The sequence below is a fragment of the Triticum dicoccoides genome, chromosome 2A, assembly GCF_002162155.2.
Source record: "Triticum dicoccoides isolate Atlit2015 ecotype Zavitan chromosome 2A, WEW_v2.0, whole genome shotgun sequence".
NCBI lineage: Eukaryota > Viridiplantae > Streptophyta > Magnoliopsida > Poales > Poaceae > Triticum > Triticum dicoccoides.
In genome coordinates, this window is record NC_041382.1 from 131,156,639 (window position 1) to 131,214,397 (window position 57,759).

Here is a 57,759-nt window from a genome sequence, read left to right on the forward strand (position 1 = left end):
CACCTCGGGGAAACTCGAGGGCTGGTTTTAGTTGTACGGATTGCTTATCCGATTGTGCCCTGAGAACCAGATATGTGCAGCTCCTATCGGGATTTGTCGGCACATTCGGGCGGTGTTGCTGGATTAGTTTTAACCTATCGGAGTGTCTTGAAGAACCGAGATATCGAGTCTGATCGGAATGTCTCGGGAGGAGGTCTATTCCTTCGTTGACCGTGAGAGCTTGTCATGGGCTAAGTTGGGACTCCCCTGCAGGAATTTGAACTTTCAAAAGCCGTGCCCGCGGTTATGGGCAGATGGGAATTTGTTAATGTCCGGTTGTAGATAACTTGAACCTTAACTTAATTAAAATGAATCAACAGCGTGAGTTACCGTGATGGCCTCTTCTCGGCGGAGTCCGGGAAGTGGACACGGTTTTGGAGTAATGTTTGCGCAGGTTGCTCTCTAGTTTCTCGCTCGCGCTTTGCCTCCTCTTCTCGCTCTCTTTTGCGAACAGGTTAGCCACCATATATGCTAGTCGCTTGCTGCAGCTCCACATATTTACCTTGTCTTATCTATAAGCTTAAATAGTCTTGATCGCGAGGGTGCGAGATTGCTGAGTCCCTGTGGCTCACAGATTACTATTAAACCAGATGCAGGGCCTGATGATTCTGTTCCAGGTGACGCGCTTGAGCTCAAGTGGGAGTTCGACGAGGACTCTCAATGATACTACGTGTCTTTCCCTGATGATCAGTAGTGGTGCCCAGTTGGGGGTGATCGGGACCGTGTCGCATGTTGGGTTATCTTTTATTTTGGCGCCGTAGTCGGGCCATGAGTGTTTTGATGATGTAATGTTATTTATGTACTTGATTGACGTGGCGAGTGTAAGCCAACTATATTATCTCCCCTTTATTATTCATATTACATGGGATGTTGTGAAGATTGCCTGACTTGCGACATATGCCTTCAATGCGATTATGTCTCTAAGTCGTGCCTCGACACGTGGGAGCTATAGTCGCATCGAGGGTGTTACAAGAGGTCTCAAATGAATACTCACACATATGTACGGCCAGGGCTCATGTACATGGATAGGCAACGAAGGGCAGCGACGGCCTCATGTACATCGGCAGCCAACCGGCTGGGTCAAAATGGAGGAAGCAACGTCGTGTTCAACGGGAGCCAAGTGACTGGGTCGGAACCCGTCATGTTCATCGGGAGTGAAGCGACTGGGATAGAACGCATCCTGTTCATCGGGAGGCACCCGGCTTGGACGGAACAACTAAAACGGGATCTGGTGTACCGCGAAACAAAGGAAACGGACTTCTCGACAACCGCCTATGGTTAACAGGGTCTTGTTGATCGAGAGGGGTGTGGCGTATTGCAAAATGGAGGAAACGGACTTCTGTTCGAGCGCCTACGGTCGAAACGAGGTCATGTTGATCGGGAGGGGTGTTGCATACCGCAAAACGGGACCCCACGGGATACTGTTCATCCACTGTCTACTACCTTGCTCCAGCCTCCACGGGCTACTCTTCATCCACCGTCGACTTCCTCCAACCTCCGCCGGCTACTGTTCATCCACCGTCGACTTCCTCTAGCCTTCACCTGCTAATGTTCACCCACTGTGACTTCCTCCAGCGGTCCACCCTCCACCAGCCACTATCCATCCACGGGCTACTGCATCTAGCCTCCACCTGCTATTGTTCAACCAGCCTCCACGGGGTTTTGTTCATCCACCCTCAGTCGGCTGGGGGTGCGACGGCCTCCTCGAGGTTCCCCGCATGGTGCTTTTGTCCGCTTTTTGTCCATTTGGGTCGGGCGCCCGCTTGGCGTCCGCCCTGTTCGAGAGGGTCGGCAGTGCGCCCAATGCGTCGACCCATATTTGCCGGCGTGGCCGGCTGGTCGCCTTTTTTCTACAAATAGCATAAATTCTTCATTATTTCACACACAAATTATGCATTTTCACAATCAAACATATAGTCCACACCTAAATAAATAGCATAGTTTCAAGCAAATAAATAGCATAGTCTTACAAGCCGAATAAAAATAAAATAGTCTCACATAGTTTTGCAAGCCGAATAAAAAGTACATCTATTGGTTGCCACCATGAGCCCACATGTGCTCAACCAAATCATTTTGTAGTTGCATGTGGGTTTCCCAATCACGCATGTCATGATGAAATTGGGTGAACTGTTCAAACGTTGCCGCTCCTCCATGCTCAGGCACAACATTCTCACCCTGAAACCGAAACCCTTGATCATAGAGACGTTCCGGACGCTCGTCTTCTACGATCATATTGTGCATGATCACACAAGCAGTCATCACCTCCCACAACTTCTTCGTGCTCCAAGTCCTAGCAGGATACCGAACGATGCCCCATCGAGATTGCAAAACACCAAAGGCACGCTCGACGTCCTTCCTAGCAGCAGAGTAAGGCATAGCCTAGTGGTGAAAAGGGGCTGATGCCTTTCCACCTACCCGGGTTCAAGGCATGATACTTGCAATTTGGGTTGTTGCATCAGTTATACTGTAGGGGCCTCCCTTACAGTCTTTCTGTCAAAAAAACGTCCTTCCTAGCACTCTCTTGCTCTTGGGCGAATCTTTTCCTCTTCGCTTCGACAGGGTTGGGGATTGTCTTCACGATAGTGGTCCACCGAGGATAGATACCGTCACCTAGGTGGTATCCTTTGTCGTAGTTGTGGTCGTTGATGGTAACATTCAACAGTAGGTTGTTGCCTTCGGCAAGCCTAGCAAACACCGGCGAGCGTTGAAGCACGTTGATATCATTGTGTGATCTGGCCATGCCAAAGAAAGAGTGCCAGATCCAGAGATCTTGAGATGCCACGGCCTCAAGTATGATAATGCAAGCCCTGACATGGCTCTTATATTGTCCTTGCCAAGTAGAAGGGCGGTTCTTCCACTCCCAGTGCATGCAGTCTATGCTGCCAAGCATCCCTGGGAAGCCCCTGCTAGCATTCCTCGCCAACAAGTGGGTTGCATCTTGAGGAGTCGACTCTCTCAAGTACTCAGGGCCAAACACAGCAATCACAGCCCTGCAGAACTTGTACAGGGAGTATAGGCATGTAGATTGGCTCATACGGGCGTACTCATCAATGAGATCACCAGGCACTCCGTATGCAAGCATCCGGGCGGCTGCAGTGCATTTCTGATGAGAGGAGAAGCCAATCTTTCCAAGGGCATCCTCTTTGCACTCTAAATAGTCATCGTAGCCGACCACCCCCTCTCTAATACGGTTGAAAAGATGCCTACTCATATGGAAACGACGGCGGAATTTCTAATCTTTGAACAACGGGTTCGTTGTGTCAAAGTAGTCCTTCCAAAGAAGGAAATGCTCGCTCTCTCGGTTGTGATTCAACGGCGGAAGGTGCCCCGGAATGAAGCCACGAAACAACGGTCGTTCGCTATTGAGGTGGTGATGGACCAACACGGCAGCCAAGATCTCGTCCTCATCATCGGACAAGGAATCGTCAGAGTCGCAAAGGAAACTTTGGAAAAAGAACTCGTCGGCGGCGTCCATTTTGTACCTTGGCAAACTGTCGAACAGCTTGCGAGCGTCGAAGAAGGAGCCTACCAGCGAAGGGAGTCGCCCCGCCCTCGGACCAGCTAGCTGCCCTGGCAGCGTCCAAAGAGTGTGCCGGCGTCCGACGAAGGAGCTGGCGAGGCGGCTTCTTGGTCACGGCTTTGTCGGGGAGTGGGGGGAGCTTTCGTGGGAGTAGGGGCGGCCAAACGACGGTGGCAGCGACGTGGGAGTTGGCGACGTTGTAGGGATGGATGTTGCGGCACCGGCAGCTGGTAGAGGCACCGGAACAAATGGGCGGCAGCATCGACGACGAAGGAGGCGGGCGAGGGTTTGCTGTTGGAATGGAAAAGGATGGCCAATGTGCCACTGACTAGCGAGCCAGGAGGAGTAGGCGGGCGCGCGTCTGTCTCGTGTCCGGGCCGACGCAAATCCAGCTCGAAAATGGGTCGGCAAGCGAACGAAAAGCGGACGCGCGTCCGTTTGGGTCGGCGTGTTGGGCCGACTTTTCTGTCCGCGCTAACCCAAACGGATGCGCGCGGGCGAAATGGGTCAACGCATTGGAGTTACTCTTACTTCTAGTTGAGTACATGCCCTTCTAGTTGTTAGGATGGCTATACATGGGCGTATAGTTGGTATAGGTTCGCTGGATGACACCACATAGCACTGTCATGTACTGTGACTGGAGCGTTGTAGGTACCAAGGGCATCTCTAACCAGACCCTTAAAAGGGTTTAACGCCTCCAAAGATTCCCTTCTGAGGAGTAAAGTCGTACGTAGTTGAACCCTCATTTCTAACTCCTTAAATTTTGTAGAAGCATCGGCCGCCTCTCAAATGTGAGCAGTCCAACCCAAGCCTTAGCAAAAGACTCCATCAAGTTTTCTCTGCTCGAATGCAAAGTCAAAAGTGGGCTGAATGCAGTTACGGGAGATATACGATTGGCGTGCATGGACAGTGGCAGGATGTAGCACGAGCCATGCCATGATCTATCTACAGAGTCCATGACATGCCTCTACATGCGCTAGGTCGGGGCTTACACTAGTTGCTAGTACGTGGAACGTGGGAGCCTACACACACAGTAGCCACACGCAACTGCTACACCCGAGTGGTGTAAACTTGTAACGCATGCACATGGATCCTGTTTGCAAATTGACTGTTCTTGCACTTTCCGTCCAGATGCAAAAAGCATTTCCCCTATGGTTGTGATTTGTAAGTAATAACTAAATATTTGCACAAGAAATACACCATCAAAGACTGAACCTGGGGGAGTATATCTGAACCGAGAATCCCGTCACAATTTTGATGGAGATGTGGTCTTTTGAAAGAGCACGGACTGGACAAAGGGCATTGATTATGCCTCTTATTTACAAGTTCTTGGTTGAGAACCATGGAAGAAGAGCAGAGCAATTCACCCCTTTCTGATTCAGGAAGCCATGGCGAGTTTGCATGTCAGCAGAGGATACAACTCGTTTACATGTTTTAAATCCAAGAATTCTGACACGAATTTGGCCCCAAACATTCCAAATTAACTAATACATAACATATGGTTCAGAAAATAAGAAGACTTTACACAAAGGGGCCCCATTATGCATCACATGTCGCCTGTACAGGAAATGCTCCAGCAATATGTAAAAAGGCATATGTATATGGAAGAAAATGGTATGATCTACTGAACAATACACAGCTTTGAAATGGATTTGTGATATGTGTGTGAACGACGAAACAAATGGAGTGGGAGATACAAGCATATCACAAAAATAATAAAAAATAATACAGTGTCTCTGGGCCAAGTGGAAAAATTGCAACAACAAAAATCTAGAAGTCCAACTCTACACAAGAGATGAAAAAAAGATAAGGAAAAAGAATTAGCAAACAACAACAGTGGACACGCTTAACTGGCAGCTTATAAGAATGACCATAGATACAGGATATGTATTTATATATGACAAGCTAGCAGTGTCCGCGTACCATCCGTGAAAATTTGATATCTTTACCTAGTTCCAGAAGAAACTTTATACAATCCAGCACTGGTGCTTGAGGGTCACCTTAGCCTAGCATCGCCTCCTTTGCTCCGGAATGTCGACAGGGAGAAGAATGAACGTGGTGCTGCAATTTTGGCGTGAAGATAGTTTTAGACTTTTGGTTAAGATTACCAATGACAGAACAGGTAACACTAATTATTGATAAAGATGAACAGTCACCTTCACGGGTTACGTTCTAATTGAGCAGCTTAACATAAGAACATACTACATGTCTAGACGTTTGTATACCTTTAATTGAGCTACCAGTCAGTTGATCCTCCCTCAGTCTAAAATTTGCAGGGGGGTTTGGAATGGAGCTGCGCAGCGATTGTTCTGCAAATTCAGATCTTAAGTAACCGGTATATGCAGGGAAAGAAATGAAGAGCAAAATAAAACAGTAACTGAAGCCTGAAAGGCACGTACAGCTTAAGACTCAAAAGTCAGAAGTCTAAGCAAATATCCACTGATGTAAATGTATCATTCCCATGCACAAAACTCTGTCAATACTGCATGCACATGATCTAGGAAAGCCCTATTTTTGGATTCTAGTTTTGGGTCCACCCATGTCACTGAGAAGCAGAACTTCATCCCATATGTCAGTATCATAAAGAAAATAGGGAGTTGGAATTGGGGAGAACATAAATATGATCAGTGCAAAGAGGTGGGTGAAGGAGGGGATTTAATATTTGTCACCAAAAAAACTGTGCTGCAAACGATACATTCATGTCAAGAGATAGAAGCAATTGATTCCAAGGTTAGTATATGTAACATGTAAAGAGAGGATATTAGCTTGTCAGCAAGGATAAAGTAACTCATTCACCGTCACTTTAATTTATCTGGTTATAATACTGAATCCAACATCAGAAGTTCTTAAATAAGCTGAAGATAGTGTGAGTCAACTTGCACACAAATAGTTTGACTTCACACAAAGTGTCATTTGCTTTTATCTGGAAACATGAAGGACCCTGAAAGACACATGTACTAAAATGAAGGCTTGCCCTATTGGTTTTATTCTGATCTAAGTATGGAAAGAAGCGTTGGAAAGTATGAGTTGTTGCCAATAAAAGGTGGGTCTAGTTGTCATGGGGGACAAGCATAATCTAGGTCAGGACACTATACTTCAAATGGGTTAAAGCACACAATGCAATAAATACTCGAAGATATGATACTTGAAATAGCATGCATAGAGGATTATACAAAGAAAATACCTTGTTCAGTCAAAACCTCGTTCTCAACAAAACCATCATATGAAGAAAGATAGCCCATTCTTGACTTTCTGAAATCATCAGAGGATCCTATTGCCAGATCCCGGCCATCTTCCATATCATCATCACATTCTGAGGCAGTTGAAGCAGAAACCCAGTCATTCACTAAACCATCACCCCTATTCTTCCTCCCAAATTTCAGCAGCTTCTTAAACCCTTTTGGGACATCTTTACGTGGCTGTTGAGATGCATTCGCACCACCAAAAGGCATCTGAGCGCTGCCCCACTTTTTTCTCATCCGGGAAACATCAGCATCTGTTATTTGATCCAGCGAATGAGAGTTCCACGGTGATGGACTGCCGGTTGGTGAATCGACAAAAGCATCACCATCCGAGGTATCATTTGCATAAGGCAATAGGTGTGGATGACGCGAGCTCCAGGGGGCTGGTAATTCACCAGGTAAATCATGCATGTTTCCTGCAAAAGCATTAAACTTGGTACGGGATGCCTCCCTTGGAAAAGAAACATCGCCATTTTCTGATCCTGGATCGTCTGAATTTCCAAAATCCTGACTCAGTTTTGGAGTCTCACTGTCTGAATCAGCAGGAAAATCACTTTCCCTGAGATTCTCTTCAATGCTTTCGTATTCTTCATCTTTGGCATCATCTGGGGAATCCTCTTGCTGATCTGGAAAATCATCATCTTCATCCTGTAAGACACTTGCAAACATTGGTTGTCGAAATCCGGTTATACCGACAACTGGGAGAGTCCCATTGTCTTTCCTAACAAAAGACTTCGGTGCGCCAGATTTATGGGTGTTACTAGAAATTCCTGAGGGAGCCCAGTTGTAAATATCCTTGTTCACTGATGAAGTGTCCCTTAATTCACTAGCATTTAAGTTTTTTCTCATAGACTGTGACCCCCTTGATTGATCTTGATTCAAAATACTCTTTGACTCTTCAATTATGCTCTTACTACGGGAAAAACCTTTTGGCTGAGCCCTTGCAGTAGCTCTGCTATGACCAGCTGATGGCTTTGTATTTTCCTTTCTGAAGTCGGAGAAATTGGGAACTGACTGTGCAAGAGGATTTTCTGGTGGGTTCCTGCGATTTGCATAACCAGATCTTACAGCTCTTGACGAATGCTTATGGCCATGGACAGGAGCAACGGATTTCTTTTGTGTGTAAGCTACTTTGTTTGAAAAATGCTTCCTGGAATCAGCACTCCTGGAAGAACAATCACCAGATAGGTAATCACTGTTCATTTCATCTTCTACCAGGAAAGAATCTGCCCCCTGGAAAAGGCAAACATAACAAATTATTAACAAGCAAAATCCAGAAGTGCGCATTATTGCACGTTGCAATATGTCAAATGATTGTAGCATTAATTCTACATCTATACTTGCTGAAAAACATACTTTCAGTACTTCGCAGAAAAATTGAACTAGCCTTTTACCTTTAGTAAAAAAAACAGAGTACAGCATTTGGGGTATAAGCTAGCATTACAAAATAACAGAATTTCTTAATTACTATTTTCTGTTGAAGTACAGAACTAATCCATGTAGAATCTAATACCTGATCCTTATTTCGTGAAACTGATTGCAAAGCAGATTGAGAGAATTTGGCCCGCATCTCAGCCTTGCTCCTTTCTAGACTTTCATGCATTGCCTTCAATATTGCTTCCTTCTCTTCTTTCTGCAGCTTCCAATCCTCCTTTAGTTTTGCATCCCTCTTCTGCATATATTGATCATAAAACTTTCCCCGTGACTCTTCTAGGCTAAGCATCCCAAGTTTTTCTGGTGTGCTGTTGTTATACCCTTCGTTGTCCACCATCTTCAGAAGCTCATTGGCATCAAAGTTGTTACTCTCCATCACAGTTTGTTTCGTACAAATCTTCTCTGGAAGAACCTGTGTAGGCTTTACCTCACTTAACCTAGGTGTGTCATCAACCTGTGCATCTGTAGACTTCCCTCTCCTGGAAGTGGTTAGCTTGTGTGCAGCAAATAGTTTCTCCAACTCATTGGCCTTCATTTGCAGTTCATCATGCCGATCTTGATTCCCCTTTGCCGGTTTCGTCACCCTAGTCTGCTCCAAGGGAATAGCATTTGCATCATTTACTGATTTAACTTTACCTCCCAGCAAACTCAATTCCTGCTCAGCATTAGATGATTGTCTGCTCAAATTTGATCCCTGGCGACTAGAATAATCCGATTGAGGCAGTATTTCAGACCCAACAGCAACCTTTCTCCGCACATCCTCTACCTTCCGTGGTAGACTTTTCCGCCGCGAGCTAGCATCATGAACTTCAGATTCTGTAGAGCCAGCTTCGTCCCTACCAGATGAACCCCTAACATTATTGCGAGAATTGGATGTGGCTTTTGATTTGAGATCGACACCACTTGACGTTTTCCCAACTGTTCGAAAGGATCGATCCTTCTTCACAACTGCATCTGCTCCAGCATGCATCTCTTTTGAACGAAGGCGAGAACCTCTACTATCTTTACGTCCAATCTGTTCACTTGCAACTGGTACTTCATGAGCAACAGGAGTTATTTCCTTATCTATCTGGACATGATCCTCTGACGATGGACTAGTTAAAGTATCATAATGTTTCGGGAAAGCTTCCTCAGCTGGCCTTGAAGATGTTTTTTGTCGGTTTTGAGTGGAAACATTTGAAGCAACATGCTCTGACAACCTTGTGTCACCTTGTCCTTGGTTAACTCCCTGCTCCTTGTCAAAGGACAACTCACTCTCAGTACTAGAGGCTATAGCCATGTCATCTCCCGAACAAGATCTAGTCTGCTTTTCAGGAGCCTCGGTAACAATGGCTGATAATGAGGGTGGAGATGTAGTATTAAAGGTTGAGGACGAAGAAGCATTTGTAGTGGTAGAATCCTTGGGCTTGTCACCATCCTTTTGACGTGACCAAGATTGAGATGTGTCTGGATTCTTCACCCCACTAGCATCCTTATCAGCTCTTACTTTTGAACTGGCCTCCAGATTGGCAGATGTTGGTGTCCCAGCTGGAGTTCCATTTTCACTTTTGTCATTAGAGCCACTGTTATCATTGTTACCCAGATCAATGCTCATGTCACTGACACTGCTCCACCTCCTTACCAACTTGTCCATGGACGCAACAGAAGGCACCCTGCGGTGCTCACCTTTCACTGGAACAACCTTAGCAGTACCTGCAGAGTTGCTGTTACCAGAAGTTGAAGTTTGCTCCTTTTGCTTATTCTCAAACATGCTTATTCTATCTTGCACACTCAAACGCCTCGAAAGCTCTTTAGCAGGAGCAGGAGGAGCATCAGTTTCGTTTTCTTGTTTATCTACTGTCTGCTGGATGGTTGGCTTAGATTGCTGTTCAGAGCTCGATCCTGATGGAACATCAACTGAATGTTGGTTGTTGCTTAATCTATCAGTATGCAGGACACTACCCCAACTTGTAGATCTATTGCTGGATCCACCGTGATCGGCCTGTGGCTCATCTATAGACATGTCTGAACTGCAGGAGTCACGAAGATCCCCATCTTCAAAGCTCTTCCAGTGTGATGAAGGTGCTGGGGATGCCTGAGGATTGATGTCTGGACGACGCTGGCAAAGTGACATATATTTGTTGCATGCTTCGCTGGATATAACAAGTTCAAGTTGTCATATGTATCTAAACACCATTCATCAAGAAAGACAACAAAGGAACAAAAAATAAACAACGACTGTGACAGAAGATATCATATCTCAATGCGCTCCAATTCAACATGACCCACCCTCCTAATTCCTAAGAGAACCTTCTCCTGCAAACTTTTCCCAATTTCCAGAATGATAACTTCAGGGTGCTTGAATTATTTCCTAAACTTGAGTTCTATTGTTTCTATACAACTTCCACCATCCAGCATCTCATTTTGTTAATTATGCCATGCTAATCCTCATAGAACTAAGTTTTTTTTTTGCGGGAGCATAGAACTAAGTTGACGTGTATTATAATGGCATTTGATAGAAACAGTCATAAACTTTCTCTTTACAGCTGCATGTTGTTTTATATCCTCAATTAGATCTGCTTGTTTGATGTCAAAAAGGATAACTTGAGCACATCAGTCTACTGCTGATGGGGGCTCACTTGTGCTAAATCTGCACATCAACTTTTAGATATACCAAAGTAGTTGTTGCTGGTGGATTGTACCTTAATGTGCTTACTAGATAAGCTGTAGCTGTAATTTCGTTGGACTACTTAACACTGACCACCAAGACTTTCGAGTAATACCCATACGCCTATATGATTGTAAGTTTATAACTGAATTATGGGCTTGACAAGCTTCAATCATACCTCAGCCTGCTGGCACCAAAGTGGTCCGCAAAATGGAGAAGCTCAGAGACACTATCATGGTTGAACCCTGCAGATGATGCCCGGGCACAAGACGTGACAAGGTCTTGTTTAAGTGCACTTAAACGGACATCAATTGCTCTAAGAAGCTCCTTCCTGCACAAAAATAGCCAGGGCATAAATTATGGATAGTTAAGATATTTCAGGTTGCATTAAAAGGGTAAAACTGTAAATTACTTGATACCACGACACAGCCTACAGACAAAAATTATGTATTCAAGATGTCTTGTCTATCAAAAACTCACAGCACATTGCGTTGTCACATGAATGCATATCAATCATTCTAATTTAGTAAGAAGTAGATTGAGTCTTGTACATAAATAAACAAAGGTGTAACAAAAAAAATGATAACCACGGTCCTCCAGTCAATAACATTTCATTAAACTAATAACAATTAGTCCTTATATAAGCACCGTAGACCAATTAAAGGATGGCAGTTTGTTTCACTCAAAGCTCCCAAAAAAGGAAGACAGAAATATATCCACGAAAAGTGCACGAGATGTAATCACAGAATAAAATCGAATTAACCATCCAGGATAAAGAAACTAACTTCATACGGGCGTTATCGTCCACATGCTACAAGTATCCGCACTCTGAATTTTTGCGAAAGGTTATAGAAAGGAGCTAACACGATGGGAACATCATTTCCACAATAATCATATGGAGTATAAACCACAATGTGTGCAAGACTTGGCAAAAAAACTACAGTTAACGTGTTTCATCACAATATTAATCTACTTAACAAAGTACAAACTAATTGTGAATGAATCAATTTTATCTGGCAAACAAGGTAAATGAGCGGCAATTGAAATAAGAGATGGACTTACTTTGTAATGTCTGCAGCTGCTGCTGAGGCTTCAGCTGACAAGCAGAAGAAGAGTTTACATAATTATATCCAGAAGGCAGAAGCATCACATGCTTCCATACATGACAGTAATAATGTCACATTAATCTAACATGTTACCTTATTAATGGAGGTTCATGTTAATATGTGATGAATAATATAGACATGGTGGCATCAATGTATCTAGCATTAATCAAAGGTTCCTAAATTCTTAATGCAAGCCAATAATACAGTTGCCAATTCAACAAGAGAACAATCTCTTGCTACTGGATTTATCAGCTCCCATTGAGTAACTCCAGTTAAGATGGACTCGGTTTCTCATGATGAACGAGTGTTAATGAACTGTATGAGGTATGAAAAGACTCAAGACATTAGGGCATACCAGCTGGACCCGAGGTAGCACCTACAGCAGTCTGCATAAAGAATTGCCATTTTTAGACAAATGCTACACTGCATAACATGCTGAAAGAACTGCTTGATAATTGATACTCACTCCCTGTGCCGCGTAAATCTTCCTAGCCCCTTCTAGCTGCGACATTTCTGCATCGAACGTATTCGCCATCTCCAGCACCTCCGGCGTGCTCACGAAGCGCACGAACCTTCAAGCACAAAGGAACCAGGCAAGCACCCATCAGAATCCAATCTCCTCGACAATCGACAGACCACCGACCCGAGCACCGCCGCATAAGCCACATCAGCAAACCTCTCGAGGGTGCCCTTGCTGAACCACGCGGCGCGCCGGTCCAGCTGCAGCCGGATGGCCGGCTGCGGCGGCTGGGCCGCCGCCTGCTCCTCCGCGGCGCGCAGGTGCGTCACGAACGGCTTCACCGACCCAGACGCGATCTTCTCCGTCCGCCCACTGCCGGACACCACGAGCTCGCACCTGCGCAGGCAGAGTCAGTCAGCCAGCCACCCTCAGCCCACGCGAAACCGCAACGGAAGGGCGAGGCATCCCCTCCCCAGTGCCCCGCTTCCTCACCTGGAGCGGCGGGGGGAGAGCTGGAAGAGCGCGTAGTCCAGCGGCGCGTCGGGCTCCATGGCAGCGCCGCCGTCGCCGGCGAGGTCGGATCTGGTGGATCGCGGACGAGACCCGCCCCCCGCCCCTCCGCCTCCGCCGGAGCCGCCCCCGGGTAAACGCCGGGGAGACGGCGAGCCGCGCAATGCAGCTCCCGCGGCGACGAGATCGCGCGCAGCGGCGGCGTGCTGCGGCGGCGGCCCGGATCTCGGCCGCGCGCGCCCGAATCCGATAACGTGCGCCCTGCTGCGCTGTGGGGGGAGGGAGCGGAGTGGAGGGGGAGAGGACTAGAGAGAGAGAGAGCTCTGCTGGTTTGGTGGAGCTGGAGACTGGTACTGCCCTACGCCCTCTCTCTCCTCCGTGAGAAATGCGGGAGGAAAAACGGACGAAGGTGAAACGGGAAACTTCCGGGGGTGTTTCGGGGAGATTAGCGGCCCTGATCTGGAGTTTCGGGGGAGCTTAGGCGTGATTAAGAGAGATTACGAGAGATTGTTGCTTTTGTTTTCATTTTCGTTTTTTATTATCCGTTTTCTCTGCTTTATGCGGCGGTGGCTGGCTTTTCGGGATAACAACGGCTTTGAGTGGACTGTTGGTGCGGGTCTGACCATTTTGCCCCTCAACAGAAAACGAAACTGGATGAGGGGCTCTGGTTTTGAATTTCGGAGGAGGGATTTTTCGAAAAGGATCACTGTCGTTGCTACTGACACGAGGATGGTGGGTGTGTAGCTTTTGTCTTGATTATTGAAAAAATGTACTGCAATGTACCGTGTTTTTCTGTTTTGTCAATTTGTAACCCCAAACACCAATCTTTCGCGCGACAACTGGAAACAAACGTTACTATAACACATCTTTCAGCGACAGCAAGTGACGATGTGGGCATTTTGTTTTATCTTTTTTATTTTGCATGAAAACTACGACGTGGCCAACCATGATGAATTCGTTTGGTTGCAGCAAGGGCAATGAAAGATTTGCTACATAAGTTTGGTTTACGTTTACATATCTTGATTTTTTTTGATTAGTTGTTGCATTATGCATTTAGCGTTGATTGCTAGTTTGGTTAACGTTTACATATCTTGATTTTTGATTAGTTGCTGCCTTACACATTGCGCGTTGATGTACTGGTTGGAGTTCACTTTTTGTGTGCCCATGCTATGCCTAGGGCGTGACTCGCAAGGGTATTATTGGTTAGGCACAGTGAACAGTGGTTAAGCGCCCCAAAAAAATTCTAGTCTAGTCGTTCTATAGGATCAGGGAGCCTCGAGAGGTCAAGAGCTCGACAGTGACGTCTCTTTATATATTTAGAAAGGATTTATCATTAATTTATGCAGCTCTCATATGGCGTTTGTCTAGTTATAGCATGGCATTATTATAGTCATGCATGCATAGTTGATACAAATAAATGAGGAAGAACCACCTCCTGATTTTCCTTTTATATCTTCTCATCATTTTACCTAGAGAAAAGTCCACATTACAATCTTGAACTAACCACACAGTTTAATATTCAACCCTCAACTACAAAATCGGTCATTCTACACCCCGAACTAACCACATGGTTCAAAAAACAACCTTCCATCCGGTTTTGACTCATTTGAGTGGTTTTGACCGCGTTGACCGGTGACTTGGCAGTGCCAAATCAGCAGCCCATGCAATAAAAAAGTTGGTTGGATCGTTCTCTTTGTAGTTCTCTCGTTGATTTGACCCGAGCTCTGCAAAACAGCCGCCGCTGCCTTGTTTGACAGCCCCGCTGACGACCAACCAGCAGCGCTGCACCTCCCCCCATATCTCCTGTCCCCGCGGGTTAGCAGAAAGCCAGGAACCCCACTCGCTCTGCCGCTCCCGACTTCCTTACATGTTCCACCATCGGAGACCGACGTACGGCCTTCTCCGCTCGCCCGGCCCCTCCCTCTGGCACCTGGAGGCGCTCCCTCTCCCATAGCCGCAAAGGACGCCGAGCCCCTGCTGATCTATGAATCGATTCCTCTGACTGGTTGGTCCCTCACGGCCTCGTTGGCCCCTTCCCCTTCTTCTATACAGAAGAGCAGACCGGTAGTGAGCTCTCCGGCGAGGTGTCACGGGCTCGAGTGGTCTATGACGGGATGGAGACGGGTCCGGACGCACTTCTCGCCGACGACCTCGATGGCAGCGATGGCGCCCGCGAGAGAAAAGCTGTAAGTAGAGAAGACGAGCACGTAGGTCATCGCAAAAAAAAAGAGGAGCACGTAGGTACGGCCACTACGTTAACAACCTCCTTGACCAACTCATCTAGATAAGCTCATGCATCATGCATTGGTAGTTACAGAGAGAGAAAGAGAGCTACGTGAGAGAATCTCACGTTGGTGCAGCCGTTCATCTAGGGGTATTCCAACAGAAAACAGAAAGAATGAGGATATATTTTTTCCTATAAGTGAGTCCCACATGTGAGGGGTCAGAAGGTGACATGGCACTGCCCAGTTATTTGTCAAAACCGCTCAAATGAGTCATGATGGAGGGTTGATTTTTGAACCGAGTGATTAGTTCGGGGTGTAGGATGACCGATTTTGTAGTTGAGGGTTGAATACCAAACTGTGAGGTTAGTTCAAGGTTGTAATGTGGACTTTTTTCTTTTACCTAAGCCGGTCTTTCAAGAATTATTTTAGCCCAAACTAAATGCGAAAACAATATACCCTAGGTCTAAATGTTCACCGACATCTTCCTTGCTATTGAAAAATGAGGAGGCCAAGAAAAAAGAATCACATGCAAACTGTACGGTGTCTCAAATAACAAAGATAATGAGCAGGAGATTATCAGATCACGAGGTAATACCAACTCGACGTGTGGCAATCCACCATATATTGTGATGAAAACAACTCGAGAAATTGAGAGATTTGCAAGCAGTGCCTTATCTACAACAATAAGCATCCGGCTTTATGCATTAACAAGAACAAAGTATATCACAAAGCGAAACACTCAAAAGAAAAGTTTACGCTTTGTTTCTCTCACCTCGCGAACACCCACCAAAAGCACGGGTATGCTTTAAGTATAAGTAATTATGTGTTCAACAAAATATAAATAATTTACGTTTTTTCAGGGGTTAACTATAGAGAAAATTATCTACATATAAAATTTTAAATACACATCATTAGATATATCATGAGACATATTCTCATATTTAATATATACAAGATGGCTCGATTTTTCGACAAGATGGTATCATTTATTTTGTCAATTTGTAATCCCAACCACCAATCTTCATGCAACAACTAGAAATAATCGCTACTAACATATCTTTCAGCATCAACAAGTCAATATGATTGTTGGGGAACGTAGTAATTTTAAAAAAATTCCTACGCACACGCAATATCATGGTGATGCATAGCAACGAGAGGGGAGAGTGTGATCTACGTACCCTTGTAGACCGACAGCGGAAGCGTTAGCACAACGCAGTTGATGTAGTCGTACGTCTTCACGGCCCGACCGATCAAGCACCGAAACTACGGCACCTCCGAGTTTTAGCACACGTTCAGCTCGATGACGATCCCCGGACTCCGATCCAACAAAGTGTCGGGGAAGAGTTCCGTCAGCACGACGGCGTGGTGACGATCTTGATGTTCTACCGTCGCAGGGCTTCGCCTAAGCACCGCTACAATATTATCGAGGATTGTGGTGGAAGGGGGCACCGCACACGGCTAAGAAAACGATCACGAGGATCAACCTGTGTGTTCTAGGGTGCCCCCCTGCCCCCGTATATAAAGGAGCCAAGGGGAGGGGGCGGCCGACCAAGGAGGGCGTGCCAAGGGGGAGAGAAAGGAAAAAAGGGGGGGGGGGGGCGCTGCCCCCCTCTCCTTGTCCTATTCGGACTAGGGAGGGGAGGGGCGCGCGGCCACCTCTTGTCTCCTTTCCTCTTCTTCCTTAGGGCCCATGTAGGCCCAATAACCCCCGGGGGGGTTCCGGTAACCCCCCGGTACTCCGGTAAAATCCCGATTTCACCCGGAACGATTCCGATATCCAAATATAGGCTTCCAATATATCGATCTTTATGTCTCGACCATTTCGAGACTCCTCGTCATGTCCGTGATCACATCCGGGACTCCGAACTAACTTCGGTACATCAAAACTCATGAACTCATAATATAACTGTCATCGAAACCTTAAGCGTGCAGAGCCTACGGGTTCGAGAACAATGTAGACATGACCGAGACACGTCTCCGGTCAATAACCAATAGCGGAACCTGGATGCTCATATTGGCTCCTACATATTCTACGAAGATCTTTATCGGTCAGATCGCATAACAACATATGTTGTTTCCTTTGTCATCGGTATGTTACTTGCCCGAGATTCGATCGTCGGTATCTCAATACCTAGTTCAATCTCATTACTGGCAAGTCTCTTTACCGTTCCGTAATGCATCATCTCACAACTAACTCATTAGTTGCAATGCTTGCAAGGCTTATGTTGTTAGAAATATGCCCTAGAGGCAATAATAAAAGCATTATTATTATATTTCTTTGTTCATGATAATTGTCTTTATTCATGCTATAATTGTGTTATCCGGAAATCGTAATACATGTGTGAATAACAGACACCAACATGTCCCTAGTAAGCCTCTAGTTGACTAGCTCGTTGATCAATAGATAGTCATGGTTTCCTGGCTATGGACATTGGATGTCATTGATAACGGGATCACATCATTAGGATAGTGATGTGATGGACAAGACCCAATCCTAAACATAGCACAAGATCGTATAGTTCGTTTGCTAGAGTTTTTGCAATGTCAAAGTATCTCTTCCTTCGACCTTGAGATCGTATAACTCCTGGATGCCATAGGAGTGCTTTGGGTGTATCAAACGTCACAACGTAACTGGGTGACTATAAAGGTGCACTACAGGTATCTCCGAAAGTATCTATTGTTTTATATGGATCGAGACTGGGATTTGTCACTCCGTATGACGGAGAGATATCACTGGGCCCACTCAGTAATGCATCATCATAATGAGCTCAAAGTGACCAAGTGTTTGGTCACGGGATCATGCATTACGGTACGAGTAAAGTGACTTGCCGGTAACAAGATTGAACGAGGTATTGGGATACCGACGATCGAATCTCGGGCAAGTAACATATCGATTGACAAAGGGAATTGCATACGGGGTTGATTAAATCCTCGACATCGTGGTTCATCCGATGAGATCATCGTGGAGCATGTGGGAGCCAACATGGGTATCCAGATCCCGCTGTTGGTTATTGACCAGAGAGCGATCTCGGTCATGTCTACATGTCTCCCGAACCCGTAGGGTCTACACACTTAAGGTTCAGTTACGCTAGGGTTGTAGGGATATGTATATGCAGTAACCCGAATGTTGTTCGGAGTCCCGGATGAGATCCCGGACGTCACGAGGAGTTCCGGAATGGTCCGGAGGTAAAGATTTATATATGGAAAGTCCTGTTTCGGGCATCGGGACAAGTTTCGGGGTTATCGGTATTGTACCGGGACCACCGGAGGGGTCCCGGGGGCCCACCGGGTGGGGCCACCCATCCCCGGGGGCCACATGGGCTGTAGGGGGTGCGCCTTGGCCTGCTTGGGCCAAGGGCACCAGCCCCACTAGGCCCATGCGCCTAGGGTTTCCAAAGGGGAGGAGTCCTACTAGTGGAAGGCACCTCCTAGGTGCCTTGGGGGGGAGGGAAACCCCCCTTGGCCGCCGCACCCCCTAGGAGATTGGATCTCCTAGGGCCGGCCACCCCCCCTTGGCACCCCTATATATAGTGGGGGAGAGGAGGGACTTCATACCTTGAGTCCTTGGCCTTTGGTTGCCTCCTTCTCCCTCCTCTACACCTCCTCCACCTCCTTATTGCTTAGCGAAGCTCTGCCGGAGTACTGCAGCTCCATCAACACCACGCCGTCGTGCTGCTGCTGGTGCCATCTCCCTCAACCTCTCCTCCCCTCCTTGCTGGATCAAGAAGGAGGAGACGTGGCTGTTTCCGAACGTGTGTTGAACGCGGAGGTGCCGTCCGTTCGGTGCTAGGATCTCCGGTGATTCGAATCACGTCGTGTTCGACTACATCATCCCCGTTCTTTGAACGCTTCCGCTCGCGATCTACAAGGTATGTAGATGCATCTATTCACTCGTTGCTAGATGAACTCCTAGATGATCTTGGTGAAACGAGTAGGAAAATTTTTGTTTTCTGCAACGTTCCCCAACAATGGCATCATGAGCTAGGTCTATGCGTAGTTCTTCTTGCACGAGTAGAACACAATTGGTTGTGGGCGTAGATTTGTCAACTTTCTTGCCGCTACTAGTCTTATCTTGCTTCAGCGGTATTGTGGGATGAAGCGGCCCGGACCAACCTTACACGTACGCTTACGTGAGACCGGTTCCACCGACTAACATGCACAAGTTGCATAAGGTGGCTGGCTGGTGTCTGTCTCTCCCACTTTAGTTGAAGCGGATTCGATGAAAAGGGTCCTTATGAAGGGTAAATAGAAGTTGACAAATCACGTTGTGGTTTCACGTAGGTAAGAAAACGTTCTTGCTAGAACCCTACTTCAGCCACGTAAAACTTGCAAACAACAATTAGAGGACGTCTAACTTGTTTTTGCAGCAAGTGCTTTGTGATATGATATGGCCAAAGTTGTGATGAATGATGAATGATCTATATGTGTTGTATGAGATGTTCATGCTATTGTAATAGGAATCACGACTTGCATGTCGATGAGTATGACAACCGGCAGGAGCCATAGGAGTTGTCTTTATTTTTTGTATGACCTGCGTGTCATTAAAGAACGCCATGTAAACTACTTTACTTTATTACTAAACGCGTTAGTCATAGAAGTAGAAGTAGTCGTTGGCGTGACAACTTCATGAAGACACGATGATGGAGATCATGATGATGGAGATCATGGTGTCGTGCCGGTGACAAGATGATCATGGAGCCCCGAAGATGAAGATCAAAGGAGCTATATGATATTGGCCATATCATGTCACTACTTTATATAATTGCATGTGATGTTTATTATGTTTTATGCATCTTGTTTACTTAGAACGACGGTAGTAAATAAGATGATCCCTTACAAAATTTCAAGAAGTGTTCTCCCCTAACTGTGCACCGTTGCTACAGTTCGTCGTTTCGAAGCACCACGTGATGATCGGGTGTGATAGATTCTTACGTTCACATACAACGGGTGTAAGACAGTTTTACACAGCGAAAACACTTAGGGTTAACTTGACGAGCCTAGCATGTACAGACATGGCCTCGGAACACGGAGACCGAAAGGTCGAACACGAGTCGTATGGAAGATACGACCTACATGAGAATGTTCACCGACGATGACTAGTCCGTCTCACGTGATGATCGGACACGGCCTAGTCGACTCGGATCGTGTAACACTTAGATGACCAAAGGGATGTCAAATCTGAGTGGGAGTTCATTATAATTTGATTAGATGAACTTAATTATCATGAACTTAGTCTAAATTTTTACAATATGTCTTGTAGATCAAATGGCCAACGTAGTCCTCAACTTCAACGCGTTCCTAGAGAAAACCAAGCTGAAAGACGATGGCAGCAACTATACGGACTGGGTCCGGAACCTGAGGATCATCCTCATAGCTGCCAAGAAAGATTATGTCCTACAAGCACCGCTTGGTGACGCACCCATTCTCCCTGCGGAACAAGACGTTATGAACGCTTGGCAGGCACGTTCCGATGACTACTCCCTCGTTCAGTGCGGCATGCTTTACAGCCTAGAGCCGGGGCTCCAAAAGCGTTTTGAGAGACATGGAGCATATGAGATGTTCGAAGAGCTGAAAATGGTTTTCCAAGCTCATGCCCGGGTTGAGAGATATGAAGTCTCCGACAAATTCTTCAGCTGTAAGATGGAGGAAAACAGTTCTGTCAGTGAGCACATACTCACTATGTCTGGGTTGCATAACCGCTTGACTCAGCTGGGAGTTAATCTCCCGGATGATGCGGTCATTGACAGAATCCTCCAGTCGCTTCCACCGAGCTACAAGAGCTTTGTGATGAACTTCAATATGCAGGGGATGGAAAAGACCATTCCTGAAGTATTTGCTATGCTGAAATCAGCAGAGGTAGAAGTCAGAAAGGAACATCAAGTGTTGATGATCAATAAAACCACTAAGTTCAAGAAGGGCAAGGGTAAAAAGAACTTCAAGAAGGACGGCAAGGTAGTTGCCGCGCCCAGCAAGCAAGCTGCCGGGAAGAAGCCAAAGAATGGACCCAAGCCCGAGACTGAGTGTTTTTATTGCAAGGAAAGTGGTCACTGGAAGCGGAACTGCCCCAAATACTTAGCAGACAAGAAGGCCGGCAAAACCAAAGGTATATTTGATATACATGTAATTGATGTGTACCTTACCAGTAATCGTAGTAACTCCTGGGTATTTGATACCGGTGCCGTTGCTCATATTTGTAACACGCAACAGGAGCTGCGGAATAAACGGAGACTGGCGAAGGACGAGGTGACGATGCGCGTCAGGAATGGTTCCAAGGTCGATGTGATCGCCGTCGGCACGCTACCTCTACATTTACCTACGGGATTAGTTTTGAACCTCAATAATTGTTATTTTGTGCCAAGTTTGAGCATGAACATTGTATCAGGATCTCGTTTAATTCGAGATGGCTACTCATTTAAATCCGAGAATAATGGTTGTTCTATTTATATGAGAGATATGTTTTATGGTCATGCTCCGATGGTGAATGGTTTATTCTTTATGAATCTCGAGCGTAATGCTACACATATTCATAGTGTAAGTACCAAAAGATGTAAGATTGATAGTGATAGTCCCACATACTTGTGGCACTGCCGCCTCGGTCACATAGGTGTCAAACGCATGAAGAAGCTCCATGCTGATGGACTTTTAGAGTCTCTTGATTACGAATCATTTGACACGTGCGAACCATGCCTCATGGGTAAAATGACCAAGACTCCATTCTCAGGAACAATGAAGAGAGCAACCAACTTATTGGAAATCATACATACTGATGTGTGCGGTCCAATGAGTGTTGAGGCTCGCGGTGGCTATCGTTATGTTCTCACCCTCACTGATGACTTGAGTAGATATGGGTATGTCTACTTAATGAAACACAAGTCTGAGACCTTTGAAAAGTTCAAGGAATTTCAGAGTGAAGTTGAGAATCAACGTGACAGGAAAATCAAGTTTCTACGATCAGATCGTGGAGGAGAATACTTGAGTCACGAGTTTGGTACACACTTAAGAAAATGTGGAATAGTTTCACAACTCACGCCGCCTGGAACACCTCAGCGTAATGGTGTGTCCGAACGTCGTAATCGCACTCTATTAGATATGGTGCGATCTATGATGTCTCTTGCCGATTTACCACTATCTTTTTGGGGCTATGCTTTAGAGACTGCCGCATTCACTTTAAATAGGGCCCCGTCGAAATCCGTTGAGACGACACCGTATGAATTATGGTTTGGGAAGAAACCTAAGCTGTCATTTCTAAAAGTTTGGAGATGCGATGCTTATGTCAGGAAACTTCAACCTGAAAAGCTCGAACCCAAATCGGAAAAATGCGTCTTCATAGGATACCCTAAAGAAACTGTTGGGTATATCTTCTACCTCAGATCCGAAGGCAAGATCTTTGTTGCCAAGAACGGGTCCTTTCTGGAGAAAGAGTTTCTCTCGAAAGAAGTAAGTGGGAGGAAAGTAGAGCTTGATGAAGTATTACCTCTTGAACCAGAAAATGGCGCAACTCAAGAAAATGTTCCTGAGGTGCCTGCACCGACTAGAGAGGAAGTTAATGATAATGATCAAAATACTTCAGATCAAGCTCCTACTGAAATTCGAAGGTCCACGAGGACACGTTCCGCACCAGAGTGGTACGGCAACCCTGTCTTGGAAATCATGTTGTTAGACAACGGTGAACCTTCGAACTATGAAGAAGCGATGGCGGGTCCGGATTCCGACAAATGGCTAGAAGCCATGAAATCCGAGATAGGATCCATGTATGAAAACGAAGTATGGACTTTGACTGACTTGCCCGTAGAACGGCGAGCCATAGAAAATAAATGGATCTTTAAGAAGAAGACAGACGCGAATGGTAATGTGACCATCTATAAAGCTCGGCTTGTCGCTAAGGGTTATCGACAAGTTCAAGGGGTTGACTACGATGAGACTTTCTCACCGGTAGCGAAGCTGAAGTCCGTCCGAATCATGTTAGCAATTGCCGCATTTTATGATTATGAAATTTGGCAAATGGACGTCAAAACGGCATTCCTTAATGGTTTCCTTAAGGAAGAATTGTATATGATACAGCCGGAAGGTTTTGTCGATCCTAAAAATGCTGACAAGGTGTGCAAGCTCCAACGCTCGATTTATGGGCTGGTGCAAGCATCTCGGAGTTGGAACATTCGTTTTGATGAGATGATCAAAGCGTTTGGGTTTACACAGACTTATGGAGAAGCCTGTGTTTACAAGAAAGTGAGTGGGAGCTCTATAGCATTTCTCATACTATATGTAGATGACATACTTTTGATGGGAAATGATATAGAACTTTTGGACAGCATTAAGGCCTACTTGAATAAGAGTTTTTCAATGAAGGACCTTGGAGAAGCTGCTTATATATTAGGCATCAAGATCTATAGGGATAGATCAAGACGCCTCGTAGGTCTTTCACAAAGCACATATCTTGATAAGATTTTGAAGAAGTTCAAAATGGATCAGTCCAAGAAAGGGTTCTTGCCTGTTTTGCAAGGTGTGAAATTGAGCTCAGCTCAATGTCCGACCACGGCAGCAGAGATAGAAGAGATGAGTGTCATCCCCTATGCCTCAGCCATAGGTTCTATTATGTATGCCATGCTGTGTACCAGACCTGATGTAAACCTTGCCGTAAGTTTGGTAGGAAGGTACCAAAGTAATCCCGGCAAGGAACACTGGACAGCGGTCAAGAATATCCTGAAGTACCTGAAAAGGACTAAGGAAATGTTTCTCGTTTATGGAGGTGACGAAGAGCTCGTCGTAAAAGGTTACGTCGACGCTAGCTTCGACACAGATCTGGATGACTCTAAGTCACAAACCGGATACGTGTATATTTTGAATGGTGGGGCAGTAAGCTGGTGCAGTTGCAAGCAGAGCGTCGTGGCGGGATCTACATGTGAAGCGGAGTACATGGCAGCCTCGGAGGCAGCACATGAAGCAATATGGGTGAAGGAGTTCATCACCAACCTAGGAGTCATACCCAATGCGTCGGGGCCGATCAAGCTCTTCTGTGACAACACTGGAGCTATTGCACTTGCCAAGGAGCCCAGGTTTCACAAGAAGACAAGGCACATCAAGCGTCGCTTCAACTCCATCCGTGAAAATGTTCAAGATGGAGACATAGAGATTTGTAAAGTACATACGGACCTGAATGTAGCAGATCCGTTGACTAAACCTCTCCCAAGAGCAAAACATGATCAACACCAGAATTCCATGGGTGTTCGATTCATCACAATGTAACTAGATTATTGACTCTAGTGCAAGTGGGAGACTGTTGGAAATATGCCCTAGAGGCAATAATAAAAGCATTATTATTATATTTCTTTGTTCATGATAATTGTCTTTATTCATGCTATAATTGTGTTATCCGGAAATCGTAATACATGTGTGAATAACAGACACCAACATGTCCCTACTAAGCCTCTAGTTGACTAGCTCGTTGATCAATAGATAGTCATGGTTTCCTGGCTATGGACATTGGATGTCATTGATAACGGGATCACATCATTAGGATAGTGATGTGATGGACAAGACCCAATCCTAAACATAGCACAAGATCATATAGTTCGTTTGCTAGAGTTTTTGCAATGTCAAAGTATCTCTTCCTTCGACCTTGAGATCGTATAACTCCTGGATGCCATAGGAGTGCTTTGGGTGTATCAAACGTCACAACGTAACTGGGTGACTATAAAGGTGCACTACAGGTATCTCCGAAAGTATCTATTGTTTTATATGGATCGAGACTGGGATTTGTCACTCCGTATGACGGAGAGATATCACTGGGCCCACTCAGTAATGCATCATCATAATGAGCTCAAAGTGACCAAGTGTTTGGTCACGGGATCATGCATTACGGTACGAGTAAAGTGACTTGCCGGTAACAAGATTGAACGAGGTATTGGGATACCGACGATCGAATCTCGGGCAAGTAACATATCGATTGACAAAGGGAATTGCATACGTGGTTGATTAAATCCTCGACATCGTGGTTCATCCGATGAGATCATCGTGGAGCGTGTGGGAGCCAACATGGGTATCCAGATCCCGCTGTTGGTTATTGACCGGAGAGCGATCTCGGTCATGTCTACATGTCTCCCGAACCCGTAGGGTCTACACACTTAAGGTTCAGTTACGCTAGGGTTGTAGGGATATGTATATGCAGTAACCCGAATGTTGTTCGGAGTCCCGGATGAGATCCCGGACGTCACGAGGAGTTCCGGAATGGTCCGGAGGTAAAGATTTATATATGGAAAGTCCTGTTTCGGGCATCGGGACAAGTTTCGGGGTTATCGGTATTGTACCGGGACCACCGGAGGGGTCCCGGGGGCCCACCGGGTGGGGCCACCCATCCCCGGGGGCCACATGGGCTGTAGGGGGTGCGCCTTGGCCTGCTTGGGCCAAGGGCACCAGCCCCACTAGGCCCATGCGCCTAGGGTTTCCAAAGGGGAGGAGTCCTACTAGTGGAAGGCACCTCCTAGGTGCCTTGGGGGGGAGGGAAACCCCCCTTGGCCGCCGCACCCCCTAGGAGATTGGATCTCCTAGGGCCGGCCACCCCCCCTTGGCACCCCTATATATAGTGGGGGAGAGGAGGGACTTCATACCTTGAGTCCTTGGCCTTTGGTTGCCTCCTTCTCCCTCCTCTACACCTCCTCCACCTCCTTATTGCTTAGCGAAGCTCTGCCGGAGTACTGCAGCTCCATCAACACCACGCCGTCGTGCTGCTGCTGGTGCCATCTCCCTCAACCTCTCCTCCCCTCCTTGCTGGATCAAGAAGGAGGAGACGTGGCTGTTTCCGAACGTGTGTTGAACGCGGAGGTGCCGTCCGTTCGGTGCTAGGATCTCCGGTGATTCGAATCACGTCGTGTTCGACTACATCATCCCCGTTCTTTGAACGCTTCCGCTCGCGATCTACAAGGTATGTAGATGCATCTATTCACTCGTTGCTAGATGAACTCCTAGATGATCTTGGTGAAACGAGTAGGAAATTTTTTGTTTTCTGCAACGTTCCCCAACATATGTGATGTGCATTACCGAGAGGGCCTAGAGATACCTCTCCGACAATCGGAGTGACAAACCCTAATCTCGAAATACGCCAACCCAACATGTACCTTCTGAGACACCTGTAGAGCTCCTTTATAATCACCCATTTACGTTGTGACGTTTGGTAGCACATAAAGTGTTCCTCCGGTAAATGGGAGTTGCATAATCTCATAGTCATAGGAACATGTATAAGTCATGAAGAAAGCAATAGCAACATACTAAACGATCGGGTGCTAAGCTAATGGAATGGGTCATGTCAATCACATCATTCTTCTAATGATGTGATCCCGTTAATCAAATAACAACTCTTTTGTTCATGGTTAGGAAACATAACCATCTTCGATTAACGAGCTAGTCAAGTAGAGGCATACTAGTAACACTCTGTTTGTCTATTTATTCACACATGTATTATGTTTCCGGTTAATACAATTCTAGCATGAATAATAAACATTTATCATGATATAAGGAAATAAATAATAACTTTATTATTGCCTCTAGGGCATATTTCCTTCAGTCTCCCACTTGCACTAGAGTCAATAATCTAGTTCACATCGCCATGTGATCTAACATCAATAGTTCACATCTTTATGTGGTTAACACCCATAGTTCACATCGATATGTGACCAACACCCAAAGGGTTTACTAGAGTCAGTAATCTAGTTCACATCGCTATGTGATTAACACCCAAAGAGTACTAAGGTGTGATCATGTTTTTGCTTGTGAGACAACTTTGGTCAACGGGTCTTTTATATTCAGATCCGTAAGTATTTTTCAAATATCTATGTCAACAATGCTCTACACGGAGCTACTCTAGCTAATTGCTCCCACTTTCAATATGTATCTAGATCGAGACTTAGAGTCATCCATATCGGTGTCAAAAATTTGTATCGACGTAACCCTTTACGATGAACCTTTTTGTTATGTCCATAATCGAGAAACATATCCTTATTTCACTAAGGATACTTTTGACCACTGTCCAGTGATCTACTTCCTAGATCACTATTGTATTCCCTCGCTTAACACAGTGTAGGGTATACAACAGATCTAGTACACAGCATGACATACTTTATAGAACCTATGGCCAAGGCATAGGGAATGACTTTCATTCTCTTTCTATCTTCTGCCGTGGTCAGGCTTTGAGTCTTACTCAATTTTACACCTTGTAACACAGGCAAGAACTCTTTCTTTGACTGTTCCATTTTGAACTACTTCAAAATCTTGTCAAGGTATGTACTCATTGAAAAAATTATCAAGCGTCTTGATCTATCTCTATAGATCTTGATACTCAATATGTAAGCAGCTTCTCCGAGGTCTTTCTTTGAAAAACTCCTTTCAAACACTCCTTTATGCTTTGCAGAATAATTCTACATTATTTCCGATCAACAATATGTCATTCACATATACTTATCAGAAATGTTGTAGTGCTCCCACTCACTTTCTTGTAAATACAGGCTTTACCGCAAGTCTGTATAAAACTATATGCTTTGATCAACTCATCAAAGCATATATTCCAACTCCGAGATGCTTGCACCAGTCCATATATGGATCGCTGAAGCTTGCACATTTTGTTAACACTTTTAGGATTGACAAAACCTTCTGGTTGCATCATATACAATAAATCCATTAAGGAATGCAGTTTTGTTTATCCATTTGCCAGATTTCATAAAATGCGGCAATTGCTAACATGATTCGGACAGACTTAAGCATAGATACGAGTGAGAAAATCTCATCGTAGTCAACACCTTGAACTTGTCGAAAACCTTTTGCGACAATTCTAGCTTTGTAGATAGTAACACTACTATCAGCGTCCATCTTCCTCTTGAAGATCCATTTATTTTCTATGGCTTACCGATCATCGGGCAAATCCATCAAAGTCCATACTTTGTTCTCATACATGGATCATATCTCAGATTTCATGGCCTCAAACCATTTCGCGGAATCTAGGCTCATCATCGCTTCCTCATAGTTCGCAAGTTCGTCATGGTCTAGTAGCATGACTTCCAGAACAGGATTACCGTATCATTCTGGTGAGGATCTCACTCTGGTTTACCTACGAGATTCGGTAGTAACTTGATCTGAAGTTACATGATCATCATTATTAGCTTCCTCGCTAATTGGTGTAGTAGTCATAGGAACAGATTCCTGTGATGAACTACTTTCCAATAAGGGAGCAGGTACAGTTACCTCATCAAGTTCTACTTTCATCCCACTCACTTCTTTCGAGAAAAACTCCTTCTCTAGAAAAACTCCGAATTTAGCAACAAAAGTCTTGCCTTCAGATTTGTGATAGAAGGTGTACCCAATAGTCTCCTTTGGGTATTCTATAAAGACATATTTCTCCGATTTGGGTTTGAGCTTATTAGGATGAAACTTTTTCATATAAGCATCACAACCCCAAACTTTAAGAAACGACAACTTTGGTTTCTTGCCAAACCATAGTTCATACGGTGTCGTCTCAACGGATTTAGATGGTGCCCTATTTAACGTGAATGCAATTGTCTCTAATGCATAACCCCAAAACGATAGTGGTAGATCGGTAAGAGACATCATAGATCACACCATATCTAATAAAGTATGGTTATGACGTTCGGACACACCATTACATTGTGGTGTTCCAGGTGGCGTGAGTAGTGAAACTATTTCACATTGTTTTTAACTGAAGGCCAAACTTCTAACTCAAATACTCTTCTCTACGATCAGATCATAGAAACTTTATTTTCTTATTATGATGATTTTCCACTTCACCCTGAAATTCTTTGAACTATTCAAATGTTTCAGACTTGTGTTTCATCAAGTAGATATACCCATATCTGCTCAAATCATCTGTGAAGGTCAGAAAACAACGATACCCGCCGCGAGCCTCAACACTCATCGGATCACATACATCACTATGTATTATTTCCAATAAGTCAGTTGCTCGCTCCATTGTTCCGGAGAACGGAGTCTTAGTCATCTTGCCCATAAGGCATGGTTAGCAAGCATCAAGTGATTCATAATCAAGTGATTCCAAAAGCCCATCAGCATGGAGTTTCTTCATGCGCTTTATACCAATATGACCTAAACGGCAGTGCCACAAATATGTTGCACTATCATTATTAACTTTGCATCTTTTGGTTTCAATATTATGATTATGTGTATCACTACGATCGAGATCCAACGAACTATTTTCATTGGGTATGTAATTATATAAGGTTTTATTCATGTAAACAGAACAACAATTTATTCTCATACTTAAATGAATAACCGTATTATAATAAACATGATCAAATCATATTCATGCTCAACACAAACACCAAATAACATTTATTTAGGTTCAACACTAATCCCGAAAGTATAGGGAGTGTGCGATGATGATCATATCAATTTTGGAACTACTTCCAACACACATCGTCACTTCACCCTTAACTAGTATCTGTTCATTCTGCAACTCCTGTTTTGAGTTACTACTCTTAGCAACTGAACCAGTATCAAATACCGAGGGGTTGCTATGAACACTAGTAAAATACACATCAATAATCTGTGTATCAAATATACCTTTATTCACTTTGCCATCCTTCTTATCCGCCAAATACTTGGGGTAGTTCCGCTTCCAGTGACCAGTCCCTTTGCAGTAGAAGCACTTAGTCTCAGGTTTAGGACCAGACTTGGGCTTCTTCACTTGAGCAGCAACTTGCTTGCTGTTTTTCTTGAAGTTTCCCTTTTTTCCTTTGCCCTTTTCTTGAAACTAGTGATCTTGTCAGCTATCAACACTTGATGCTCTTTCTTGATTTCTACCTTCATCGATTTCATTATCATGAAAAGCTCGGGAATCGTTTCCGTTATCCCTTGCATATCATAGTTCATCACGAAGTTCTACTAACATGGTGATGGTGACTAGAGAATTCTGTCAATCACTATTTTATCTGGAAGTTAACTCCCATTTGATTCAAGTGATTGTAGTACCCAGACAATCTGAGCACATGCTCACTAGTTGCGCGATTCTCCTCCATCTTTTAGCTGTAGAGCTTGTTGGAGACTTCATATCTCTCAACTCGGGTATTTGCTTGAAATATTAACTTCAACTCCTGGAACATCTCATATGGTCCATGACGTTCAAAACGTCTTTGAAGTCCCGATTCTAAGCCGTTAAGCATAGTGCACTAAACTATCAAGTAGTCATTATATTGAGCTAGCCAAACATTCATAACGTTTGCATTTGCTCCTGCAATAGGTCTGTCACCTAGCGGTGCATCAAGGACATAATTCTTCTGTGCAGCAATAAGGATAATCCTCAGATCACGGATCCAATCCACATCATTGCTACTAACATTTTCAACTTAGTTTTCTCTAGGAACATATAAAATTAAGCGGGGAGCAACATCGCGCGCTATTGATCTACAACATAGATATGCTAATACTACTAGGACTAAGTTCATGATAAATTTAAGTTCAATTAATCATATTACTTAAGAACTCCCACTTAGATAGACATCCCTCTAATCTTCTAAGTGATCACGTGATCCATATCAACTAAACCATGTCCGATCATCACGTGAGATGGAGTAGTTTCAATGGTGAACATCACTATGTTGATCATATCTACTATATGATTCACGCTTGACCTTTCGGTCTCCGTGTTCTGAGGCCATATCTGTATACGCTTGGCTCGTCAAGTATAACCTGAGTATTCCGCGTGTGCAACTGTTTTGCACCCGTTGTATTTGAACGTAGAGCCTATCACACCCGATCATCACGTGGTGTCTCAGCACGAAGAACTTTCGCAACGGTGCATACTCAGGGAGAACACTTCTTAATAATTAGTGAGAGATCATCTTAAAATGCTACCGTCAATCAAAGGAAGATAAGATGCATAAAAGATAAACATCACATGCAATCAATATAAGTGATATGATATGGCCATCATCATCTTGTGCTTGTGATCTCCATCTTCGAAGCACCGTTGTGATCACCATCGTCACCGGCGCGACACCTTGATCACCATCGTAACATCGTTGTCGTCTCGCCAATCTTATGGTTCCATGACTATCGCTACCGCTTAGTGATAAAGTAAAGCATTACAGCGCAATTGCATTGCATACAATAAAGCGACAACCATATGGCTCCTGCCAGTTGCCGATAACTTGGTTATAAAACATGATCATCTCATAATAAAATTTTAGCATCATGTCTTGACCATATCACATCACAACATGCCCTGCAAAAACAAGTTAGACGTCCCCTACTTTGTTGTTGCAAGTTTTACGTGGCTGCTACGGGCTTAAGCAAGAACCAATCTTACCTACGCATCAAAACCACAATGATAGTTTGTCAAGTTGGTGTTGTTTTAACCTTCACAAGGACCGGGCGTAGCCACACTCGGTTCAACTAAAGTTGGATAAACTGTCACCCGCTAGCCACCTTTGTGCAAAGCACGTCGGGAGAACCGGTCTCACGTAAGCGTACGCATAATGTCAGGCCGGGCCGCTTCGTCCAACAATACCGCCGAACCAAAGTATGACATGTTGGTAAGCAGTATGACTTATATCGTCCACAACTCACTTGTGTTCTACTCGTGCATATAACATCAACACATAAAACCTAGGCTCTGATACCACTGTTGGGGAACGTAGTAATTTTAAAAAAATTCCTATGCACACGCAAGATCATGGTGATGCATAGCAACGAGAGGGGAGAGTGTGATCTACGTACCCTTGTAGACCGACAGCGGAAGCGTTAGCACAACGCGGTTGATGTAGTCGTACATCTTCACGGCCCGACCGATCAAGCACCGAAACTACGGCACCTCCGAGTTTTAGCACACGTTCAGCTCGATGACGATCCCCGGACTCCGATCCAGCAAAGTGTCGGGGAAGAGTTCCGTCAGCACGACGGCGTGGTGACGATCTTGATGTTCTACCGTCGCAGGGCTTCGCCTAAGCACCGCTACAATATTATCGAGGATTATGGTGGAAGGGGGCACCGCACACGGCTAAGAAAACGATCACGAGGATCAACTTGTGTGTTCTAGGGTGCCCTCTGCCCCCGTATATAAAGGAGCCAAGGGGAGGGGGCGGCCGGCCAAGGAGGGTGCACCAAGGGGGAGTCCTACTCCCACCGGGAGTAGGACTCCCTTTTTTCCTAGTTGGAGAAGGAGAAGTGGGAAAGAGGAGGAAGAGGGAAAGGAAAAGGGGGGGCGCCGCCCCCCTCTCCTTGTCCTATTCGGACTAGGGAGGGGAGGGGCGCGCGGCCACCTCTTGTCTCCTTTCCTCTTCTCCCTTAGGGCCCATGTAGGCCCAATAACCCCCGGGGGTTCCGGTAACCCCCGGTACTCCGGTAAAATCCCGATTTCACCCGGAACGATCCCGATATTCAAATATAGGCTTCCAATATATCGATCTTTATGTCTCGACCATTTCGAGACTCCTCGTCATGTCCGTGATCACATCCGGGACTCCGAACTAATTTCGGTACATCAAAACTCATAAACTCATAATATAACTGTCATCGAAACCTTAAGCGTGTGGACAGAACAATGTAGACATGACCGAGACACGTCTCCGGTCAATAACCAATAGCGGAACCTGGATGCTCATATTGGCTCCTACATATTCTACGAAGATCTTTATCGGTCAGACCGCATAACAACATACGTTGTTCCCTTTGTCATCGGTATGTTACTTGCCCGAGATTCGATCGTTGGTATCTCAATACCTAGTTCAATCTCGTTACTGGCAAGTCTATTTACTCGTTCCGTAATGCATCATCTCACAACTAACTCATTAGTTGCAATGCTTGCAAGGCTTATGTGATGTGCATTACCGAGAGGGCCCAGAGATACCTCTCCGACAATCGGAGTGACAAATCCTAATCTCAAAATACGCCAACCCAACATGTACCTTCGGAGACACTTGTAGAGGTCCTTTATAATCACCCATTTACATTGTGACATTTGGTAGCACACAAAGTGTTCCTCCGGCAAACGGGAGTTGCATAATCTCATAGTCATAGGAACATGTATAAGTCATGAAGAAAACAATAGCAACATACTAAACGATCGGGTGCTAAGCTAATGGAATGGGTCATGTCAATCACATCATTCTTCTAATGATGTGATCCCGTTAATCAAATAACAACTCTTTTGTTCATGGTTAGGAAACATAACCATCTTCGATTAACGAGCTAGTCAAGTAGAGGCATACTAGTGACACTCTGTTTGTCTATGTATTCACACATGTATTATGTTTTCGGTTAAGCATGAATAATAAACATTTATCATGATATAAGGAAATAAATAATAACTTTATTATTGCCTTTAGGGCATATTTCCTTCAACGATGTGGACATTTTATTTTATTTTATTGCATGAAACTATGATGTAGCCATGACGAAAGTGTTTGGTTGCAACATGAGCAATGAAGTTTTTTTTAACACATTACAGACGCAGACGCTCATACACACACACCCATATGAATGCATGCGTGCGCATCCTACCCTTGTGAGCACCTCCGAGAGAATAAGCCAACACATCATTTTAAGATTGACGAAGTAGTCACAAATGCCTTCATAGTCGATGGGACGTCTCCTCACACTAAACGTACATCGCTGAAGGCTTGAAATAAATCCAGAAATATGCTAGATAAAGTCGGTTTGTGTTTAAGGATGATACGTTTATATCATACCAAAAGTTCGTTTTAGTGTTTTGTTGCATACAACCGAAGAACTAGCAAGAATTTGATACACGCAATCTGAATTGCATATATAAATTGAAGTACTCCCTCCTGTCCTTTTTACTTCGCGTATTAGATTTCTGTCAAGTCAAACTCAATCAAGTTTGACCAAATTTATATTAAAAAATATAAACATTCATAATACCAACTATATATACTATGAAACTACATTTCATAATGATTCTCTGAATATTGATTTGGTATTGTGAATGTTGATACTCTTTTCAATAAGTTTGGTCAAAGTAAAGATACTTTGACTTCGGGCAAATCTTATATGCAAACTAAAAAGGACCGGAGGGAGTACTTTGATTAACACAATGAAGTTCTCATGACGCGTAGTACACGAGGTTTCGCTGACTCTCGTGTCTATGGCAAAGAGTACCAAACGCTAAAAATCAATCATACAAAAAACCAAACCATAATTTGATGCCCTAATTGTGTATTTAAGGACAATGGTGAGATTCTTCTCGGTGAGGAAGGGCGGGTCCAATCCAGCCTTAAGTAGGTCTCCTACCTAAAAAACAGACTCTAAAAGTTGCAAGAACATACATGGGTATGTCCCAAGACTAATGTGCGCAACACCTATAGGTGACCATGCACGAAATTATAAAATTTCAGCTTGTATCCTCCGTCAATGTTCCTCCTGTGTTATCACAGTGGCTTAAATTCCCAAAATCATAATTTGAAGCTCCGTTTCCGCTCTTTGTATGCCTACTGCCTTCATGCTTGATCGTTGATCCATATATCTCTGAAAACTTTGATCCATATATCTTTAAAAACTTGAGCTAGTATACATTTAGAGCATCCCCAACCGTTGGAGCCCCTAAGAACATCACCGAACCAAAAAAGTTGGTGTCTTGGGGTGTCAAATGCTTCATCTAGACGAAATTTGAGTGCTTGGGGAGGGCATCTTTCCAGCCACACCCCACCCTAACCAAAAGTTCGTGGAAAAAATGATTAAGTGGGCCAAGAAAAAGAACATGTGGGGAGACATGATTCGCCGAAACTTCTGCAGGCACCTCCAAGAGCCCCCAACGCGCTGGGTTTCATCTGGGTTTGCCGGCACTAGAGGGAGGGGGGATGCTCTTAGTATTATAGGCATTGGTATTTTTATTCATAACCTTGGTCAAAGTGCGAGAAGCTTGACTTTTCAAAAATCTATATGCGAACACAGCAAAAAAGAGCACATAAAGCAGCGGATATCCGCCCACGGTCAGAAAAAAATGCTTTCTCGGATTCTGCCAGCATGTCCTTTTCCATACCAAAGAAATGTTACAACCCCATTGAGCATTGAAACCCAGACTTTAGGGAAGCACGAGGTACAATTTAGGAGTGGACTATATATGCAAAGTACACCTTTCTAATAAAACATGACTTTCCAACTCGTCTGATCTGAATAAATATGAAGATCTGATTTTAGCATCTCTCAAAAAGCGTTTTCACCGTAAAATGGAAACATCGTTTTTGAACACGCATATTATAAAACAAATAGCTATGAAAACAACACTGTCTAAGTTGTTTTGATGTTTTTTTAGACAATAAGTTGTTTTCATGTACTAACAAATTTTGTGCACCGGACTTTTTTTCTTTTTCTTCAGTGAAAACTCATTTGGCAAAGAGACAGGGCAAGACTACGGATGTAAAAAAGCAGTTTGAGGCACAAGAACAGCCATGGCACAATTTCTGAAGGAGCGAGAGGAGGTCGTCTCGTGGGCACACTAATCTCTCACATCACTCGACGTCCAGAGAGTCCCTTTCAACTGAGGTCATTAGATTCTGCCTCAAGGCTCCTAACTAACTCTGATTTATCCACTACTTTGGTTTTGTTTATGGGTATGCCTGACGTAACATCCACTGCTTTTCTTTATTCCAAAGGAACAGAAAACCATATCACAACTTTCTACGTTCCATTAACACGATGTTCCCATGAAAAGTTTAGGTTTTCCCTCTAACTTTGATTAAGTTTGTCACTGATGTTGTAACACAATCAAGTGCTAGACAGGTGATGAGTGTTATGAATAGCTACCATTGTTAGTTTGTTACTGCATTCTGGGGGATCAGCGCGCTTAATATGACTGCTAATCATGTTAATGAGATTGCGATGTTTCACCTCCACTTACCTTTCGTAAAGTAGCTAGGTCAACTCTAGGATAGGAGTTGATCACCTGCCCTATAGGCTGTAGTACCGTGGATGCTGAATAGTGGTGGCTTTTGGTTTGGTGCAATTGTTGAATGATCAGTGGCAATCATTAAAACACCGTGCTACGAGATAGCTAGCCAAATACATAAACATTTGCAGCTTATTTCTTCAGTTAGAGCATCTAAAGCCGGACTGAGCAAATCTGACCTCATATACGTCCGCGGACACGTCAAACACACCCACGGACGCACCCGGACGAGCCCTCATATCTCGTGCCTGGCATCCACATATCTCATATTCAGACTCTCAAACCTATGCAAATCCATACACGTATATTATACACGGAAATGTGCAAGTAAATAATAAATGTTGATACCAAAAATACATAGTGTTTACATAAAATTTATTTTAAGCTCACAACTCAAACATCAACTCTTTGATTTTCATTGTGGGTTCATATATGCTCCACAAGATCACCGAGTAGCTGTGTGTGCACATGATGATCTCGAAAACTCTGATGCATCTGTAGAAGGTTCATAAGCTAAGCTTAATCTTGATCTTTCGGGATTTGCACTTATTTTCCAAGCGCCTCAAAATTATTGGTTTGGGCAACACCATCACTCTCATCCTCGACAATCATATTGTGCAAAATAACATAACATGTCATTAGATGCCACAAAGTTTTTGATTTCCACATCATTGCAGCTCCACGAACAATTCCTCAACGAGTTTGAAGCACTCCGAATACCCTCTCCACATTTTTCCTAGCTGCTTCCTGCATTGTTGTAAAATGGCTTTGTTTCTTGCCCCGTGGTTCGGATATGGTCTTCACAAACACCGCCCACTGAGGATAGATGCCATCGGCAAGATAGTATCCCATATTGTAGTCACGGCCGTTGACCCCATTACAAAGCCTCCTGAACACTGGAGATCGTTGAAGCACAGTGATGTCATTGTGAGAACCCGGTATTTCAAAGAAAGCATGCCAAATCTATAAGTCATCTCATGCCACTGCTTCTAGTATTATGGTGGCCTCTTTGGTGTGACCTCGATACATTCCCTGCAAATCTTTGGGGCAGTTCTTTCATTGCCAATGCATGCAATCAATTTGATCCGAGTATTCCTGAAAACCCTTTGGCCTCTCCAATAGCCAACAATTTTCTGTATCATGCACGTCTAGTTCTTTCAGATACTCTGCTCCAAACACCTGCACCACGACGCAGGCGAACTTGATAGTAGTCTTCAGACGTGTGCTCTCCTCATCCTGACCATCTTACCGACGGCAGTACCAAGTGCAAGCATCTTCAGAGCAGCCGTGCATCTCTGCTTAGCACAGAAAAATAGTCGGCTGTGGACCGCGCGCGGTGGCGGAGCTACGAAACGGACGTCGTAGAGGAGGAAGTAGAGAGGAGAGAGCAAATGGATCCGGTAGGGCGAGGGGTGGATTTGGTGCAATTTTAGGTGGGATAGGGTTGTCAGGTGCGACGTGACGAACACGCCCGGACGCGCACGGGCACCGCATGTCCGTTCCATATTTAGGCCGGATACGAGGGGTGTTGGTCAGTCTGGACGTGACCCGTTTAAGGTGCCCTGATTTTTTGTGACTGGTCAGTGACCGGACCGTCAGTCCGAACGTTGGGGACGGGTTTGGAGTGTCCTCCTTTTGATGCTCTTAGCTCTTACTTTAACGACGGCAAATCTAGCTTTCTTAAGAAAACAATCATTTCACCGTACCTGGGATTAATTAGATAGAAGAGTCTTAACGTAGGGTGAAATATAGTACCATGTCGCCCCCGTTCCTCGATTAAAATACTGGTCACAATTCTGAATCCTCCAAGGTTGTTTCGAAAGACGAAAGCAGTATAGCAGCACCGCAAAATATTTTTTATACACCATTTAAAAAATAACTATGGTGCATCTCTGGACCAAACACAAGGCTGTACTCCACCGATGATTCCAAGAAACCCGATTAAAGAAAGCATGCAGGCATACGGACCACTGCACTCAGTATAATGGTCAAAGTATTTTTTTTTCCCTTTCATAACCACCGCTCGTGGCACATCAGGACATTCGCCAGTGCAGCAGTCGACCCTGCATGCATGCATGCATGCGCCTGTCTAAGTCAGTCGGCTAGCCTGGCCTTCCGGTTCTGAACTGGACTCTTGTTAATTATTCTCATCTCCCGTCTGCATAATACAAGTACAAGTACCACTCTACAGCTCTGGTATTTGACTTTTGTGCAGTATAAAACAAGTACGTACCACTCCTAAACAATAATTCATGCACACTTGCAAAAGGCCCCCTCACTTACAGCCTATTTGGAAGCACGCCCTTATGCCTCACTCCACATACCATTTTCGTTTTTATTATCACTCTGTGGTTCAAAAGTCCTTTTTATTCGTCAGAGGAAAACTAACCGGCCGACACTAGCGAGGGCAATCGTCGGAGATTAATTAATAGGCGAGCGACGAAAGTGCTCTCTCCGCTTTTAGATTTCTTTAATGGAAAGCCGCCGGTGCTGTGGCCAATGGAGTAGCTTAGCCAGGAGGAGGAGGGGCAAGTATCTTGCTTTGTACTCTTGTAAGCATGTTTTTGAGATCGGTCTAATCAAATCATCCGCCGATTTGTCTCGTCTCCTCCTTTCTCCCACTTGGGATTAATCTACTTTAGCCGAGCTTCAAGATTCGCGCGCGTCCGTCAGATGATTTGTATGCTAATTGTCTGTCATCAATGATTATGCTCTGAATTACTCCATTTGTTTCTATACATTTGTCTTTCTAAAGATTTTAATAAATGACTACATACGAAACAAAGTGAATGAATCTTGTTAGACTATATATAGCTTCTGTACCTATGTACGTATATGGTACATATTGTAACACAACCATTATATATAATGAGATAAGCCACTCCTAGAGGGTTGTGCTGGTTTCCCAAAACTTATTCTCTTACATGGTATCACGCTAGGTTACGATCGCTTCCGCTTCTAAACCCTAATACCCGCACCGCCGCCGCAGCCGCCGCCGCCTTCACCGCCGCCGCCGCGCCACCGATCGCGCCGCCGCCATGTCGAGCGCCGCCACCACCGGTTCCACTGCTGCGGGCTTCCTCCCGGCCTCTCTTGCGGCTCTGCTCAACCTCCCGCTCGATGCCGTCTCTGTTCCGGCTCCGATCGGGACAAGGAGCATCGGCTCCGTCTTCTCCACGCCGTCGGCGCCCTCGCTTGGGCGTGACCTCATGGTCCACACCGCGGCGCCGCCTTCCGCTGCGGACTCCGCAGGCGTCGTCCCGCCGCTCCTGCCGCAAGCGGATCACACTGCCCCGCTGGCGGGGTTGGCGGCGTCCCCCCCCGGCCGCGGGCCTTGCGGCGTCCGCACCGGCCGCGAGCTTTGCGGCGCCCGCCCTGGCTGCGGTCCCGCCTCCTCCCGCATCAGCTTCGGTGCCTCCGGCTGCCTCCATGGTGTTTGCACCCCAGGCAGCCTCCTCGATGGGATTGTCCTCGCCGCCGCCGTTTCACTTCGGTCATCTCATCACCATCAAGCTCTCCGCCGACAACTACATCTTCTGGCGTGCGCAGGTTCTCCCGCTCTTGGGGAGTCACTACCTGCTAGGCTACGTCGACGGATCGCTTCCCTGCCCACCCGCGCTGGTAGACAGCGTGCACGGTCCGGTCTACAATCCGGCCCATCGCGTCTGGACGGGGCAGGACCAGGCGAACCTCTCCTCCATCCAGGGGTCGCTCTCGCCGGCAGTTGCCGGCCTTGTTGTCTTCGCGAAGACGTCTCATGAGGCCTGGACCATCCTTGAGCGCACCTTTGCAGCGTAGTCCCAGGCTCGTGTCTCTGCACTCCGTCGTCAGCTTGGAGAGTGTCAGAAGCTTGACTCCACTGCCACTGAGTTCTACAACAAGGTCAAGGGCCTCGCCGACACATTGGCCTCCATTGGACAGCCCCTCACCGACTCCGAGTTCAACTCGTCTATTGTCAATGGTCTTGATGAGGAGTATGATGCCTTAGTCGAGATCATCAACGAGCGGGGCAACTCGACACCCATGCTGGCACACGAGGTTTTCTATCGGCTCCTTCTCACTGAGCAACGGGTCGAGACTCGCCGCACCAGGGGCACTGGCTCCCTCTCGGCCAACGCCGCCACCAAGGGTGGCCGCTCTTCTTCATCACCCCGGTCTCCCTTGGGGCTGCCACCGTCGCCCGCCTCGGCCCCCCCACCTACTGCGACCTTACCGGGGGCTGGCGGTCCACGTGTGTGTCAGCTTTGTGGCCGCGATGGGCACTGGGCCTCCAAGTGTCATAAGCGCTTCCAGCGAAGCTTCCTTGGTCTTGGCAATGACGACAAAGATACACGCAACAATGCCCGTCAGGTCGCCATGGCTGATCGTCCCGCGCCGCAGAAGCAACAGGGACACACTCAGTCCTACTCCATCGATCCACACTGGTACATGGACTCTGGGGCGACAGAGCATCTAACCAGCGAGATGGGGAAGCTTCACACTCGTGAACCCTATCATGGCTCCGACAAGATCCACACCGCCAATGGAGCAGGTATGCACATCTCTCATATTGGTTAAGCATCTCTTCTCACTAGACATGCCAATAGGAGTCTTCAGCTTCGCAATGTTCTTCGAGTTCCATCTGTGACCCGTAATCTTCTTTCAGTTCCTTAACTCACACGTGATAATAATGTGCTTTGTGAATTTCACCCTTTTGATCTTTTTATTAAGGATCGGGGCACGAGGGACATTCTTCTTAGTGGGCGGTTGTGCCAGGGCCTCTACCGTCTGGAGCATCCTGGTGTCGCTCGTGTTTTCAGTGGAGTTCGGGTCTCTCCGTCACAGTGGCATGCTCGTCTTGGTCACCCGGCCACACCTATTGTCCGTCATATTTTGCGTCGTCATGAGCTTCCTAGTTTATCTAGTCATAAAGATGTAGCAGTGTGTGATGCTTGTCAGCAGGGGAAGAGTCATCAACTTCCTTTTTCGGAGTCCAGTCGTGAGGTGAAACATCCTTTAGAACTTGTGTTTTCAGATGTATGGGGTCCTGCTCAGACTTCTGTCAGTGGTCATAATTACTATATCAGTTTCGTTGATGCTTATAGTCGCTTTACCTGGCTTTACCTTATTAAACGCAAATCTGATGTGTTTGATATTTTTGTTCAGTTTCAAAAACATGTTGAACGTCTTCTCAAGCACAAAATTGTTCATGTCCAGTCAGACTGGGGGGGCGAGTATCGCAACCTCAACTCTTTCTTTCAGTCGCTTGGGATAGCTCATCGTTTAGCATGTCCACATACACATCAGCAGAATGGTTCAGTCGAACGTAAGCATCGTCATATTGTTGAAGCTGGTCTTACTCTTTTGGCCCATGCATCTGTTCCGTTTCGGTTTTGGAGTGATGCTTCCACCACTGCATGCTTTCTCATCAACCGTACTCCTACTCGTGTTTTAAACATGAAGACTCCCATTGAGGTTCTCCTTAATGAACAACCTAATTATACCTTTCTCAAGGTATTTGGGTGTGCTTGCTGGCCGCATCTTCGTTCATATAACAAGCGCAAGCTTGAGTTTCGTTCTAAGAAGTGTGTTTTTCTTGGCTATAGCTCTCTTCATAAAGGTTACAAATGTCTTCATGTTCCCACTAATCGTGTCTATATATCTCGGGACGTCGTGTTTGATGAGCATGTTTTTCCCTTTGCCAACCTTCCTGTGTCCACTGTCGAACCACCATCCCTGCATTCATCCTCTGTTGCTTCTGACCAATTTGATGATGTTGCATACTCTCCTTTGCTGTTACCTAACCATGGTGCAGGAACCGGACATGGAGCTCGTTTGGAGCTGTTGGAGGATTCACCATCATCATCATCGTCTTCTGGTGGGCACGTCGATCGCCCTATGTTGCATGGCATCGATTCGCGTGCCCATGCATGGTCACCCGACGAGCCCGTCGCGCCGAGCATCTCCACTGCTCGGTCCGTTTCGCCAGCGGCCGCCGAGTCGCCCGCGGCTCGGCCCGTCACGCCGTCTTCGCCTGCGGCTCGGCCCGTCACGTCGTCTTCGCCCGCGGCTCGGGTCCTCACGTCGCCTTCATCAGCGGATCGGCCCGCGACACCGGCCGCGCCACGGCCCACTATGCCGAGCTCGCCATCGGCCCGGTCTGTGATGCCGGAGTCGCCAGCTGCTTCGTCTGCTCTGCCGGTTTCGCCGGTGGGTCGGCCTTCTTCGCCAACCGAGTCCGAGGCTACCGTGACTGGCTCCTCGTCACCGGCTGACTCGTCAACGTCGCCGTCCTCCAGCCCGTTGCAGGCTGCTCCGTCGACCTCGGTGGTTCCTGTGTCCCGACCACATACACGCAGTCGCAGTGGCATTTTCAAACCTAAGGAACGTAAGGATGGTACAGTTGCTTGGTTGGCTGCTTGTTTGGCTGCTGCTGTTGCGGATCCATCTTCTGAGCCTCGCTCATATCAGGCTGCCCTGCGCATTCCACATTGGCGAGAGGCTATGGAGCAGGAGTTTCATGCTCTTCTTCGTAACAAGACATGGACTCTCGTTCCTCCACCACCACGGGTAAATGTTATTGACTCAAAATGGGTATTCAAAGTGAAGAAGCATTCGGATGGATCTATTGAGCGTTACAAAGCGCGACTTGTTGCTCGCGGTTTTCGGCAGCGTCATGGTCTTGACTATGAGGACACCTTCAGTCCTGTCGTCAAGCCTACCACTATTCGACTTCTTCTCTCCATTGCTGTTTCTCGTGGTTGGTCACTTCGTCAACTTGATGTGCAGAATGCTTTTCTACATGGATTTTTGGAGGAAGAGGTTTATATGAAACAGCCGCCTGGTTTCTCTGATCCTGATCGTCCTGACTATATCTGTCGTCTTTCCAAAGCACTATATGGTTTGAAGCAAGCTCCTCGTGCCTGGCATGCCTGCCTTGCCTCTGCCCTTCGTGCTCATGGGTTTGTGCCGTCTACTGCTGACACTTCGTTATTTCTTCTACAGAAGCCAGAAGTCACTATGTATCTTTTGGTATATGTCGATGATATTATCCTTGTCAACTCTTCTCAGTATGCTGCTGATGCTCTTGTCTGCTCTCTTGGTGCTGATTTTGCGGTCAAAGATCTTGGGAAGCTTCACTACTTTCTTGGAGTTGAGGTCACTTCTCGTGCTACTGGTCTTGTCCTTACGCAGAAGAAGTACTCCTTGGAGTTGTTACAGAGAGCTGGCATGCTGAAGTGCAAACCGACCACCACACCCATGTCGTCTACCGACAAGATAACAGCTGTTGATGGTGAGCTTTTGTCTCCTGCGGATGCCACAGAGTACAGGAGCATTGTTGGTGGACTTCAGTACTTGACGATCACGAGACCAGATATCTCTTATGCTGTTAACAGGGTTTGTCAGTATCTTCAGGCTCCCAGAGATACTCATTGGGCTGCTGTTAAACGCATTCTTCGTTATGTTCAGTTCACCCTGACATTTGGTATGCATATTCGGCCGACTTCCTCTCGGGTCCTTTCGGCCTTCTCTGATGCAGATTGGGCTGGTAGCCCAGATGACAGGCGATCCACGGGGGGTTATGCAGTATTCTTTGGCTCTAATTTGATCGCCTGGAGTGCTCGGAAACAGGCTACTGTGTCACGTAGCAGTACTGAAGCTGAGTACAAGGCTGTGGCTAATGCTACTGCAGAGATTATTTGGGTGCAGTCTTTGCTTCAGGAGTTGGGTTTGTCTCAACCACAGCCTCCTATTCTTTGGTGTGATAACATCGGTGCTACATACCTTTCTGCAAATCCAGTATTTCATGCCCGAATGAAACACATTGAAGTTGACTATCACTTTGTACGGGAACGTGTATCACAGAAGCAACTCCAGATCAAGTTTATCTCATCTAAAGATCAACTTGCAGACATCTTCACTAAGCCTTTACCGCTGCCACAGTTTGAGGCTTGTAGGCGCAATCTTACCCTTCTCAGTTCTTTAGAAAGTGGCTAAGATTGAGGGAGGGTGTTAGACTATATATAGCTTCTGTACCTATGTACGTATATGGTACATATTGTAACACAACCATTATATATAATGAGATAAGCCACCCCTAGAGGGTTGTGCTGGTTTCCCAAAACTTATTCTCTTACAAATCTACACTCTAAAACATGTTTACATTACATCCGTATGTGATAGTCCATTTAAAATCTCTAAAAGAACAATTATTTATGAACGGATGGAGTAGTAGCTCCGATGACGCGTCTTGGCGAGCGAACTGATTACGGCAAGAAAGAAAAACTCAGATTTTGACTTTTTTTTGTTGAGAAACAGAATCGAGATTTAGACGTTTCCGGCAAGGTTGCTTTTGCTTAAACTCAGATTTAGACGTGGAAGCGAAATAATCGCGTAGTACGTACGTACTTAGTACCATTAGACGTTTCCGGCAAGGTTGCTTAGTTCGGAGCTAAGCCATAATTAATGGAGCTACCTTGACAAAAACGCACCTAGTTTATTGTTATATAAGCTCACACTCGTCGTCTATATGTGTCCATTCCGCTTTGTTTTTTTTTTCTTGTGGAAAGAGGTGCGCATCCAAATCAAGCGAGATTTGGAGGCCCGGCCAGCCCATAGGTTAACCACTGCAGACACACAGAATCGAGATGCATCATGCAGGGAGCTTTTCTTAATGGAGCAGGAGAGAAGAATGAAAAAGAATAATTTAAGCTATTTTCGTCGAGCCTACCCGTGCCGAATATATATTTGTGCTAGTGATAATAATACACATGGGCCTAGAAAGAGGTGGTACGATTAAAGCAGGGCTATCTACTATCTGGGATATCTCGAGTGGCTGCACTTTTGGAGAAGCGACGAATAACGAAACAGGGGTAGAACACGTGCCTCAAAATCAAATGTCATGGTATTAGAAATTCAAAAGTTTTTTAAAAAGCTATGGTATTAGGATTTGCTGATTTACCATTTTCTTTGAATAGGGAGGGGGAGGAGGGGGGGGGGGATCTCACCTGAATATATTACTCAAACTGGTCAATATGCGAAAGGAATGATCCAGTCTATAAGGAAAACCATATAAAAAAGGACTGTGATATTTGACAGACGTGTGACATATAAGCAAAACTGCTACACCTCTATTTTTTTCATTTTAAACTACCATACGATCCCTCGTTCTTTGACCTCGCCTCTTCCCAAATGACCCCGCAGGCTCGCCTGAGAAACCTGCTTCTCCCGCACATCTCGGGTGCTCACCCTCGAGAAAACTGCCACTTCTTCACGTCTACCACATGATTTCTCCTCAGGACAAAGTTACCATGATATTTGTATGCAAGTTATCAGACCCGTGTTGCATAACTTACCGTGCTATTTACATAGAACGTATCAGATACTATGCTTCAACAACTACACCCTTTCAAAGTTACCACCGTGTTTTGTACACAAGTTATAAGTCTTCGATGTGTAAAATATCGTGGTACTTACACATAAGTTATCAGGGTATATGTACATCAACCTTCCCCCGGTCAAAGTTACCATGGGGGATTGTACATGAGTTACCAGGTCTACGGTTCGTATATTTTCATGGTACTTGCACCTAAAAACCTAGGTGTGTTTCGGTAGCTTTTTCATAGGTCAAAAATTACCATGATGTTTTTGCGTAACTTACCACGCCTATAGCATGTGTGCCCTCATGACACTAAATATTATGTGACTTTCCCGTGGCACGCCATGTGTTGTGTTCATTCAAGAGGCCCACGCGCGAGGCGAGTGTATATTTTTACAACTTATATATTTTTCTTTGGTAAAAAAGTTACCATCATGTTTATATTGCAAGTTATCGGTTATGAGGTGCTTATATTATCATGTTATTTACACAAAAATTATTGGGGGTGTTTTGAACAACTTTTTCCCGGGGCAAAAAGTTATCATTGTGATTCTAGGTAACCTATCAAGCCACCACCCCCCCCCCCCCGCACGGGTCAAAAACTTATCATGGTGTTTAGTTATCGCAGTGCATATGTTTTCATACTATTTACATATAAAAATGCCAGAGGAGGGAGGTATACTACCGTGCTATTTACAAGAAGATACCGGAGTAGATTTTCAAAAAAAATCCCTACGGTCAAAGTTACCATGGTGCTTCTACCTCAGTTATCAGATGTGCGCTGCGTATATTACCATCTATTTACACATAATTTACCAGGTATCTTTTCACATTTGTTTTCTCCTATGGTTAAAGTTACCACGATGTTTGTATCTAAATTATCAGGTCTATGGCGTGAATGTTATCATGCTATTTACAGAAATTACCAGGGGGCGGGTTCAACAAATTTATTCCCAATGATCAAAGTTACTATTAAAGGCAAAAATATGTCAAAAAACAGTATTTCCCTTAGAATGTTCAACAATGAGTGTGATAGCTGAGGTGGTTAGCCCCTTTTGTTAATTACCTGCAGACCAGAGATCAAATTCTAGTCTAAGCATTATTTTTGCTGAAAATCGAGAAGGCATGTGGGGCCATAAATGGCGATTACGAAAATTAGGAGGCACGAGCGGGTGTGCCCGATAAAATCAGGGAGGACGTGCGGGAAAGAAAAGAAATCGGAGGAGGACGTGAGGGAAAGGAAAGAAATCGGGAGGTCATGCGAAAAAGAAAGGAAATCGGGAGAGAATTGATGGCATTGGATGCGTGTGGCAGTTTCGCAATCTGCCACACGGTTGCCATATACATATTTCGTATAAAAATCTTAACAAATTGACCCTGTTGATAAGAAAATTTTGGCCAAAAACCATACAAGTAACAGAAAAAAGGAAAAGAAAATGGGCGCCCATGGCAAGCACGACAACTAGCAGACACCATAAGAGCAGTTCTTTTGAGCAGATTATGAAGAATCTCGGTCCCGAAAATCCCGAGCGAAAAGAACTCGATTGAACTTCCAAAATCTCAACCGGATTCTGCAGAATCCTAGTGCAATCACAAAATCCCAAAATACCTGGTTTCTTCCACAATCTCAGGATCTGGCTAGTCCCACAAAAGAAAACGTTTCGAAGTATGGATGTACCTCTATTGTATCATGTATTTACGGTCAAAATGCCACCCCGCAGTCCAGCCGAGGACCCCAAAAACGAGCGGACGCACCCGATCGCTCGCCCGACTCCCGGTTCCCGCACCGCATCGAGGCCGCAGACCTTTAAGCAGCACCCGCCCCCGCCGGCCAGCCCGCCCCCGCCCTCGCCGGCCAGCCTCCCTTGCCCGGTCCGCCCCGCCCTCCCCGCCCGGTAGTTCGCCCCACCCCGTCAGCTTCGCAGCAGCGGCTAGGGTTGCCGTGCCGCCGCCAGCCAGGCCAAGCCGTCGCCGCCCCCGCCGGACAACTTCCCTCCTCAGCTCCTCTTGCCCCTCAGTCCGCCCGTCCCGCAAAGTTCGACGCCGACGCTCACGGTGAGCCATCTTTTTTGCATCTCTCTGTTTCTTCATGCTTGAATAATGCTTGAATTGATGCTAGCTATTGTTGATAGATAAAATACATTTCATCAAACAAATTCTGTCTAAGGGTAGTACAGACATTTCAACAGACAACACTTACTAGAATCTCAAACTACAATCTTTGAAAAAAACTCGATGACAGATTTTGGGAGAAACGGATTCTGAGAAAATTTTCCAGAATCCTGATTCTGTAGAATCTTGTCTGAAAAGAACTGGCCCTATATATGGGGTGTCATCGAGAGATGACAATACCTAGAATTTGCAAACAACCAAACGCTCTGGCGAGTGTACCGACCCGTACGACACACCTCAGAAGCAACCACAATCAACGAGTGCCACACCAAACACGAACATTGACTGGGGCTCCGCAACACAAAATCAGAACAACTAATAAGTTTGTGAGGCAGCTTGCGTCATCATTGAGCAAAGATGAGGAAGGAAGCCTTTTTTCGACAGGAATGGAAGGAAGCATTGCTGGCCCAAATGAGTGGCAGCCACCCGGCCCGCCCCGGCAGCACGAGGAGAAAAAAAAAAGATGAAATTTGCAGGGATGAGAGCCGTCTCTGAAGCCTTCTCAGACAATTCTTGGAATGAGTTTCAGTCCTGTGTGCTGGATGCCCTAACTCGTAAGACGTAGAAAGGCCAACATGCGCACATTTCGTCGTGAAAGAAATGCCCCAGCATGTGCATCGGTCCATGCCAATGCGTGTCAGTGTCCGGTCTAGAGGAGGAAGCAGCAGAAGAGCGTCACATGCGGCGGCGGTGCTTTACCTCGGCGCGTGGCGTGAGGTCCGAGCAACGCCGAGCGAGCGCGAACTCACACCGTCCTCTCCTCTGCGTGTCCCAGCCTCCCAGCCTCAGAGCGAGAGAGACGAAAATTGGGCGTGAAGCAACGCGCCATCGGCCATGGACCACCCCCACCCCGGCGGCAATCTTGTCTCGCTCCGAGCGTCATGTCCTCCTTTTGCCCGTACCGTACGCACGCACGCTTCACCGGCCAAGGACAAACCATCCAACATGAGGCACTCAGACCATCTCCAACCGCGCCCCCAACAAAGCCCCCCAAACGAGTTTTCGACCACCGGCGTTAAAAAATGGACCAATCACGCTTCCAAAGACTCATTTTCGCAGGTTCGGACCAAAATTAGCGCCGGCAGACCCAACCCGATCCCGGCGTGCTGGGGGGCGTTCGGGAGCGCCGGGCGAATCGTTTTTGGCGCGAAAGAGCCGCGGACCCTCCTTGCCAGCGACTCGTCTCGCTTCTCGCCGCTTCGTCGTCCTCATTGCCTCGTTTCTCGCAGCGAATCAATACCAAAGCTGCCGCGCCGGTTAGCCTCCGCCATTGATGCCTCACGGGCGGCGCAGTGAAAACGAGACGAGATGCGTCCCCTGGCATGCCATGCGTACGCGCGGCGCCTCCGCCTACATAAAGCCGACCCCCAGCGCGCCGGTGGCACGCACAGAGTCTCCACCGCCTGCGCCACCTTTCTCCCCTTCCTCCCTTTCCTCTCGCCGTCTCCAGCTCAAACAATGGCCGGACGCTTTCCAGGCGACGGCGTGGCGGCGAACGGCTTCGGCCGCCGCCACCTTCACGAGTACGAAGCTCGGCTCCTCTTCGAGGCCGAGTACCCGGTCCCGCCGGACATGCGGGTGCCCGGGGCCTGGAGAATCAGCGCCGGCGGGGTCCCGGTGCCGCCATCGTCCACCGGGGCGGCGCGGCGCGCGGAGATCGCGCGTATCCGCTCCTCCCTGCCGCGGGCGGCGAGGGAGGGGCCACGCTATGTCCCCGACAGCCCGCTCTGGGAGCCATACTTCCGCCGCCGCCACGCCGAGCAGCTCGAGTCCACCAACGGCGTCGTTCCCTCCGGCAGGCTCAACTCCGAAGGGCGGCGCCGATGGTGGGGCGTGCCCGGCCGCACGCTGGAGGCCGTCCTCGAGTACATCGAGGGCAGCAACACACCGAGGCTGGAGTATCCCTCCCCCTGGTCCTTCTCTCGCTGCCGTGGGAGCTCGTGGACGCCGAGGCGCATGGACCCCGGGGCGTCCTCCTCCTCGTCAGGTCGGTCGACCGGCTCTCCCTGCCTCCGTCCCGTCAAGCTGGAGCCCCAGGACACGCCTGTCAGCGCGCGCACCCACAGTTCCGGCGTCCGCATCGACGACTCCGCCCCCGCCTCTGACCGCCTCGTCCTTGTCAGGCTGAAGTCGGAGCCCGGCCTCCCCGCGGAGTATGAGGAGATAGCCCGGCGCGGCATCTCTGGCGAGGACGCCATGCAATGGGCGCGGGACGACTACCTCCGCGATGAGATGTTCCGGCAGCGCCGGACCCTGGAGGAGATAGCCGCCCGCAAACGTGGGCGCGAGGACGAGCACGACATCATGGTCCTCGACAGCGACGACGACGATGACGCCCACGGACCGTCCAACCCGCCGCGCCAACTGGGGGAGGGTTGCAGCAGGGACGGCGGCCGCGGAGGAGGCGACGACGACGACGACGGCGGCGGTGACTACACACGGTTCTACAGCCTCCTCGGCATGTAGATCTGTAAGGGCGGCGGGCGGCGAGGAGAAACCTAGTAGCTTTTTTTTTCTTTTTGTAAAATATTTTAAATATGAACAAACTCGTCGAAGTTTGGTTGAATTTGCATCGTGTTTGTGCCATAATTTATATTTTCAAAAAAACGTGAGCTCCGTGACTGAGGGCATCACGCTCCCAACACGTCGTTTATCGTCGGTGCGTCTTCAGAAGACGATATTTAGCGCCTCCTGAGGGACCAACGGCTCTCACCCTGTGCTGCAAGCATCTCGTATTTGGGTGCGTATGATGGCTGCGGCGTACCGGTCGACTGCAGTACGGCGACGCAGCCGATCGGGACGGTTGGTGGCCGGCTGCCGTAACGGTAGTAGCTCAGCGGATGTCACAGCTTAACAGCTAAACCACCAGGCCTTTGTACAAGAGACTATAGTTAGCATGCTATAAATAGCAGTACAATTTGTCATAGCTCCTAAAACGCAAGATATATATCATGTTTGCAGCGCACTACGATGCTAGTGGCAGTGTTGGTTTCAATCTCATTAAACCAAAGTTGCTTCCTAATATAATTAGTGAAACTCAAAGCGCTTTTGTTTCTGAACGGATTATAACTGATAATGTTATACTGGCGTACGAATGCTTGCATACAATGAAGAAGAGGAAGAAAGGAAAAACAGGAACATGTGCAGTGAAACTTGACATGCATAAAGCCTACGATAGGGTTAAGTGGGTGTTTTTGGAAGCAATGTTAACTAAGCTAGGCTTCGATCCAAGATGGGTCAAGCTGATCATGGCGTGTGTCACATCAGTGGAATATAAAGTTCGGTTTAATTCCAATTAAACATTGCCCTTCTCACCCACGAGGGGCCTTAGACAGGAGACCCCCTGTCGCCCTGCTTGTTTTTGCTCTGTGCTGAAGGCTTATCGGCGCTGATAGCCCATGAGGAGGCAGCGGGGAACTTAAATGGTGTCAAGGTCTGTCGAGACTCCCCCGTTGTTTCACACTTACTTTTTGCTGATGATTCACTTGTCTTGATGAAGGCTGACCAGCAAAATGCTCACACGTTAAGATCAATCCTGGATGATTATTGTGCGGCATCAGGCCAATTGTAAGGGGATCACTGATGCAATGTCGCAATATTGGTGGGGTGACGAAGAAAGCCATAAAAGGATGCATTGGTTCGCTTGGTGGAAGATGTGTGTACCAAAGGAAAGGGGTGGTATGGGTTTCCGGGACATTCATAGTTTTAACATGGCCATGTTAGCCAAACAATGTTGGAGACTCATTGAGAATTATGACTCGCTTTGTGCAAGAGTTTTAAGGGCCAGATACTATCCTTCTGGGGATATTTTGAACTGTGAATTGAAGAAGGGCTCATCCTTTGTGTGGCAAAGTATTTGGGCAGGAATACAAACGTTCAAAAAGGATGCATTTGGAGAGTTGAAGATGGTGCAAAGGTAGATATATGGAGTGACTGTTGGATTCCCAGTAGTGCATCAAGGAAAATTGTTACTGTCCGCGGGAACCAACTGCTCACTAAGGTCAGTGACCTCATCGACCCCTCCTCAGGCGAGTGGGATGAACAACTAATAAGGTACACTTTCTGGCCTACAGATGCTGACCGGATATTGCAAATTCCATTGTTTCGGCAACATACAGAGGATTATATAGCATGGCACTTAAATAAGAACGACACTTTCTCGGTTTGCTCGGCGTATTACAAACAGTGGGAAGAGACTTATGCCCAGAAAGATTTGATGGGGAACTACCGATCTGGTTCTAGACCACATCCAGTATGGAAGAAGGTTTGGAAGCTCAAACTGCCAGGAAAGATTAAGATCTTCATTTGGAGGTGCTTACACAATGTGCTACCATGCTTCAGCGTTCTAACTAATCGGCATGTTGGTACTAACTCTCAATGCCCTATCTGCAAGATGGACGCGGAAGATATACGCCATGTACTGTTCTCATGCCCACGTGCTCTAGCTATTTGGGAAGCCTTGGGCGTTGGCAATATTATCAGGGACGCCATGTGCATAGACCGCTCTGGAGCAGCGATAATAGATTTTCTCTTATGTGATGAAACTCATCAGCGTATGTACTCAGACCCAATAGAATTGCCGGAGATTATTGCTGGAACCAGCTGGTACATCTGGTGGCAGCGGAGACAATTTGTGCGCGGAGAAACTGTCCACTCGCCGGAACAAACTGCAATGTCGAACCGGGCTCTAAGCCTAAATTTTGTTCGGGCAGCAGGGAAACCGAAGGAGAGACCTCGACTGAACAAGTGGCATGTTGTTTTGTCCAGCCAACAAGTACTAAACGTTGATGCATCGTTTCATGTTGAAGATCATACAGGCGGGTGTGGACCAGTAGTAAGAGACAGCCGCAGGAAATTCATCAGGGCATCAACAGCTTATCTCATGCAAATCCCGGATGTCGTCTCGGCGGAAGCTGCAGCTCTGTTAGAAGGCATAAAACTTCTCCAAAGCCTAGGTTGCAACAATGTGATGCCGAGAATGGATAATATTGTGGTGGTTGATGCTCTACGGATGAATGAAGGTCATGCTATGGTGGCAGCCCCAGTTTTAGAAGAATGTAGATTCTTGCTTCATGAGTTCGGGAAGGTAACTATTGAGCATTGCAATCGAGAGTCAAATGTAGTTGCTCATGAGCTAGCTAGTTGGGAAAGTACAAACTCTCCCTCTGTATGGGTAGACACACCGCCTGAGTTTATTGTAAAATCTCTAGCAAACGATATAAGTGTGATTGATTAATAAAGCTAGTCGTGAAGGCCTTCCCGTAAAAAAACATGATTACAGAAGCTCGGTATTTCAGGGGAGCAACATTCTCCACCCCATGGTTTTATGCTTTTAGAACCTTTTTGTTTTGTTTGGGGTCATATCAACTCGGACTCATTAAAAAGAGTTCCGCTTCGATAGACCCCCTACAAACCGTATAAAGGGTAATATGGACTTTTCACACTTTCGTATATGATGAGTCGCCCGTGGATATGTATATACGTATAGGCCAGTATGTTTATCTTTTTTCTTCTCTTCACTTAAAGTTTCACATTTTTTCAAATGTAAAAATAAATGCAGCCAACAAGGTTCGAACTAGAGACCTCCCGTTAGACTATACAACAAGGTAATCAACAGACCATGTTAGTAGTTGTGACATTTTTAGGTATGATAGCTATCTTAGTTATAATACGCAGTGGTTTTCCATTTTTTGGCAGAATTTTCATCTTTTTTTTTTGTTTCCTACTTTTTTTCCAATTTTCTTTTCTTTTTAAAAATCGTGAACTTTTATTAAATTTATGAAATTTTTTCCAAATCTGTGAACTTTTTTCGAATCCTTTAAAAAAAACCGTGAACCCTTTTTCAAAACATGTGAATTTTGTTCAAAACTGATGAACCTTTTTTCACATATGATGAGTTTTTTTTAAATCCAGCTGGCAAGTTGAGGTTTCCAAAGTCGGGAACATCCTTTTGCATCTTTCTTTGGTAAACTATTTTTTCAAAAATCTGTAAAAAAAATTGATGTGCATTTTAAAATCTGCGAACGCTTAGGCCGGCCTAATAGGTGCCCGACAGGAGCGATGTTGTCAGCTAGTTGGGCCAAAGCCTAAGCATTCTTTTCTTTTATATTTTTTGAAGGAAATATGCCCTAGAGGCAATAATAAAGTTGTTATTTATATTTCCTTTTATCATGATAAATATTTATTATTCATGCTAAAATTGCACTACCCGAAAACTTAGTACATGTGTGAATACATAGACAAACAGAGTGTCACTAGTATGCCTCTACTTGACTAGCTCGTTAATTAAAGATGGTTAAGTTTCCTAGCCATGGACAAAGAGTTGTCATTTGATAAACGGGATCACATCATTAGAAAATGATGTGATTGACTTGACCCATCCGTTAGCTTAGGACGATGATCGTCTAGTTTACTGCTATTGCTTTCTCCATAACTTATACATGTTCCTATGACTATGAGATTATGCAACTCCCGAATATCGAAGGAACACTTAGTGTGCTATCAAACGTCACAACGTAACTGGATGACTATAAAGATGCTCTACAGGTGTCTCCGATGGTGTTTGTTGAGTTGGCATAGATCGAGATTAGGATTTGTCACTCCGTGTATCGGAGAGGTATCTCTAGGCCCTCTCGGTAATGGACATCACTATAAGCTGCAACCAATGTGACTAATGAGTTAGTTACGGGATGTTGCATTATGGAACGAGTAAAGATACTTGCCAGTAACGAGATTGCACTAGGTATTTGATACGTCTCCAACGTATCTATAATTTTTGATTGCTCCATGCTATATTATCTACTATTTTGGACATTATTGGGCTTTATTATCCACTTTTATATTATTTTTGGGACTAACCTATTAACCGGAGGCCCAACCCAGAATTGTTGTTTTTTTTGCCTATTTTAGGCTTTCGAAGAAAAGGAATATCAAACGGAGTCCAAACGGAATGAAACCTTCGGGAACGTGATTTTCTCACCGAACATGGTCCAGGAGACTTGGACCCTACGTCAAGAAACAAAGGAGGAGGCCACGAGGTAGGGGGCGCGCCTACACCCCCCGAGGCGCACCCTCCACCCTCGTGGGGCCCTTGTTGCTCCACCGACGTACTCCTTCCTCCTATATATACCTACGTACCCCAAACGATCAGATACGGAGCCAAAACCCTAATTCCACCGCCGTAACTTTCTATATCCACGAGATCCCATCTTGGGGCCTGTTTCGGAGCTCCGCCGGAGGGGGCATCGATCACGGAGGGCTTCTACATCAACACCATAGCCTCTCCGATGAAGTGTGAGTAGTTTACCTCAGACCTTCGGGTCCATAGTTATTAGCTAGATGGCTTCTTCTCCCCTTTTGGATCTCAATACAATGTTCTCCCCCTCTCTTGTGGAGATCTATTCGATGTAATCTTCTTTTTGTGGTGTGTTTGTTGAGATCGATGATTGTGGGTTTATGATCAAGATTATCTATAAACAATATTTGAATCTTCTCTGAATTCTTTTATGTATGATTGGTTATCTTTGCAAGTCTCTTCGAATTATCATTGCAAGTCTCTTCGAATTATCAGTTTGGTTTGGCCTACTAGATTGATCTTTCTTGCAATGGGAGAAGTGCTTAGCTTTGGGTTCAATCTTGCGGTGTCCTTTCCCAGTGACAGTAGGGGCAGCAGGGCACGTATTGTATTGTTGCCATCGAGGATAACAAGATGGGGTTTTCATCATATTGCATGAGTTTATCCCTCTACATCATGTCATCTTGCTTAAGGCATTACTCTGTTTTCATGAACTTAATACTCTAGATGCATGCTGGATAGCGGTCGATGAGTGGAGTAATAGTAGTAGATGCGGGCAGGAGTCGGTATACTTGTCTTGGACGTGATGCCTATATACATGATCATACTTAGATATTCTCATAACTATGCTCAATTCTGTCAATTGCTCAACAGTAATTCGTTCACCCACCGTAAAATATTTATGCTCTTGAGAGAAGCCACTAGTGAAACCTATGGCCCCCGGGTCTATCTTCACCATATTGAACTTCCAATACTTAGTTATTTCCTTTGCTTTTATTTTACTTTGCATCTTTATCACAAAAATACCAAAAATATTATCTTATCATATCTATCAGATCTCACTCTCGTAAGTGACCGTGAAGGGATTGACAACCCCTTATCGCGTTGGTTGCGAGGAGTTATTTGCTTTGTGCAGGTACGAGGGACTCGCGCGTAGCCTCCTGCTGGATTGATACCTTGGTTCTCAAAAACTGAGGGAAATACTTACGCTACTTTGCTGCATCATTTTTTCCTCTTCAAGGAAATCCAACGCAATGCTCAAGAGGTAGTAGTATTGAGATACCGACGATGGAATCTCGGGCAAGTAACATACCGATGACAAAGAGAACAACGTATATTGTTATGCGGTTTGACCGATAAAGATCTTCGTAGAATATGTAGGAACCAATATGAGCATCCAGGTTCCGCTATTGGTCATTGACCGGAGATGTGTCTCGGTCATGTCTACATAGTTCTCGAACCCGTAGGGTCCGCATGCTTAACGTTCAGTGACGATCGGTATTATGAGTTTATGTGTTTTGATGTACCGAAGGTTGTTCGGAGTCTCGGATGTGATCACGGGCATGACGAGGAGTCTCGAAATGTTCGATATGTAAAGATCGATATATTGGATGACTATGTTTGGACATCGGAATGGTTTCGGGTGAGTTCGGGCATTTACCGGAGTACCGGGAGGTTACCAGAACCCCCCGGGAAGTATATGGGCCTTATTGGGCCATAATGGGAGAGAGGAGAAGGAAACCTAGGAGGGTCTCCCCCCCAAGCCCAATCCGAATTGGGTGGGGGGACGGCCCCCCTTGCTACCTCTTGAGCATTGCGTTGGTTTTCCCCAAAGAGGAAGGGATGATGCAACAAAGTAGCGTAAGTATTTCCCTCAGTTTTTGAGAACCAAGGTATCAATCTAGTAGGAGGCTACGCACGAGTCCCTCGTACCTGCACAAAACAAATAAATCCTCACAACGAACACGAATAGGGGTTGTCAATCCCTACACGGCCACTTACGAGAGTGAGATCTGATAGATATGATAAGATAATATTTTTGGTATTTTTGTGATAAAGATGCAAAGTAAAATAAAGGCAAAGTAAAAAGCAAAGGAAATAACTAAGTAGTAGGAGATTAATATGATAAAGATAGACCCGGGGGCCATAGGTCTCACTAGTGGCTTCTCTCGAGAGCATAAGTATTCTACGGTGGGTGAACAAATTACTGTTGAGCAATTGACAGAATTGAGCATAGTTATGAGAATATCTAGGTATGATCATGTATATAGGCATCACATCCGAGACAAGTAGAGCGACTCCTGCCTGCATCTACTACTATTACTCCACTCATCGACCGTTATCCAGCATGCATCTAGAGTATTAAGTTAAAAACAGAGTAACGCCTTAAGCAAGATGACATGATGTAGAGGGATAAACTCATGCAATATGATGAAAACCCCATCTTGTTATCCTCGATGGCAACAATACAATACGTGCCTTGCTGCCCCTACTATCACTGGGAAAGGACACTGCAAGATTGAACCCAAAGCTAAGCACTTCTCCCATTGCAAGAAAGATCAATCTAGTAGGCCAAACCAAACTGATAATTCGAAGAGACTTGCAAAGATAACCAATCATACATAAAAGAATGCAGAGAAGATTCAAATATTATTCATAGATAGGCTTGATCATAAACCCACAATTCATCGATCTCAACAAACACACCGCAAAAAGAAGATTACATCGAATAGTTCTCCACAAGAGAGGGGGGGAACATTGTATTGAGATCAAAAAAGAGAGAAGAAGCCATCTAGCTACTAACTATGGACCCGTAGGTCTAAGGTAAACTACTCACACTTCATCGGAGGGGCTATGGTGTTGATGTAGAAGCCCTCCGTGATCGATGACCCCTCCGGCGGAGCTCCGGAACAGGCCCCAAGATGGGATCTTGTGGATACAAAAAGTTGCGGTGGTGGAATTAGGGTTTTGGCTCCATATCTGATCGTTTGGGGGTACATAGGTATATATAGGAGGAACGAGTACGTCAGTGGAGCAACAGGGGGCCCATGAGGG

General features: G+C 45.9%; 1 protein-coding gene across 1 annotated transcript; it reads right to left on the reverse strand.

Moving 5' to 3' along the window:
* Positions 1-5,139: 5,139 nt before the first annotated feature.
* LOC119353797 (COP1-interacting protein 7-like) lies at positions 5,140-13,228 on the reverse strand. Its single transcript, XM_037620477.1, has 10 exons — positions 12,941-13,228; positions 12,665-12,844; positions 12,455-12,560; positions 12,344-12,374; positions 11,945-11,978; positions 11,061-11,213; positions 8,315-10,367; positions 6,744-8,034; positions 5,785-5,868; positions 5,140-5,620 (listed from the first exon to the last, which is right to left on the reverse strand). The coding sequence occupies exons 1-10, from the start codon at positions 12,997-12,999 to the stop codon at positions 5,556-5,558; spliced, it is 4,056 nt and encodes a 1,351-aa protein (XP_037476374.1). The 5' UTR covers positions 13,000-13,228; the 3' UTR covers positions 5,140-5,555.
* Positions 13,229-57,759: the final 44,531 nt, after the last annotated feature.

What these genes read in the sequence shown, in the direction of transcription:
- LOC119353797 (XM_037620477.1), bottom strand. Translation starts at nt 12,999, where the DNA reads ATGGAGCCCGACGCGCCGCTGGACTACGCGCTCTTCCAGCTCTCCCCC. An exon ending in CTCTCCCCCCGCCGCTCCAG is followed by an intron (nt 12,845 to 12,940) that starts GTGAGGAAGCGG and finishes CTGCCTGCGCAG; the next exon opens with GTGCGAGCTCGTGGTGTCCG. An exon ending in AGATTTACGCGGCACAGGGA is followed by an intron (nt 12,375 to 12,454) that starts GTGAGTATCAAT and finishes TTCTTTATGCAG; the next exon opens with ACTGCTGTAGGTGCTACCTC.